Source organism: Palaemon carinicauda, chromosome 14 (assembly GCF_036898095.1).
Source record: "Palaemon carinicauda isolate YSFRI2023 chromosome 14, ASM3689809v2, whole genome shotgun sequence".
Lineage (NCBI taxonomy): Eukaryota > Metazoa > Arthropoda > Malacostraca > Decapoda > Palaemonidae > Palaemon > Palaemon carinicauda.
The window spans coordinates 40,189,221-40,261,309 of NC_090738.1; the positions used below are offsets into that span (position 1 = coordinate 40,189,221).

The 72,089-nt window shown below is 45.5% G+C and overlaps 1 protein-coding gene across 1 annotated transcript; it reads right to left on the reverse strand.

The window, feature by feature from the left end:
* Nucleotides 1-31,383: 31,383 nt before the first annotated feature.
* On the reverse strand, nucleotides 31,384-34,901 carry LOC137653535 (RB-associated KRAB zinc finger protein-like). The gene has a single exon (XM_068387014.1). It carries the CDS (start codon nucleotides 34,738-34,740, stop codon nucleotides 32,965-32,967), a length of 1,776 nt encoding a protein of 591 aa, XP_068243115.1. The 5' UTR covers nucleotides 34,741-34,901; the 3' UTR covers nucleotides 31,384-32,964.
* Nucleotides 34,902-72,089: the final 37,188 nt, after the last annotated feature.

The window sequence follows — 72,089 nt, forward strand, 5'->3', positions numbered from 1 at the left end:
TCATGAACGAAGGGTAGTTGTCCAACTTATTTAACCTGGTCATGAACAAAGGGTAGTTGTCCAACTTATTTAACCTGGTCATGAACGAAGAGTAGTTGTCCAACTTATTTAACCTGGTCATGAACGAAGGGTAGTTGTCCAACTTATTTAACCTGGTCATGAACGTAGGGTAGTGGTCCAACTTATTTAACCTGGTCATGAACGAAGGGTAGTTGTCCAACTTATTTAACCTGGTCATGAACGAAGAGTGTATCTAACCTGGTCATAAACGAAGGGTAGTTGTCAAACTTATTTAACCTGGTCATGAACGAAGAGTAGTTGTCCAACTTATTTAACCTGGTCATGAACGAAGGGTAGTTGTCCAACTTATTTAACCTGGTCATGAACGAAGAGTAGTGGTCCAACTTATTTAACCTGGTCATGAACGAAGGGTAGTTGTCCATCTTATTTAACCTGGTCATGAACGAAGAGTAGTTGTCCAACTTATTTAACCTGGTCATGAACTTAAGAGTAGTTGTCCAACTTATTAAACCTGGTCATGAATGATGAGTAGTTATCCAACTTATTTAACCTGGTCATGAACGAAGGGTAGTTGTTCAACTTATTTAACCTGGTCATGAACGAAGAGCGTATTTAACCTGGTCATGAACGAAGAGCGTATTTAACCTGGTTATGAATGAAGGGTAGTTATCAAACTTATTTAACCTGGTCATAAACGAAGAGTAGTTGTCCAACTCATTTAACCTGGTCATGAGCGAAGAGTAGTTATCCAACTTATTTAACCTGGTAATGAACGAAGGGTAGTTGTCCAACTTATTTAACCTGGTCATGAACAATGGGTAGTTATACAACTTTTTTTAACCTGGTCATGAACGAAGGGTAGTTGTTCATCGTATTTAACCTGGTCATGAACAATGGGTAGTTATACAACTTTTTTTAACCTGGTCATGAACGAAGGGTAGTTGTCCAACGTATTTAACCTGGTCATGAACAATGGGTAGTTATACAACTTTTTTTAGCCTGATCATGAACGAAGGGTAGTTGTCCAACGTATTTAACCTGGTCATGAACAATGGGTAGTTATACAACTTTTTTTAACCTGGTCATGAACGAAGGGTAGTTGTCCAACTTATTTAACCTGGTCATGAACAATGGGTAGTTATACAACTTGTTTAACCTGGTCATGTACAAAGGGTAGTTGTCCAAGTTAACCTGATCATGAACAAAGGGTAAAAATTTGAAATAATTGGAGAAAGACAACATCATAAGTCTGGATATATAGCTTTATGACCTGGTTAAAATGCTTTAATAAAAACAATATCGTGAAGTGTGTTATGTATTTGAACTTATATATTCAGTCAAAAAAAGACTTCAATGTTTCTTTCATTGTTAACCTTCTTACAATTTTATACTGTACAAAACTTTCTCTTGCTTGGGTAGCAAATTTATTTTTTTTTATTTTTGCAACTGCACATACTACTTAAATTACTTTGGTTAAGAATAGTTTGTCTCTAATATAACTTGCAATAAAACCTTTCATGTTGCTCTATAAATTCAAACTTACATTAGCATTCATACTTTGCATCCGTCTGTCTGCTGTATTGAACTTTGCGCATTATTGTAGTCTGTAATTCTACATTAATGATAATTGTCACAAAACTATTTGTAGGAACCTGTGATAACATATCAACTCACATTGGACAGCCAAGTCACTCTTATACTTATTCCTCCCTATGGATTCAGCATGTCTCTTTATCTGACTTTAATTAGCCAAAGGTTTCAAAGATTTAGGAGTCATTTAAGGATTTTATCTCCTACAAGAATTCCAAAAAGTACAAGATGCTCGTGGATGATAAAGTTATGTCGTGAGATTCACAGTCACCTTTGAGGCAACGATATTGCTATTTAATGACAAAAAATTAAAATCTTACTTAAATTAACATGGAGAAAACATGTTATAAAAAATAATGAACAAAAAATAGTTTTCTTAAATGTATGAAAAGATGTAAAACATAATAATTGAATGCTTACAATAAATTAATCCCATATAATTTCAATAAAATCTTCCGCAAGTCTTAAACTTAAAAATCTCATTTGTAAATCATAAAGCAAATAATATCCACAACAAAATAACCGACAAGCTAAGTAATTTCATCAAGATTATTTATAAAACCTGAAATTCCACAAAATGGGATGGTGCAACCTATAAACCATAGATTTACACTACCCTTAATTATATTAAAGGTTGATACTCGCAAGACTATACCTCACTAAAATGTAAAGGGATGAATTGATAACTTGTTAAACTATTATTTACTGTAGGAAGAGCACGATATATAAATTCTTACAAGACAGGAAAGAAAACCCCAAGTCAATCAATGAGGTGGCCACCAATAGTGCTCTACTAAGACATGCTGAAACTTTAGTACCCAAGATGATGGTTGTGGGATAGAGGATAATTTACCAATTATTTTCTTCCTGGTTTTCTAGCCAGGGTTGCAGCTTAGCAAGTAATAATACATACATATACCAAAGGCACTTCCCCCAATTTTGGGGGGTAGCCGACATCAACAAGAAACATAACAAAAAAGGGGACCTCTACTCTCTACGTTCCTCCAGCCTAACCAGGGACTCAGCCGAGTTCAGCTGGTACTGCTAGGGTGCCATAGCCCAACCTCCCACATTTCCACCACAGATGAAGCTTCATACTGCTGAGTCCCCTACTGCTGCTACCTCCGCGGTCATCTAAGGCACCGGAGGAAGCAGCAGGGCCTACCGGAACTGCGTCACAATCGCTCGCCATTCATTCCTATTTCTAGCACGCTCTCTTGCCTCTCTCACATCTATCCTCCTATCACCCAGAGCTTTCTTCACACCATCCATCCACCCAAACCTTGGCCTTCCTCTTGTACTTCTCCCATCAACTCTTGCATTCATCACCTTCTTTAGCAGACAGCCATTTTCCATTCTCTCAACATGGCCAAACCACCTCAACACATTCATATCCACTCTAGCCGCTAACTCATTTCTTACACCCGTTCTCTCCCTCACCACTTCGTTCCTAACCCTATCTACTCGAGATACACCAGCCATACTCCTTAGACACTTCATCTCAAACACATTCAATTTCTGTCTCTCCATCACTTTCATTCCCCACAACTCCGATCCATACATCACAGTTGGTACAATCACTTTCTCATATAGAACTCTCTTTACATTCATGCCCAATCCTCTATTTTTTACTACTCCCTTAACTACCCCCAACACTTTGCAACCTTCATTGACTCTCTGACGTACATCTGCTTCCACTCCACCATTTGCTGCAACAACAGACCCCAAGTACTTAAACTGATCCACCTCCTCAAGTAACTCTCCATTCAACATGACATTCAACCTTGCACCACCTTCCCTTCTCGTACATCTCATAACCTTACTCTTACCCACATTAACTCTCAACTTCCTTCTCTCACACACCCTTCCAAATTCTGTCACTAGTTGGTCAAGCTTCTCTTCTGTGTCTGCTACCAGTACAGTATCATCCGCAAACAACAACTGATTTACCTCCCATTCGTGATCATTCTCGCCTACCAGTTTTAATCCTCGTCCAAGCACTCGAGCATTTACCTCTCTCACCACTCCATCAACATACAAGTTAAACAACCACGGCGACATCACACATCCCTGTCTCAGCCCCACTCTCACCGGAAACCAATCGCTCACTTCATTTCCTATTCTAACACATGCTTTACTACCTTTGTAGAAACTTTTCACTGCTTGCAACAACCTTCCAACAACTCCATATAACCTCATCACATTCCACATTGCTTCCCTATCAACTCTATCATATGCTTTCTCCAGATCCATAAACGCAACATACACCTCCTTACCTTTTGCTAAATATTTCTCGCATATATGCCTAACTGTAAAAATCTGATTCATACAACCCCTACCTCTTCTAAAACCACCCTGTACTTCCAAGATTACATTCTCTGTTTTATCCTTAATCCTATTAATCAGTACTCTACCATACACTTTTCCAACTACTCTCAACAAACTAATACCTCTTGAATTACAACACTCATGCACATCTCCCTTACCCTTATATAGTGGTACAATACATGCACAGACCCAATCTACTGGTACCATTGACAACACAAAACACACATTAAACAATCTCACCAACCATTCAAGTACAGTCACACCCCCTTCCTTCAACATCTCAGCTTTCACACCATCCATACCAGATGCTTTTCCTACTTTCGTTTCATCTAGTGCTCTCCTCACTTCCTCTATTGTAATCTCTCTCTCATTCTCATCTCCCATCACTGGCACCTCAACACCTGGAACAGCAATTATATCCACCTCCCTATCATCCTCAACATTCAGCAAACTTTCAAAATATTCCGCCCACCTTTTCCTTGCCTCCTCTCCTTTTAACAACCTTCCGTTTCCATCTTTCACTGTCTCTTCAATTCTTGCGCCGGCCTTCCTTACTCTCTTCACTTCTTTCCAAAACTTCTTCTTATTCTCTTCATACGACTGACCCAGTCCCTGACCCCACCTCAGGTCAGCTGCCCTCTTTGCCTCACGTACCTTGCGCTTTACTTCCAATAAAAATAATAAAATAATTCATCAATAAGGTATTAACTAATTTTTTATGAGGTTGTAACCATCTCAGTCAGTAAGGCTGACATTTCTATTTCAATCATTCACCCTTTGCCATGTCTTTCTGAACACCCTGTAGTAGGAAGTGGATGATGAAGATAGCCAATGCATAAGCCATTTTGTGCTTTGTGTATAGTATTTTGATCACCACATATACAAGAGGTTGATTTGCTGTACACCACAGGGAACTTACTAGCAATGAAATTGTGCACTATGAAAGAAATGTACACTAGATACATTAAATAGAACCAAAAGTCACTCCCTGAAATGTCTGACCTTGTCTCATGGAATTCTCAAAACTTGCAAAGTTTTATAAAAAAAAAATTTGCCAAACAAACCATTCTTGAATACAATCTAGGTTTCTAGCTAGTACATATTGTATAAAATAGATGATGTATGTATTGTAATTTAGAATTCTAACACCATTCCTATTACTGTAGAGGGATTTTATTTGAAACAGGAGTATGAGACGTGGGGGTTGAACTAGGGCAATGTCTTGAACATTCCAATGGCAAAATTTTCCTCCACAGAGAGATAGGGAGAAGTCTAATTGAAAAGGGACCTCTGGTAGTGGTTTCACTCGCCCCAGTTTTAATACAAACACCCTTTAGGGTTGAGCGAGCTGGGTATATACCTGTTATTCCATGCAACTTTTTTCTCTGGTATATCTAGAAATGGTGCTTTAAGGAGAATTTCACGAAGCGACACAGAAATTCCATTTCTATGAGCAATGAACAGAATTGACTAATGGATATAAGCAGGAACACCTATTCCTCTGATATTAGCTTCACCAATACAACCTTCACACTTAGTGAAATGTCAGTATAAAAACCCAATAGGAGAACTGTGAGACTGTATCTATTTCCAGTATAGTTCTAGTGCCTCCAGAAAATCAACAAAATAAGGATGAGCCAAGATGCCTTTTGGGAAGCCAAAGAAATTGTCTGGCAACACCAAAAAAGCTATAAATACCTGATGAATGAATGCTATCTCTAAGTGGAAGGAAAAAATATAGCAGTTCACATACCAACAGACTAATAATGATATTGTCCTTCAGTTAATGAACAATGAATAAAATTCAATAAAAATTATATTTTAATTATAAAATAAATTTCTGAATATACTTACCCGGTGAATATATAATAGCTGCAACTCTGCGGCTCGACAGACACATACATAAAAAACTCGCGAGCGGTCGCTATGCAGGTTGCGGGTGTGCCCACCAGCGCCAACTGTCGGCCAGATACCTCTCGGATGTAAACAAAACCTTCAATTTCTTCTCGTCCCACTGCGTCTCTATTGGGGAGGAAGGGAGGGTCGTTTAATTTATATATTCACCGGGTAAGTATATTCAAAAATTTATTTTATAATTAAAATATCATTTTTAAATATTTAACTTAGCCGGTGAATATATAATAGCTGATTCACACCCAAGGAGGTGGGTAGAGACCAGAGTTAAATATGTTTACATCGTATAAGCTAAGAGTTTTTTCATTTTGACAGTTATCAATATAACAAAACCAAAATAAATAGGTACCTGGTAAGGAAGTCGACTTAGACGATTACTCTGCCTTGTAAGTCTGTCTTCCTTACGGAACCCAGCGATCCTCTTACGATGCTGACAGACTCCCAGGAGCTGAAGTATCAAGGGCTGCAACCCATACAACAGGACCTCATCAAACCCCTAATCTGGGCGCTCTCAAGAAATGACTTTGACCACCCGCCAAATCAACCAGGATGCGAAAGGCTTCTTAGCCTTCCGAACAACCCATAAAAACAACATTAAAAACATTTCAAGAGACAGATTAAAAGGATATGGAATTAGGGAATTGTAGTGGTTGAGCCCTCACCCACTACTGCACTCGCTGCTACGAATGGTCCCAGTGTGTAGCAGTTCTCGTAAAGAATCTGGACATCTTTCAAGTAAAATGACGCGAACACTGACTTGCTTCTCCAATAGGTTGCGTCCATGATACTTTACAGAGATCTATTTTGCTTAAAGGTCACGGAAGTTGCTACAGCTCTAACCTCGTGCGTCTTAACCTTAAGCAAAGATCGGTCTTCCTCACTCAAGTGTGAATGAGCTTCTCTTATTAACAATCTGATAAAATATGACAAAGCATTCTTTGACATAGGCAAGGATGGTTTCTTAACCGAACACCATAACGCTTCAGATTTGCCTCGTAAAGGTTTAGTACGAGTTAAGTAGAACTTAAGAGCTCTAACAGGGCATAATACTCTTTCTAGTTCATTGCCTACGATCTCCGATAAGCTAGGAATATCGAAAGATTTAGGCCAAGGACGAGAAGGTAGCTCATTCTTGGCTAGGAAACCAAGCTGCAGAGAACAAGTAGCTTTTTCTGACGAAAACCCGATGTTCTTGCTGAAGGCATGAAGCTCACTGACTCTTTTAGCCGAGGCCAAGCATACCAGGAAAAGAGTCTTAAGAGTGAGATCTATCAGGGAGGCTGAATGTAAAGGCTCAAACCTGTCTGACATGAGGAATCTTAGGACCACGTCTAAATTCCACCCCGGTGTAGCCAAACGACGTTCCTTAGAGGTCTCAAAAGACTTAAGGAGGTCTTGCAGATCTTTATTGTTGGAAAGATCTAAGCCTCTATGCCGGAAGACCGAGGCCAACATGCTTCTGTAGCCTTTGATCGTAGGAGCTGAAAGGGAGCGAACTTTTCTCAGGTATAAGAGAAAATCAGCTATTTGGGCTACAGAGGTACTGGACGAGGATACGGAAACTGACTTGCACCAGTCTCGGAAGACTTCCCACTCCGATTGGTAAACTCTAATGGTAGACGCTCTCCTCGCTCTAGCAATCGCACTGGCTGCCTCCTTCCAAAAGCCTCTAGCTCTCGAGAGTCTTTCGATAGTCTGAAGGCAGTCAGACGAAGAGCGTGGAGGCTTTGGTGTACCTTCTTTACGTGTGGCTGACGTAAAAGGTCTACTCTTAGAGGAAGACTTCTGGGAACGTCTACCAGCCATCGAAGTACCTCGGTGAACCATTCTCTCGCGGGCCAGAGGGGAGCAACTAACGTCAACCTTGTCCCTTCGTGAGAGGCGAATTTCTGCAGTACCTTGTTGACAATCTTGAATGGTGGGAATGCGTGAAGATCTAGGTGTGACCAATCTAGGAGGAAGGCATCTATATGTATTGCTGCTGGGTCTGGGACTGGAGAGCAATAGATTGGAAGCCTCTTGGTCAGCGAGGTTGCAAAGAGATCTATGGTGGGTTGACCCCAAGTCGCCCAAAGTCTCTTGCACACATCCTTGTGGAGGGTCCATTCGGTTGGAATTACTTGACCTTTCCGACTGAGACAATCTGCTAGGACGTTCAAGTCGCCCTGGATGAACCTCGTTACTAGGGAGATGCCTCGATCTTTTGACCAGATGAGCAGGTCCCTTGCGATCTCGTACAGAGTCAGTGAGTGGGTACCTCCCTGTTTGGAAATGTACGCCAAGGCCGTGGTGTTGTCCGAGTTGACCTCCACCACCTTGCCTCGAAGGAGATTCTCGAAGCTTATCAAGGCCAGGTGAACCGCCAAAAGCTCCTTGCTGTTGATATACATGCTCCTCTGACTCGAGTTCCACAGACCTGAGCATTCCCGACCGTCCAGCGTCGCACCCCAGCCCAAGTCCGATGCGTCCGAGAAGAGAACGTGGTTGGGTTTCTGAACTGCTAGGGGAAGACCCTCTCGTAGACTGATATTGTCTTTCCACCAAGTCAGACAAGTCTTTATCTTTTCGGAAATCGGGATCGAGACCGCCTCTAGCGTCTTGTCCTTTTTCCAGTGAAAAGCTAGATGGAATTGTAGAGGTCGGAGGTGTAGCCTTCCTAGCGAGACAAATTGCTCCAGGGATGACAGCGTTCCTACCAGACTCATCCAAAGCCTGACTGAGCAGCGTTCTTTCTTCAACATCTTCTGGATGACGAGCAGGGCTTGATCTATTCTGGGGGCTGACGGAAAAGCCCGAAAAACTTGACTGTGAATCTCCATCCCTAAATACACAATAGTTTGGGATGGGACCAGCTGTGACTTTTCCAAGTTGACTAGGAGTCCCAATTCCTTGGTCAGATCTAGAGTCCAATTGAGATCCTTCAGACAGCGATGACTGGAAGAGGCTCTGAGAAGCCAGTCGTCCAAATAAAGGGAGGCTCGGATGTCCGATAAATGGAGGAATTTTGCCACATTCCTCATAAGCCTCGTAAACACGAGAGGAGCCGTGCTTAGGCCAAAGCACAGGGCCCGAAACTGGTACACCACATCGTCGAAGACGAATCTCAGAAAAGGTTGGGAGTCTGAGTGAATGGGGATGTGGAAGTAAGCGTCCCTTAGGTCTAGAGAGACCATCCAGTCTCCCTTTCTGACCGCTGCTAGGACTGACTTTGTGGTCTCCATGGTAAACTTCGTCTTTGTGACAAAGACATTCAGAGCACTGACGTCTAGCACCAGTCTCCAACCGCCTGTCTTCTTTGATACTAGGAAGAGACGGTTGTAGAACCCCGGTGATTGAAGGTCCGAGACTTTGACCACCGCTCCCTTCTCTAGTAAAAGAGACACTTCCAGTTTCAGGGCTTGTCTCTTTGCTTCCTCTCTGTACCTGGGAGAGAGATCGATGGGGGACGTCGCTAGAGGAGGTCTGCGTACAAAAGGGATTTTGTACCCCTCTCTGAGCAACCTCACAGATTGTTGATCTGCGCCTCTCTTCTCCCAGGCTTGCCAGAAGTTCTTGAGTCTGGCACATACTGCTGTCTGAAGTTGCGGGCAGTCAGACTCTGCCCCGAGAGGACTTGGATCCTTTCCTCTTTCCTCTCTTCCCTTCGGCATGAGCACCTCCCCTGCTGGAGGCTCTGCCACGAAAGGGCGGGATAAACCTGGACGCTGGAGTGTCTATCCTAGGTCTAGCAGACAAGGCAGGCAAAGGGGGAGCTTTGCGAGCCGAGGACGCAACTAAATCGTGGGTGTCCTTCTGCACTAAAGACAAGGCAATTTCCTTAACTAAGACTTCAGGAAACAAGCACTTAGACAAGCGCGCAAAGAGTAGCTCAGATCTTTGGCATGGCGTCACTCCTGCTGACAGAAAAGAGCACAGAGACTCTCGTTTCTTAAGGACTCCGGACGTGAATGAAGCGGCAAGCTCGTTGGACCCATCGCGGACGGCCTTGTCCATGCAGGACATAATGAGTAAGGAAACATCCCTATCGGCAGATGAGATTTTCCTACTCAGGGCTCCCAAACACCAGTCCAGGAAGTTAAAGACTTCAAACGCCCTAAATATGCCTTTAAGAAGGTGGTCCAGGTCCGAAGGTGACCAACTAATCTTCGAGCGTCTCATGGCAAGGCGACGGGGAGAGTCTACAAGACTTGAGAAGTCGCCCTGGGCAGAGGCAGGAACTCCCAAGCCGAGAACTTCTCCCGTGGCATACCAGACGCTCGATCTAGACGAGAGTTTAGATGGGGGGAAGGAAAATGCCGTCTTCTCTAAACTCCTCTTGGTCTCTAACCAATCGCCTAACAGCCGTAAAGCTCTCTTGGATGAGCGAGAGAGAACGAGTTTTGTAAAGGCTGGCATGGTAGCAGGAACGCCTAAAACAAACTCGGACGGCGGCGAACGAGGAGCCACAGAAATAAAGTGATTAGGGAACAACTCTTTAAAAACAACCATGACTTTTCTAAAGTCCAAAGATGGTGGAACTGCTTTAGGCTCATCTAATTCTGAAGGCTGATCCTCAGGCTGTGGTTCAGCAACGTCCTCATCTGACAGTTCCTCATCTGATAACTGATGAGAAAACGGCAAAGGTGTAGGCAACGTTTGACTCGCAGAGTCCGGTCGCACTGGTGCATACGTGACGGAGCAGGACGCAGCGTCCTGAAACTGCTGAACAGTCTGGGAACTGTCAACAACAACAGGTGCGCGAGGACGCACAGCGTCCACCCGAGACTGTTTAGACCGTCTGGGTTGTGCAGTCAACACCATACCGGGTTGCGGAGGTTGACGCACCGCGTCAAAACAAGTCAACTCTGATGGTTGGTGAACGTCCTGAACGTCACCAATCGCATCAGCGTGTTGCCTAACGTCAACGTGCGGCTGGAAATCCACACTGGATCGCATCGGGGGAGGAACAACCCCAACTGGTTGACGCGAGAAAGCTACATCCACGTCAACAGGACGCACAACAGAACGCTTGGATGGCTGATGGCCAGTAGGTTCAACGGAAACCTTCTCAGCGTTGTAGTCCTCCATCAAGGACGCAAGCTTAGACTGCATGTCTTGCAGTAACATCCATTTAGGGTCTACGGAAGCAGGTGCGGTAACAGACGGGGTTAGCGACTGAGACGGCACAACTTTGCCTCTCTTAGGCGGCGAGCAGTCATCAGATGACGGCAACGGGTCCGAACTGTCCCAGTGGCTACATCCGGGACGTTGGACTTGTCCTGAAGGGACCGACTTGCGTTTTAACGGTCTAGAGACCTTGGTCAAAGGTTTCTTACGTGAAACACCTTCGGACGACGAGGTAAAAATGGGCTCTCTCGTCTTATGGTAGGGGCGATCTTGACGAGATACGCCTGATACCAAAGAGGGAACGTCTGTTCGCTGATCAAGGCCTCTCGAACCCATAAGTCGTACGACATTGCTTCTCCCCTGGGCTTGGGAGCTTGCAAGAGGTCCCGGACTAGGTGGACGACAGGCACGAACAAACGAACCCTCGGTCGCAACACTGTTCACAACACTTTGCGTAACACTTGGCACTTTCCCACTTTCCGCCGTGGCACTTTGGCACTTGAGTTCCTTCACGTCCGCCATGAGTTGATTCCGGTCACTTGCTAAAGCCTCAACTCTCTCCCCCAAGGCATGAATAGCACGCATCATGTCTTGCATAGACGGTTCCTGAGTGCTAGGAGGGGGGTTAGGAACAACCACTACAGGGGAAGGATTAGGTTCAGGGGCATGTGGAGAGGAAAAATCTACGGACCTAGAAGAACTTCTCCTTACCCTATCTCTCTCTAGTCTGCATGTATATTTATCAAATTCGATCCAATCGAATTCCGAAAGGCCCATGCATTCCTCACACCGATCTCCCAATTGACAGGTTTTACCCCGACAATTGGAACAAACAGTGTGAGGGTCGAGAGAAACCTTTGGAAGACGCCTATTACAGTCCCTAGCATTACACTTTCGAAACTTGGGAACTTGAGAAGGGTCAGCCATTTTGAATTAGTCAAGGGAAAATTCCAAAAAACGATCTAAATCATCAACAAATAATCCGAATCAAAAAAGAGTTCAAGGGTTTATTTTGAAGAAAAACACCTGTACTGCGAAAGCTCAAACCAAATTAAAGTACTTCACCAAATATGATGGGAAAAACTCCAGGTTCTACAGCGAGTAAAAGTACGTCTTGTCGTCAACGTCGACAGAGAAGAAATATGTTATTTTTATTAATAAAATAAATTTTTGAATATACTTACCCGATAATCATGTAGCTGTCAACTCCGTTGCCCGACAGAATTCTATGGAGGGATACGCCAGCTATCACAATACTAGAAGGGGGTGTATTTACCAGCACCACCTGTGGCCAGGTACTCAAGTACTTCTTGTTGACACCTCCTCAATTATTCCTCGGTCCACTGGTTCTCTATGGGGAGGAAGGGAGGGTCGATTAAATCATGATTATCGGGTAAGTATATTCAAAAATTTATTTTATTAATAAAAATAACATTTTTCAATATTAAACTTACCCGATAATCATGTAGCTGATTCTAACCCAGGGGGGTGGGTGAAAACCAGTGTACAAGATTAAAGGATAGCTAAGTATCCCATATTTCATATAATCAGTTATCCACAATAACAATGAAATAATAAGTACCTGGTAAGGAAGTCGACTTGAACCGTTACTCTGCCTTTAATAAGATCGTCTTCCTTACTGAGCGCAGCGTTCCTCTTGGGAGGCTGAATCAACTCAAAGGTGCTAAAGTATACAGGGCTGCAACCCATACTAAAGGACCTCATCACAACCTTTAACCTTGGCGCTTCTCAAGAAAGAATTGACCACCCGCCAAATCAACAAGGATGTGGAAGGCTTCTTAGCCGACCGTACAACCCATAAAAAGTATTCAAGAGAAAGGTTAAAAAGTTATGGGATTATGGGAATGTAGTGGCTGAGCCCTCGCCTACTACTGCATTCGTTGCTACGAATAGACCCAGGGTGTAGCAGTACTCGTAAAGAGACTGGACATCTTTGAGATAGAATGATGCGAACACTGACTTGTTTCTCCAATAGGTTGCATCCATAACACTCTGCAGAGAACGGTTCTGTTTGAAGGCCACTGAAGTAGCCACAGCTCTCACTTCATGTGTCCTTACCTTCAGCAAAGCAAGGTCTTCTTCCTTCAGATGAGAATTTGCTTCTCTAATCAGAAGCCTGATGTAGTAAGAAACTGAGTTCTTAGACATTGGTAGAGAAGGCTTCTTGATAGCACACCATAAGGCTTCTGATTGTCCTCGTAATGGTTTTGACCTTTAGATAGTACTTAAGAGCTCTAACTGGGCAAAGTACTCTCTCCAGTTCGTTCCCCACCATGTTGGACAGGCTTGGGACCTCGAACGATTTAGGCCAAGGACGGGAAGGAAGCTCGTTTTTAGCCAAAAAACCGAGCTGTAAGGAACATGTAGCCGTTTCAGATGTGAAACCTATGTTCCTGCTGAAGGCGTGGATCTCACTTACTCTTTTACCTGTTGCTAAGCACACGAGGAAAAGAGTTTTTTAATGTGAGGTCCTTAAAAGAGGCTGATTGGAGCGGTTCAAATCCTGATGACATTAGGAACCTTAGGACCACGTCTAGATTCCAGCCTGGAGTGGACAACCGACGTTCCTTTGAGGTCTCAAAAGACCTAAGGAGGTCCTGTAGATCTTTGTTGGAGGAAAGATCCAAGCCTCTGTGGCGGAAAACCGCTGCCAACAAACTTCTGTAACCCTTGATCGTAGGAGCTGATAGGGAGCTTACGTTCCTTAGATGTAACAGGAAGTCAGCAATCTGGGTTACATTGGTACTGGTTGAGGAAAACTGCATTGGCCTTGCACCAGCTTCGGAAGACTTCCCATAAAGACTGATAGACTCTGAGAGTGGATGTCGTCCTTGCTCTGGCAATCGCTCTGGCTGCCTCCTTCGAAAAGCCTCTAGCTCTTGAGAGTCTTTCGATAGTCTGAAGGCAGCCAGACGAAGAGCGTGGAGGTTGGGTGTACCTTCTTTACGTGAGGTTGACGCAGAAGGTCCACTCTAGGAGGAAGAGTCCTGGGAACGTCGACCAGCCATTGCAGTACCTCAGTGAACCATTCTCTCGCGGGCCAGAGGGGAGCAACCAACGTCAGCCGTGTCCCTTTGTGAGAGGCGAACTTCTGAAGTACCCTGTTGACAATCTTGAACGGCGGGAATGCATACAGGTTGAGATGGGACCAATCCAGCAGAAAGGCATCCACGCGAACTGCTGCTGGGTCTGGAATCGGAGAACAATACAAGAGGAGCCTCTTGGTCATCGAGGTAGCGAATAGATCTATGGTTGGCTGACCCCACAGGGCCCAAAGTCTGCTGCAAACATTCTTGTGAAGGGTCCACTCTGTGGGGAAGACCTGACCCTTCCGGCTGAGGCGATCTGCCATGACATTCATATCGCCCTGAATGAGCCTCGTTACCAGCGTGAGCTTTCGATCTTTTGACCAAATGAGGAGGTCCCTTGCGATCTCGAACAACTTCCTCGAATGAGTCCCTCCCTGCTTGGAGATGTAAGCCAAGGCTGTGGTGTAGTCGGAGTTCACCTCCACCACCTTGTTAAGCTGGAGGGACTTGAAGTTTATCAAGGCCAAATGAACTGCCAACAACTCCTTGCAATAGATGTGAAGTGTCCTTTGCTCCTGATTCCATGTTCCCGAGCATTCCTGTCCGTCCAGTGTCGCACCCCAGCCCGTGTCCGATGCGTCCGAGAAGAGACGGTGGTCGGAGGACTGAACAGCCAATGGTAGACCTTCCTTGAGAAGAATGCTGTTCTTCCACCACGTTAGAGTAGACCTCATCTCTTCGGAAACAGGAACTGAGCCCGTCTCTAGCGTCATGTCCTTTATCCAGTGAGCAGCTAGATGATACTGAAGGGGGCGGAGGTGGAGTCTCCCTAACTCGATGAACAGGGCCAGCGATGAAAGTGTCCCTGTTAGACTCATCCACTGCCTGACTAAGCATCGGTTCCTTCTCAGCATGCTCTGGATGCATTCTAGGGCTTGGAAGATCCTTGGGGCCGACGGACAAGTCCGAAAAGCTCGACTCTGAAGATCCATACCCAAGGAGACAATGGTCTGGGATGGAACGAGCTGAGACTCCTCAAAATTGACCAGGAGGCCCAGTTCCTTGGTCAGATCCATAGCCCATTTGAAAATCTCCAGACAGCGACGACTTGAGGGAGCTCTTAAAAGCCAGTCGTCTGACGGAGCCGGACACAAGATCATGATACTGCTGCACAGTCTGTAAACTGTCAATCATGGGCAAGCGAGGAAGTACAGTGACAACCCGAATCTGTCTAGACTGTCTGGGTCGTACAGACAACTCCTTAACGGGTTGCTGAGGTTGCCCACTGCGTCACAACAAGTCCCTTCTGTTGGTTGTTGAACGTCTTCCCCGTGACACATTGACTCCGTAAACAAAAAATCCTCTAACAAGGACTAAGCTTGGACTGCATGTCATGCAACACAGCTCAAGGTCTATGGGAGCAGGTGTGGTAACAGACGGGATTAGCGGCTGAAGTGTAACCATTACCTTCCCTGTAAGCATGTTATGCTTAAATAAAAGTCCATAAGAGGTTATGCAGCTAAAGGCTCCCTCCAAATGACAGAGTCCTCAAGGGAATATCAGAAGGAGGGAGAAAAGAACTTTCTCATCTACAGGGACCTTATCCTAGAAAAGCTAAGTTCTCTGAGTGAGGGTTCACTGGTGCAAAGCAGCAGACTAGAAGGCAACGTTATGAAACTGCTTGACAGTCTAGTGAGTTGGCAACAACCCAAGATGTGTTGAGAAGCATGCGGTAAGGTATGCAGAGCATGATGTATGCAGAGTATGCTGTATGCAGAGCATGCTGTATGTAGAGCATGTTGTATGCCGAGCATGCTGAATGCAGAGCATGCTGTATGCAGAGCATGTTGTATGCAGAGCATGCTGAATGCAGAGCATGCTGAATGCTGAGCATGTAGTAAGTAGAGCCTGCTGTAAGCAGAGCCTGCTGAAAGGAAAGCAGAGCGTGTGCATGGCGTTTAACATTTCTCAGAAATTCCATGACCAGTGCTAGAGTGCTTTATGCATGCTTGCATGGGGTTTAAACCATGGTATGCTGAACAGCAGAGTCAGAACGAGCTGGAACAACAACAGAGGTTTCCTCAACTTGAGGGAAAACCTGAGGTTCAGACTGCATAGGCTGAACAACAGACGGAGCAGAAGGCAGGTGCAAGGGTGAAGGAGGTTGACTCCTAGCAAGAGTTGCACCCAAGGATTGCACCAGCTGAGCGGAGGACGGAGGCGGAGTAGTCCGTTCCTGTTCCTGAGAGATGAGTGGAGCATGAGAAGGTTGAGGCTGTGCAGAACAAGGTAAAGTTCTAGCAAGCTGAGGCTCCTGAGGCGCAAGTGCATGGTGTAGATGAGCTTGCCTAGATGAGGGTTGAACTCGGTGCAGCGCTGGTTGAGCAGACAGACTCACGGAGGGGAGAGGTTGTTGTACCCCAACCGAGAGTTGCATCACTGGTGGAGCAGCAAGGGGAGGAGGAGGAAGAGTGTAACTCTCCTGATCCCAAAGCAAGGGTTGCCTTAAAGAAGGCTGAGGCTGAACAACACTGTGAACAGCAAACTCCGAAAGTGGTTCAACATCGTACGCCTGGCAGATGGTGCTGCGACCAGGCGGAGCAGGTGCAGGCTGGGCGAGCACAGGCGGAGCAGGTGCAGGCTGGGCGAGCACAGGTGCAGCGAGAACAGGTGGAGGGAGTGCAGGAGGTGCAACACTCTCAGCCCGACACTCACGCATCAAGTCCGAAAGCTGTGCTTGCATGGACTGTAGTAGAGTCCACAACATCATACGCCTGGCAGATGGTACTGTGATCAGGCGGAGCGAGTGTAGGAGGAGGGAGTGTAGGCGGAGGCGGAGGAGCAACACTCTCAGCCCGACACTCACTCATCAAGTTCGAAAGCTGTGCTTGCATGGACTGTAGTAGAGTCCACAACATCGTACGCCTGGCAGATGGTACTGTGATCAGGCAGAGCGAGTGTAGGAGGAGGGAGTGTAGGCGGAGGCGGAGGAGCAACACTCTCAGCCCGACACTCACTCATCAAGTCCGAAAGCTGTGCTTGCATGGACTGTAGTAGAGTTCACAACATCGTACGCCTGGCAGATGGCTGCGACCAGGCGGAGCAGGTGCAGGCTGGGCGAGCACAGGCGGAGCAGGTGCAGGCTGGGCGAGCACAGGTGCAGCGAGAACAGGTGGAGGGAGTGCAGGCGGTGCAACACTCTCAGCCCGACACTCACGCATCAAGACCGAAAGTTGTGACTGTATGGACTGCAGTAGAGTTAACTTGGGGTCGGCAGACACTAAGTTCTGCTGAGGTAAAGCCTTAACAGCAGAGATCTGTTGTGGCAGAACCTTACTCCTCTTAGTCGGAGTGTAATCAACTGATGACTGAGGAGAGTCAGAGCTAACCCAATGACTGCATTCGGGTTGTGAACTTTAACTTCGTACGTCTGGCATAGGTCTGGACTTAACGTTTAAGAAGTCTTGAGACCTGAGACCAGTGTTACTCTGCCTTTATTTTCTCCCCTAATCTCTTCTGCAGACGAGCAAAATAAGGGCTCAATCGTCTGCGGGTGGGAGTGACGGTCTCGGTAAGACACGCCCACAACCACCGAGAATACTTCTGTGCGCCGATCAAGGCCTGCTGAACCCTTATGCCCTTCGACATTGCTTCTCCCCTGGGCTTGGGAGCTTGCAAGAGGTCCCGGACTGGGAGGACGACTGGCGCGCACAAAAGTACCCTCACGCACTAATCACTTATCACTTTGATTTCTGTTTGCACTTATTTCACTGAACTCGAAACTTTAAGTGGTTTGTACCTGAAATACGCAATTCTATCCTTTCTCAAAGTTAGTAATTGCGAAAACAGAATTACAATGTAACAGAAAAATCTAATGAAAGATAAATCAGTGGTTGGAAAGAGACTAAACACTAGATCACTCTAGAAACGTTTAGTTTCTTCCCCTAAAGAGACTAGGGAGAAGAGCAAAAAAACGATAACGACGTTACTCGTACGCCTGGCAGGCTTGAATGAAACGTTTATCCTCTTTCTCCCTCCGTCTCTATCTCTCTCTCTCTCTCTCTCTCTTGACTTAGAACCTGAGAGAAGAGCCCAATCATATATATCGTTAAAACATATTATTGTTAAAGGAAAAAAACTGAAAAGTTCCTTTATTAGGATCAAAACCATTAAGTTAAGAAAGAATGAACAAAACGCTAGACACGGTTACTCTTACTGCAACGTGAAACCGTGAACATTCTTTCTCTATCGTAACGATAGAGTGCAAGTTGAACGTTCTGAACGTCAACAACTGCAGAGACAAAACAAAACGTTAGTTCAGCTTTGAAAACAGTACGAGACTGTCAAAGAAAATCTTTCAAACTCTGTGGCGGAAATAGCATAATATGTTAACAGGTAAAACCGAAATGACGGGCTCAAAGTTTATTAACTTCGGTAAAAGACCGCCTACTATAAGGAAGGTCGAATATAAACAAATATAAAAATTAATTTTAATGAGTTTATAATAAAAGGAAGTTAATCGAAGAGGCCTATAAGAGGCGGAGAGATATAAAATAAATCTATAACTTTTGTTAAGCAAAATTAAGAAAGAGAGTCTATACTCTCTTAGACACCAACACTTCCGTCTAAGGGAAGGGTCGGCCATTGAAAGGTGAACGAGAGTTCATACTCTCTCGTCACCAAAATTAATCAAATTAATTCCAAAAGCTAACTAAGCTAATATAGAAGTTTTCCAGTAAAGCGACAGCCGAAATCAAAGAGAAATACTTCACCAAAGTCGTGAAAATACTCCAAGAACATAAGCGTATCCCAGAACGTCTTGCCGGAAGCACGACAGAGGAATAATTGAGGAGGTGTCAACAAGAAGTACTTGAGTACCTGGCCACAGGTGGCGCTGGTAAATACACCCCCTTCTAGTATTGTGATAGCTGGCGTATCCCTCCATAGAATTCTGTCGGGCAACGGAGTTGACAGCTACATGATTATCGGGTAAGTTTAATATTGAAAATGAAGGTTTTGTTTACATCCGAGAGTGGTATCTGGCCGACAGTTGGCGCTGGTGGGCACACCCGCAACCTGCATAGCGATCGCTCGCGAGTTTTTTATGTATGTGTCTGTCAAGCCGCAGAGTTGCAGCTATTATATATTCACCGGCTAAGTTAAATATTTAGAATAGTAATTTACAAATCTATTTACCCATTCACCACCACAAAGGAAAAGGGACCGCCATAATGTTAACAGAGGGAAAATATGTAATATCCATACAGTTCATAACTAACTGTATACTGTATAAGTAACATGACTAATAGCTAATGCCATCACTTGCTTTCTTCTCAGTTATGGCCTCAGCGCTAAACATACTTGTTGAATTTTTGTTGGTTTCAATATTTAAAGAAAAAAAAATACATAATTTGTCAAAAGACCCTTATTTTCTGTGTACATGAGGTTCTAGAAAAAAAAAATGTATTGTAACCTACTTAAAATGACTAAACTATCACATTACATATTTTTCCAACATGCGATGAGCAATATACTGGAAATAGGGAGAGAGACAATAACAGAAGCTTCTGTACCTGTATTTTAACACTGCAAAAATTATGCTACTCTACCATAAAAAGGTGAGATGAATACGGATACGTTTCCAGCATTTACATCGCAATATTTATGATAATTTGTCATAATATTCTTAAATAGAGCATTAAAAGTCAATGAAAAAACCTATTACACCTTATGTTTGTTTATAACCAAATACTGTTGGAGTGAATCATCTCTGACTATAACCCTTACACTGTATTACATTACAGCACTATATGATGACATTTTCCATATAAAAGTTGTTATAGAGTATAATCATATTTCATAATGTACACTTTCACAATACAGAACAATTAACGTACACCTACTGCTGTAAAATCTATACCCTTAAATGCAATAAATTTTTTAATTTACACAATACACTACTGTAGTATCAAACAAATTTATAATACAGTAGATGGTTTTATTTGCCATTCAAGCAAAAAATTAGCTTAATGCTATGGGCTATATTGCCAGATAATGACTACAGAAAGTACCGTACAATACAAGAAACAGATAGACTGATGGATACACAATACATTTCTAGTACAGTAATATGCTTCACAAAAGTATGCATAGTACAGAGAAATAACTTTTGATTGTCAAGTTGAAGAAACAATAAAAATACTCTATTCACTTATAGTGGACTAAAACATCAATGACTCAAAAGCTCAAAATGGAATAATTATTGCAATATGTCTGCTTAATATTAGTCACATAGGCACCCAAGCAATTAATGCTTTACCGAGTGACTTCACACTACATAGGACCTCCTCTGGTGCTATTAGGCTTTGCCCTTAATTTCAAGAGAAGAATAAAAAACAGGATAAAAATCAATCAATGCTATTTAAAACAAGAGACACGAGAAAAATGAGAGAAGAATGAGAAACAAAGTGAGAGAAGAGTGAGAAACTAAATGAGAGCAATATGAAACATAACCGAGAGATAATTCAAGAAACATCTTTCTATTTTAAAAGTAAACAAGTTGGAAGAAGAAAAATGTTAAACTTGAAATATTCAAACCAAAGAAATCTTAAAAGGGGGACAAAATGCAAAAAATATATGGCTGAAGAACATACAGTATAGCAAAGTTAGCAAAAATCAAGAACACTAAAAATGTACAATTTAAATACAAATTTTTGGAAATGGAAGGTTGATATAGAGTAAATACTGTAAATCTTGAAAAATTAAATTTCAAAAGTAATTTTTATTTTTTCTGATTATAAAAACCCAAGTCCTTTATTAGGAGTATGCTTTTAGAGAAGCTGGACCAGCTGTTAAGATTCAACACTGTAGTTTAACAACCAGAGGGCGAGAGGGAAGCATCGCCCAACCATCGGTTAGCAAGACTATGCATTTGACCTTTAGGACAGAACCTTGAAGGGTGATTGAGGCAAGAAGTTTAACTTGAAAGACTCTAGTTTGTATAGCTAGGAAAAATAGAAATTACTGTACGTCTAAAATTTTTGATTTGTTCCTACGAAAATATAACATTGTCGTTTATTAGGAGACTCATCCTTCAGAGGGATGAAGTCCCTGTGAACCAGTCAGATCCTGGGAATTGCCAGAGCACCTGGTTCTCTACGGGAGTGTTACGGATAAATAGTACTCAGTCAAAAGAAAACATATTCTTCCATGGGATATAATGTCCAATTGTATTTGTAGCAATACATTCTATCCATACTTGCTTTCTTTCCTCACTGGGTTATTTTCCCTGTTGGGGCCCCTGGGCTTACAGCATCCTGCTTTTCCAACTAGGGTTGTAGCTTAGCAAGTAATAATAATAATAATAATAATAATAATAATAATACTTCCCCTTATCTGGGAAGATGGGTAAAATACTTCTTAATAAACCATGTCTGGAAAGAAAGGTTGTTCAGTTATGAAGTTTACCTACATCCGACGTTCGGTCCAGCTTATAACAACCACAACTGCTGAACCCCAAAGTAAGGGGGAAGAAAGAAGAATATAAGGACAGTCTTTCTACGTTTTCTTTTAGGCCTATGATGAAACCGCAATCTTAGACGAGATACTTTATTGTCCCATGGGGAGCTAAGCTGGCAACACACCCTGCTGACCACCCACCCACCACAGGACCAAGTTATGTAAGAACCTGTGCAACTACATCTGTAGGTAATGGAATATGAAGGTTGTCTTGTCATTTCCAGACTCCTGCCTTTAATACTTGAGCTACTGATAGTTTCTTAATGAATGGTAGGGTGGAACCAATGTTCCTGACTTTGTGACCCCTTTCAGAAAGCTATAATGACAGTGTTCATGGTTATCTTTTTCCTGGCCTTGCCAGTTCTAATTAAATCTTTGGTATATAGAGAGTCCTCAAAGGACAGAGAAGCAAGTCATCCAGAATCCATCAGTACGACACTGGTAGAGGAGAGGAGTTACGAAGGATTCTAACCAGGTATCGTGGACTACTAAGTTTAGAGTCTTTGCTAAAAACTCTGGAACAAAATTAAGGAGATTTCCTTTCATCTTTTGGAATAAATTTGGCAAACGAGATGACAGGAAACAGGTATATCCCCTGCAATGGTCTTGATTAGATTACAGGCAGGTTTGGAAGCAAACCTACCACATATTTGAAGATTTACCCAGAAACAACTTTATATCCTTGTACTTTTCAATTAATTTATCCAATTTTAACTGGATACAACAGAATATCTGCACACTTATCCATTTATTCTAGAAATAGAAAGCAAAAAATATTCAAACAGCCAAAATTTTAGAGGCTGCAAGAGTATGTGGGTACTGTTTATGTCTGTAGTCAAAAGCAAGTCTTTTTGACTGACAGATGACTGATAGATAGGTGGGGACTTCCCCCTCATCTAAACAAGTGGTTATAACTATGTTGTTCAAATCTAATGGCCTATACCAGCTTTGCTAAAGTCATACTCCCCTATCAAAGAACAATGGATTGTATTTACGAAGCAGAAAAACATTTACACACCTGCAATACTAAACGACTAGCATTAAACCCTAATTACATTATTAACTGTTAACAAATGAATCACAAAAAGAGATGTTAGAATACTATACCAATTTTAATATGACTAAAGATGCATTGACAAATAATTTAAGACTACATATAATTACAAGGGAATTCAATACTGCACATGGAACAAGTGAACACAAATTGAAAACATCTGACTAGTGAACCTGGTCCAATATTATCTATCCATTTTCTTGTTTTAGTATCTGCTCAGGATTCGATATGATCAACAAACAGTCATGGTGACACGGATAAAAGCAGAAAGGATTTGCGATTAATACGGAGAGACGAAAAAACTGACAATGCAGAAGGCACAATTTCTTTATGGAATTCATATCCACAAACTGTCAGTCTTTGTGGGTCTTAATCCCTACTTGGGAAACAGCTGTGGTATCTATCAAAATTATATCCAGAATATGAAGTATAGGTTTGCTTTTACGAGAAACTACTACTGTATTGTTGAAACCAAGAACAAACATTGTACAGGGTTGAATATTGTGACACTTTATTGAATAAAGCAAGTTCAATTGCATTCCTGAAACAAAAATATCCTGCAAAAGGTTTATTGTTTACATTGGTAAAAAAAAAGAGAAATATGATATTTTAATTATAAAATAAATTTTTGAATATACTTACCCGGTGAATATATAGCTGCAACTCTGTTGCTCAACAGACAAACTCTACGGAAAAAACTCGCCAGCGATCGCTACACAGGTTGCGGGTGTGCCCAACAGCGCCATCTGTCGACCAGATACCCAGCTCTTATGTAAACAAAGACTCAATTTTCTCCTCGTCCCACTGCGTCTCTATTGGGGAGGAAGGGAGGGTCATTTAATTTATATATTCACCGGGTAAGTATATTCAAAAATTTATTTTATAATTAAAATATCATTTTTAAATATTTAACTTAGCCGGTGAATATATAGCTGATTCACACCCAGGATGGTGGGTAGAGACCAGTAATATATGTTTACATTTTATGAGCTAAGAGTTTTTTATTTCATTTAGAAGTTATCAAAATAACAAAAACAAAATAAATAGGTACCTGGTAAGGAAGTCGACTTGAACAATTACTCTGCCTTTTAAGTACGTCTTCCTTACGGAGCCTCGCGATCCTCTTAGGATGCTGATCGACCCCTAGGAGCTGAAGTATCAAGGGTTGCAACCCATACAACAGGACCTCATCAAACCCCTAATCTAGGCGCTCTCAAGAAATGACTTTGACCACCCGCCAAATCAACCAGGATGCGAAAGGCTTCTTAGCCTTCCGGACAACCCATAAAAACAACATTAAAAACATTTAAAGAGAAAGATTAAAAGGGTATGAAATTAGGGAATTGTAGTGGTTGAGCCCTCACCCACTACTGCACTCGCTGCTACGAATGGTCCCAGTGTGTAGCAGTCCTCGTAAAGAGACTGGACATCCTTTAGATAAAAAGACGCGAACACTGACTTGCTTCTCCAATAGGTTGCGTCCATTATACTTCGCAGAGATCTATTTTGCTTAAAGGCCACGGAAGTTGCAACAGCTCTAACTTCGTGCGTCTTCACCTTAAGCAAAGCTTGGTCTTCCTCACTCAGATGTGAATGAGCTTCTCGTATTAACAGTCTGATAAAGTAGGATAAAGCATTCTTTGACATAGGCAAAGATGGTTTCTTAACTGAACACCATAAAGCTTCAGATTGGCCTCGTAAAGGTTTAGTGCGCTTTAAATAGAACTTAAGAGCTCTCACAGGGCATAAGACTCTTTCTAGTTCATTGCCTACAATCTCCGATAAGCTGGGAATATCGAACGATTTAGGCCAAGGTCGAGAAGGCAGCTCATTTTTGGCTAGAAAACCAAGTTGTAGCGAACATGTGGCTTTTTCTGATGAAAATCCGATGTTCTTGCTGAAGGCATGAAGCTCACTGACTCTTTTAGCTGAGGCTAAGCATACTAGGAAAAGTGTCTTTAGAGTGAGATCTTTCAAGGAGGCTGATTGTAGCGGCTCAAACCTGTCTGACATGAGGAATCTTAGTACCACGTCTAAATTCCAACCAGGTGTAACCAAACGACGCTCCTTAGTGGTCTCAAAAGACTTAAGGAGGTCTTGAAGATCTTCATTGTTGGAAAGATCTAAGCCTCTATGCCGTAAGACCGATGCCAACATGCTTCTGTAGCCCTTGATAGTGGGAGCTGAAAGGGATCGTCCTTTTCTCAGTTATAAGAGAAAGTCAGCTATTTGAGCTACAGAGGTACTGGTCGAGGATACAGAAACTGACTTGCACCAGTCTCGGAAGACTTCCCACTTCGATTGGTAGAGTCTAATGGTGGATGCTCTCCTTGCTCTAGCAATCGCACTGGCTGCCTCCTTCGAAAAGCCTCTAGCTCTCGAGAGTCTTTCGATAGTCTGAAGGCAGTTAGACGAAGAGCGAGGAGGCTTTGGTGTACCTTCTTTACGTGTGGCTGACGTAGAAGGTCCACCCTTAGAGGAAGACTTCTGGGAACGTCTACTAGCCATCGAAGTACCTCGGTGAACCATTCTCTCGCGGGCCAGAGGGGAGCAACTAGCGTCAACCTTGTCCCTTCGTGAGAGGCGAACTTCTGCAGTACCTTGTTGACAATCTTGAATGGTGGGAATGCGTAGAGATCTAGATGTGACCAATCTAGGAGAAAGGCATCTATATGTATTGCTGCTGGGTCCGGGACTGGGGAGCAATAGATTGGAAGCCTCTTGGTCAGCGAGGTTGCAAAGAGATCTATGGTTGGCTGGCCCCAAGTGGCCCAAAGTCTCTTGCACACATCCTTGTGGAGGGTCCATTCTGTTGGAATTACTTGCCCTTTCCGACTGAGACAATCTGCTATGACATTCAAGTTGCCTTGGATGAACCTCGTTACTAGTGAGATGTCTTGATCTTTTGACTAGATGAGGAGGTCCCTTGCGATCTCGTACAGTGTCAGTGAGTGGGTCCCTCCTTGCTTGGAGATGTACGCCAAGGCAGTGGTGTTGTCTGAGTTCACTTCCACCACTTTGCCTCGAAGGAGAGACTTGAAGCTTTTCAAGGCCAGATGTACTGCCAACAGCTCCTTGCAGTTGATATGCATGTTCCTCTGACTCGAGTTCCACAGTCCTGAGCATTCCCGACCGTCTAATGTCGCGCCCCAGCCCACGTCCGATGCGTCCGAGAAGAGAACGTGGTTGGGAGTCTGAACAGCCAGGGGACGACCCTCTCTCAAGTTGATATTGTCCTTCCACCAAGTCAGACAAGACTTCATCTTTTCGGAAATCGGGATCGAGACCGCTTCTAGCGTCTTGTCCTTTTTCCAGTGAAAAGCTAGATGGTATTGAAGCGGACGGAGGTGTAGTCTTCCTAATGACACAAATTGTTCCAGGGATGATAGCGTCCCTACCAGACTCATCCACAGCCTGACTGAGCAGCGTTCCTTCTCCAGCATGTTCTGGATGAATAACAGGGCTTGACTTATTCTGGGGGCCGACGGAAAAGCCCGAAAAGCTTGACTGTGAATCTCCATCCCTAAATACACAATAGTTTGGGATGGGACCAGTTGCGACTTTTCCAAATTGACTAGGAGTCCCAATTCCTTGGTCAGATCTAGAGTCCACTTGAGATCCTTCAGACAGCGACGACTGGAAGAGGCTCTGAGAAGCCAGTCGTCCAGATAAAGGGAGGCTCGGATGTCCGATAAATGGAGGAATTTGGCTACATTCCTCATCAGCCTCGTAAACACGAGAGGAGCTGTGCTTAGGCCAAAGCACAGGGCCCGAAACTGGTAGACCACCTTTTCGAAAACGAATCTCAGAAAAGGTTGGGAGTCTGAGTGGATGGGGACGTGGAAGTAGGCGTCCCTTAGGTCTAGGGAGACCATCCAGTCTTCCCTTCTGACCGCTGCTAAGACTGACTTTGTGGTCTCCAAGGAGAACTTCGTCTTTGTGACAAAGACATTCAGAGCACTGACGTCTAGCACCGGCCTCCACCCTCCTGTCTTCTTTGAAACCAAGAAGAGGCGGTTGTAGAATCCCGGTGATTGAAGGTCCGAGACTTTGACCACCGCTCCCTTCTTTAGCAAAAGAGACACTTCCAGTTTTAGGGCTTGTCTCTTTTCTTCCTCTCTGTACCTGGGAGAGAGATCGATGGGAGACGTCGCTAGAGGGGGTTTTCGTACAAACGGGATCTTGTACCCCTCTCTGAGCAACTTCACAGATTGTGCATCTGCGCCTCTCTTCTTCCAGGCTTGCCAGAAGTTCTTGAGTCTGGCTCCCACTGCTGTCTGAAGTTGCGGGCAGTCAGACTCTGCCCTTAGAGGACTTGGATCCTTTCCTCTTCCCTCGCTTCCCTTCGGCCCGAGCACCTCCTCTGCTGGAGGCTCTGCCACGAAAGGGCGGAATAAAGCGAGACGCTGGAGTGTCCATCCTCGGTCTAGCTGATAATGTAGGCAAAGGGGGAGCTTTGCGAGCTGAGGACGCAACAAGATCGTGAGTGTCCTTCTGCACTAACGAAGCGGCTATTTCCTTTATCAGGACTTCTGGAAAAAGGCACTTGGAAAGAGGAGCAAAGAGAAGCTCAGATCTCTGGCACGGTGTAACTCCAGCAGAAAGGAATGAGCAGAGAGATTCTCGCTTTTTTAGGACTCCGGACACAAATGAGGCAGCAAGCTCATTGGACCCATCACGGACGGCCTTGTCCAGTGAGCAGCTAGATGATACTGAAGGGGGCGGAGGTGGAGTCTCCCTAACTCGATGAACAGGGCCAGCGATGAAAGTGTCCCTGTTAGACTCATCCACTGCCTGACTGAGCATCGGTTCCTTCTCAGCATGCTCTGGATGCACTCTAGGGCTTGGTTGATCCTTGGGGCCGACGGAAAAGCCCGAAAAGCTCGACTCTGAATCTCCATACCCAGGTAAACAATGGTCTGGGATGGGACGAGCTGGGACTTCTCTAAATTGACCAGGAGGCCCAGTTCCTTGGTCAGATCCATAGTCCATCTGAGATTCTCCAGACAGCGACGACTTGTGGGAGCTCTTAAAAGCCAGTCGTCTAAATAGAGGGAGGCTCTGATGTCTGCCAAGTGAAGGAATTTCGCAATATTCCTCATCAGTCTCGTAAACACAAAAGGTGCCGTGCTTAGGCCAAAGCACAGGGCTTGGAACTGGTACACAACCTTTCCAAAGACGAATCTTAGGAAAGGTTGGGAGTCTGGATGGATGGGGACGTGAAAGTATGCGTCTTTCAGGTCTAACGAGACCATCCAGTCCTCCTGCCTGACCGCTGCTAGGACCGACTTCGTTGTCTCCATCGTGAACGTCTGCTTGGTGACATAAGCATTGAGAGCACTGACGTCCAGCACCGGTCTCCAACCTCCTGTCTTCTTGGCTACCAGGAAGAGACGGTTGTAAAAGCCCGGGGATTGATGATCCCGGACTATGACCACTGCTTCCTTTTGTAGCAAGAGCGACACCTCTTGTTGCAACGCTAGCCTCTTGTCCTTCTCCTTGTAGTTGGGAGAGAGGTTGATGGGAGATGTAGCTAGAGGGGGATTGAGGCAGAACGGAATTCTGTATCCCTCCCTTAGCCACTTCACAGACAGAGCGTCTGCAACTCTGCTCTCCCAAGCTTGCCAGAAGGTCTTGAGTCTGGCTCCTACTGCTGTCTGGAGAGGAAGGCAGTCAAAACTTGCCTTTTGCGGACTTGGAACCCTTCTTGGACTTGCCACGGTGACTGTCTGCACGGGTACCTCCTCTGCTGGAGGTTCTGCCACGAAAGGGCGGGATGAACCTAGAAGCAGGTGTATCAACTGCTATAGGGCGGAAGGGTCTAGGCACGGAAGGTAAGGTTTTAGCCTTACATGCAGAAGAAGCCATGAGGTCATGAGTATCCTTCTGGATAAGAGAGGCAGCCATCCCCTTAATCAACTCCTCCGGAAACAGACACTTGGAGAGAGGAGCAAACAGCAACTCTGACTTCTGGCAAGGAGTGATACCAGCAGATAAGAAGGAGCACAGATGTTCTCTCTTCTTGAGGACTCCTGATACATATGAAGCCGCAAGTTCACCAGACCCATCCCGAATTGCCTTGTCCATGCTAGACATGATCAGCATGGCCGAGTCCTTATCTGAAGGGGAAGTCTTCCTGCTTAAGGCTCCCAAACACCAATCGAGGAAGTTGAATATCTCGAAGGCACGAAAGACTCCCTTCAACATATGATCAAGATCGGAAAAGGACCAGCAGATCTTCGAACGTCTCAAAGCCAACCTGCGGGGAGAGTCAACCAGACTTGAGAAGTCGGCCTGGGCAGAGGCAGGAACCCCCAAGCCAGGTTCCTCTCCCGTGGCATACCAGACGCTCGACTTAGAAGCCAGCTTGGGAGGAGGAAACACAAAAGAGGTCCTTCCCAGTTGCTTCTTGGAATGCAACCAGTCCCCCATAACCCTCAAAGCTCTCCTTGATGATCTGGCGAGAACAAGCTTGGTGAAGGCAGGCGCAGCAGACTGCATGCCCAGAGCAAACTCGGAGGGAGGAGAACGAGGGGTTGCAGACACAAAGTGTTCAGGATACAAATCCCTGAACAAAGCAAGGACTTGGCGAAAGTCTAAGGAGGGTGGCGAAGACTTGTGTCCTTCAACATCAGAGTGAGGATCATCCAGATGAGCAGCTTCATCCTCCGATACATCATCATCCGAAAGTTGAGTTGTGAGTGGCAAAGGCAGAGCAGCAAGCTGAACGGCTGAATCCTGCAGAACGGGTGCATGCGTACCTGCGGATCCATCATCATGCCTCTGCTGGACAGTCTGCGAGCTGGCAACAACAAAAGCAGAGGGCTGGTGTGTGGGAGGGTCTGCGGTGGGCTGAGGAGCATGCGGTATGGTATGCAGAGCATGCTGTAAGGTATGCGGCTCATGCTGCATGGTATGCGGCTCATGCTGCATGGTATGCGGAGCATGCTGTAAGGTCTGCAGAGCATGCTGCATGGGCTGAGGAGAATGCCGCATAGTGCTGGAACCCGGCAACTCCTGATGCGGCAGCTCACGCATGTTAGCAGATGGTGCAGCAAGAACATGCGTCTGGCAGTGAGGACTGCGTATCGGTGGAGGAGCTCTCACAGGTGGGGTGTGGGAGCAGGCAGCCGCAGTATCTGCTGAGCGCACAACCTCTGCGGGTTGTAGGTTAACAGGAGAGGTGTTAACCTTCTCGGCATGATACTCCTGCATAAATGCCGCAAGCTGAGACTGCATAGTCTGCAGCATGGACCACTTAGGGTCTACTGTGGTTGGAGCAACAACAGACGGAGCAGAGGCCTGTTGAGGGACCACTCTACCTCTCTTGGGAGGTGTGCAGTCATCAGATGACTGCGGCGAGTCCGAACTGACCCAGTGGCTACACCTGGGCCGTTGGACTAGCTCGGAAGGGACCTTACGTTTGAGCGGTCGTGAGACCTTGGTCCACCGTTTCCTCCTGGAAACCTCTTCCACAGACGAGGAATGTAAGGGCTCATTCATCTGTAAGTGGATGGGACGATCCTTAGCAGATACGTCCGCAACCACTGAGGATACATCCGTGCGCCGATCAAGGCCTGCCGAACCCTTTGGTCCTTCGACATTGCTTCTCCCCTGGGCTTGGGAGCTTGCAAGAGGTCCCGGACTGGGAGGACGACTGGCACGCATAGATGTACCCTCATGCGCAACACTGACACTGACACTATGCACATCACTAGCACTAACACTTCCCACTGCACTCTTCGCTTTCAGCTCTCTGACATCTGCCAAGAGCTGATTGCGGTCACTAACCAACGACTCCACCTTCTCACCGAGAGCCTGAATGGCACGCAACATATCAGCCATTGCAGGCTGAGCATTCGTAGCAGGTTCGGGAGTCACCACCACAGGGGAAGGAAAAGGTTGAGGGGCATGGGGAGAGGAAAAATCCACAGAGCGAGAAGAACTCCTCCTATCTCTCTCCTTCTCTAACCTACGTGCATATCTGAGGAATTCATTAAAATCGAATTCCGAAAGCCCAGCACATTCCCCACATCGATCTTCCAATTGACAGGATTTTCCCCTACAATTGGAACATACGGTGTGAGGATCTATAGAGGCCTTCGGAAGACGCCTAGTACAAGTCCTAACACTACACTGCCTGTATTTAGGAACTTGGGAATGGTCAGACATCTTGAATTTAGAGGTAGTCAAGGGGGAATTCCAAAATTAAGCAAAGATCGTTAACCAATGAATCAAATTAATTCCAAAAGCTTGCTAAGCTAAGGATAAAGCTTCCTGAACAGCGAAGGCTAAACTTCAGAGCAAATACATCACCAAAACGTGAACAAAAGACTCCAAAATCAACAGCGTATCCATGTAGGTCTTGCCGGCGGCACGACAGAGGAAAAATTGAGGTCTTGTTGACAAGAAGTACTTGAGTACCTGACCACAGATGGCGCTGTTGTGTACACCCCCACCTGGATAGCGATCGCTGGCGTATCCCGACCGTAGATTTCTGTCGGGCAACGGAGTTGACAGCTACATGATCATCGGGTAAGATTAATATTGAAAAACTCCAGTTTAGCAACAGCGAGTAAAGTACGTCTTGTCGACACCTCGACAGAGAGAAAATTGAGTCTTTGTTTACATAAGAGCTGGGTATCTGGTCGACAGATGGCGCTGTTGGGCACACCCGCAACCTGTGTAGCGATCGCTGGTGAGTTTTTTCCGTAGAGTTTGTCTGTCGAGCAACAGAGTTGCAGCTATATATTCACCGGCTAAGTTAAATATTTAAAAAAAAAATTAACAACATCATTTCATTCCATGTTTTTGTCTGTTATGATACATAAATGTAAACCAATTAAAACAAATACAGTTCTTCAAACTATACCATAAGAGTGCATACAAAGAACTATATTACAAAAATCCATGAAGAATCTCTCAATCACTGTTACTACGGACTTTGGACAACTCAATCATTCTCTCAATTTCTATTTCCTACAGATTTTTGTTTCCCAAACATTCCAGGTGGCCGAGTCAAAAAAAAAAAAATAAATAATACAAATAGTATTGTATTTCATATAAGTTATAAAGGTAAATAATTACTTTCAAAAACTTAAAACAATTCTCACATCTGAATATTTCATAACACACTACAATCCTGTACAGCATAGCAATATTTGAAACAAAGACTACAGAAGCCGAAAACTGTATTTCCTTAAAGAGTACATGGAATAGGTACTGTATCCTTTACCCAAGGTTCAACATAAAAAATTACTGACTGATTTATCTACAGTTTTTACACAGACAATTATTGGTTAACCAGAGGGATTAGGATTTGATTTTATAAGACCTACACAATTAAAAAAAAAAAAAACCATCATGAGGTATTTATAAAAATCAAAAGATTACAACACACTTTCAAGAAATTACATTTGAAACAACATCATTCTAATGAGCATCTACTCTAAAGATCAAACAGCTGTACATGAATGCACGCCTATGTTGTACTTATGCGGAATACTGTAAGCGGAGCATAATTTTTCAGTTATTGATCATTCACAGGGGCATTTAAAAATAAAAAGTTATATTCTTAAGAATTTTTGTGAATACTGAATGTTTCAATAAGTAAAGATAAATGACAAAGTTCAGTACCTTCCTTGAGTTAAACAAAAATCTGAATGGAAAGTAAATTATGAACAGAAGACTATTTACAACATAAAAGCAGTAAAAAAAAATTTCCTAACGATAAATAACAGCCTGTTTAAAATGGTAAAGCTTGAGAAATCAACACTGGGAACAGACAGGAGTTCCAACGTAGTCAAAGTAATTTTGACAAGACATTAGTAACCATACAGTTTTTCTTCGATCTACATCACTAGTTTATGCTACAGAATATATACAGTGTTTCAAAACACCATTGTAATGTAACATGCTAATATAGACAAGCCATAATCATACAATGGGAAACATCACTGAACTGGAGACCTACCTAATATTTACCTCTAAGGCTGCAAATGCAATCCATGACAGCATTAAATCCGCAAAAGACCGATACCTCCGCTATATGAATTTAAATTTTGTACCAAAAGTAACTAAACAAGCAATACAAATAAAGCTTGTTATATACTGAGGAGACTAAAAAAAAAATTTACAAACATAACTACATTTTTCCTATATACTGAGCAGAGTCAATACACGACTCGGTAATTGGAAAGGATATTTATCATAAGAGTATCTTTATCATTGACATCAAAGATCTACTTAACTATTAGAATTGGAAGAAAAGCAGTCAAGCTTCTGTTAAATACTAGACAGCGAAGTACTAAAATTCATTAACGTATTGTTTGACCGACTGCCTCAACTATTGCAACATCAGCATGAAAAAAAAAAATTAAAACTTTATCGTTTACTGCACTTTCCTTTCTTAACACCAGACTCCAATCCTGCGATGCTTCTAAACCCACAGCCACTTTCGACAATTTCCTCTTTGACGCAAGTTACATAGTAGTCTTCCACCATGGGAAAATCTTCAATAACAATATCTTCCTCCTTTATATCCTTGCTTGTTCCTTCAGCAAACGAGTGAGTTTTGAAAGACTTGCGGTGGTCCAAAGCTAGAGGTTCTTTCAATGCATCTCTACTCTTTTCAGTAATTTTTTCACTATTTTTCTGGACAAAAATATCCCTAACCTTTCCATATCCCCCCAAATCACTTGTATTTTTGAGCTTAGTCTCAGAAGAATGTGATGTGCTAGGTCTCATATTATCTGTTTCATCCCTACAGACTTTCCCACACACATGCAACATGTGTTTCTTTAGTTTAGCATTGCTTTTGAAAACCCTTTGACAAACTTTACATGCAAGCATTAAATGGGTTTTGGTATGTTTAGCCAACTGCTGCTTGTGCTGAAATCTTGTGCCGCACACTGAACACGACAAGAGTTTTTCATTTGCCTGGATAATTGGATTTTTATGATAAAGACCCTTATGGGGAACCTTCTTTGAGAAAACATTACCCACATTATCTGATCCTGTGCTGGAATGAGTCCTCGAATGTATTCTCAGTGCACTGGCATCTGAAAAAACTTTGCTGCAAATGTTACATTTATTTGGCTCTCGATCTGCCGTGTTTGAACCATGTACCTCAACGCCCCTTTTATCTATACGAGTTTCGACACGTCCCACATTAGGGCATTCAGTTTTCTGAGAATGTGACATTATGTGAAACTTCAAATCACTGTCATTTGTAAAATATTTCTTACATATATGACACACAAGAGATGAATTACTTCTTATAGAGAAATCCTGTGTGCAAACACTCCACTTATCAAGCCTTCCATCAGCAGTACTAAACCTCTTTGTACACACAGTCCACGTTCCGTCAGCCTCTGGATGTGACTGGCTCGTCGCTGTGGAACTAGACGCTTGACTAACACTGCCTAAACTTCCCAAACTATCACTGTCATCATAACCATTATCAAAAGACAATGATTCAATCTGTATAATATCTTTTACTGTCAAATCTTGTCTTTGAGTAACCATATCTTCTGCGTTGACTTCTTTAACCACCAAGTCAGAGAGAGTTCTCATTCCCTCTTCCCCAGACTGCACAACCATAGAATCTTCATTGCACTCCTCATTACACAGTTTTATGCTAAAAGATTTTTCTGTATCAACTTCATCAATGCTTTCACCAAACTTAATTATTACCCATTCATCCTTTTCAATATTATTTTGACTTTTGCTGATATGAGTATTTGTTAACTTTTCATCAATATTACCTCCAGTTTCTATAATGACACAACCATCACTGCTATCTTCATTGGTCAGCTCTTCATCACCATGTTTTATTGAATGAATTTTCAGTCCTGTGGTTTGCACGAAACTTTCATCACAGTCACGACAAACCGAAGGCTTCTCTTTAGACTGTGAGCACATACGGGAAATTAGGGGATCCCTTTCAGCATAACTTTCAGTAAAAATTTTCTTACAAACAACACAAGTACCGGTAAAACGTTTGATTAAAGGGAGAGACCTAACCCGTTTTTCGGGAGTCATGCGATTTGTAAATATCTTACTAAACGTAACGCTTTCACTGGTGCTTACTTTATTCTGAAAACTCATGCTTGATTTTGGTTCAACAGATGTTTGTACAGCTTTCTTGAGAACCTTCATAATGCTGAAATATGACTGACAGCAAATACCAGAGCCAAGGATTTACCATATTATACTTGTGTAATGAAATATAGCCAGTAAATTAAATAGTATTACACACAGCAGCAAGGAGAGTTGTCATACAATACCTGTAGTTTGGAAATGTACATAAAAAGATTCTCATTCACCTTTCTACTTTATCACAAGAGTTATTGGATGCCCCAAGTCACTTCATTAACTCCAATTCCTCCTTTGTGAATATCTGAAACAAAATTAATCATTAATACTGATGTCTGTATCCCCCCTCAAGACATGAATCTCCTTAAGTAAAGAGACACTATTTATAATGATTTTTGTTTCCTTACTCCTGGCACAGGGATTTTAGGCAAAAATATTTACACGACTAATCATAACAAAGAATGACATTCTCTCAACAGAAAAACAAGTCTTATAACATAACATTTTTTTTATTCAAAGCCGTCAATCATATTAGTATGCCTAACATCTCGCACCTTTATGATCCTCAGACTCATTTTCTTATGAAATAAGAATAGCACTAACTTGTGACACTAATACCACCCAGATCTTGCAGCATTCATCAGCTTCCCATCTCATAATTTATGAAGAATGGTCAAGCAACACTGAGACTGGTAGGGTTGGAGGCAGTCACTAAATGAAAACTAGCTTCTGGAAATTTTTGAAGGAAACTCTGGAACACCATCGGAGTGCAAGTGATGGGAGGGTGAAGATTTTCAAAGGGTAGGCAGTATCTTTAATGAGGGACTTCTACAAACCACTACTATGCTCTGTATCACTGCCATGTTGCCATATGTGTGTATAACACACAGGCATCTTCCACACTCGTGGCAGCTGGAGAAGGGGACTGCTGACTTCAGTGTCGCCTTCTTTCCCTCTGCGTTGGCTAGGCTGGGCACAAAAGGATGTTATGTCTGCGCCCATATTAGAGGAAGAAGCAACTAGAGGTCCTGATCGAGCTTCACAAGTAGTCGCAGTTTCTTTCAAAGTCGATTCTTCGAGCGTGACAGAGCCTGAACCCTTGAAGGTAACCGCATTACGGATGAAGAAGTCATGGTTAGCCTTCCTCCACTTCTCTGCTGTTGCTTCTACATCCTTTTGAATAAAGAGGTGAAGTCTCCAGCACCAGGCATTTCCCTGTCCAATTTAGTCTGGAGAATTACAAAAAATCTTTATACTTCCTATTCAGAAGCCAGTTCCTCCATTGGTTAACCAACTCGTATGAAAGAAGGTCAGCATTTTTGCACCAGATGGAACCCATTTGCTGTATTTCACCAGTGTCTCAGGATTTAACAAATCCTGAGTATTGGCAAGGTAGGTGACTACACAAGACAACTAGTCTATGCAGAAATCGTCCTAAGGGTTAGAGGCTGGCCATAGAAGAGGATTCCATGGAAGCAGACTCATGGCAGAAGATACAGCCTGAAAAGGCTGGACCTTCTGTCTTGAGCCCCTCCAAGGCCAATCCCATCATCAAAGCAGAAACTGCTTGGCCGACGGGAGAAGGATAAGGGATCCCACCCTGAAGTATTGTATGAGGAACATTCTTTGATGAGAATGTGACGGTGGGAAGATCTTACTTGACCAGCTAGACTGCAGTTAATTTTTGGGCCTGGAAGTCTGAGAATTCACCGTATCCAAGGCAATGCAAACAGTTCCAACTATAGCAACTCCAGTGAGACCTTTGATCCTCAAGGAGTACCAGATGATTGTAAAAATGTCAACAAGCAAGTACTCAGTCTCAGTGTTCTCAACATCCACTGCCGTCGAACAGAATTCGGACGTCATCGGAGTGTTGATCACATGAGATTCTTCCTCCCAACAATTACCTCAGATGACAGTTCTTTCCTATAAGGTCAAGCACAATCTAGATTGAGAACAAAAATGGGAGTGTATTTTGAAGATCATATTTTTCCTAAACTTTCTGGCCAGACACAGGCTCTTACGAAAAAAAACCCTGTAAAGGTTGATAGGGGCCAAATCAATGATCTGCTTCCCCTTCAGAGACTAAACTACCTTTGTCACTTATGACCCCTGAGGTTGATGGAGTACAGGGTACAGTAATACTCCGCCCTACATTGTTAACTAGTTCCGAGAGACTTGGTATAAGCTGATTTTCAAACGTAGGTTGGATTTTCAGCCTATAAAGGTTCCCTGTACATGTTCATAACATAAATAAGTACTTGCAAGTTACAACCTGCTATCATTTTATGAAAACCTACTTTAGTCACTGTGGTAAGAGCAGAGGCATTTGCTTACATACCAGTCACCATGAAGTGAAGGACCTTGTCACCGATTGTAAGTACGCAATGAAACATCACGGTGTTCTTATGTGTACTAAAAGCAGTCCTGGGTAGTGAGTTGTCCTTGTTCCCAGTCATGCATGAAAACTTCCTGGATAGTGGACTGGGCACGAGATTAAGAACTAGTGACATGGGATCTCATTCAATATTGTGCAAGCACATGGAATTGTACCCAGTAATCCAGTAGTCACGAGACTGATCGGGCAGTGACTGATCACGCAGACTGACGAATGCTTTTCTGAACATGCTTAACTGAGGAGACCGATCATTAGAACTAGAGAAGGGTGGCACCCCTTATTCAGACTACAGTGAATGAGATCCGATAGAACGAGTGTAAGCTCCTGTACTGCATACCTTGTCTGGATCGGTTGTCACCACAGCACCATCTCTCTTGCATAAATGATGTGGATTAAGTCAGGACACAGATTTCTGTGCTTTGAAGGTTGTTAGCGCTGGTTCTCGTAAGTATAAACAAAAGTAATATCCCATTATATGAATTCAGTAAATTTTTCAGTAAGCGATTGAAAGCTGAAAAGGAGTTATAAAAAATAAAGTTGGTTAGGAATACTTGAGATACACATCAATAGATATTGTTGACACATAATGCCCAACTCTCTCTGACTCTTCTCTATTGCTCATTGTTCCCAAAAAATTGCTATCATATATGTATGATTTTTTACAGCAATTACAGTATTACAAATCTAAAAGAATTTCTATTTTCCGTAAACTACTGAATTCTGAATCCCCAAGTAGTCTTCTGAAAAAAATTTGGGAATCCTTTACAGGCGTATCCGGGATTTTTAGTGTAATCTTACAAGAATGATAGAGATTGGTAAGTAAATGTAAAATCTTAAAATGATCTTTTATCCTGCCCTGTGGCAGAGACTCGGGTTCTAGAAGGAATTTGTTTCCATAAACACTGAATTTGTTTCCGTAAACCCTCTCTTAAAATGTGAACGCCGGATAGCATACGCATAAATGCAAACAATTAGCTAATGCAAGCAGAAAGGTTTCTTGATAAGGAAACATATCCATCCTTAAACTCATGGGTTTTAAGAGTGATGTCAGTGCCCAAGCAGGGGAATAAACCCCTTATTCTATATCCCTAACTGTCTCACACGTTAGGGGTCTAGTAGGACAGCCACTAATCTAAAGAGCATTCAAGAGAGAGCAAGCGCTTGTGTGAGCTAAGTGACCACCTTGAACGTTGAGCAACGCTCTGCGATCAAATTAAGTGAACGCCGATGTGTTAACTTAATTCAGGAGCCAAATAAATATCGATAATAACGAATCAACTATTTATTCCTGAATGGATTTATTTATAATACGAAGTGTTACCTTCACGGCTGACAAATAACGACTCCTCATATAGGAAAAGGCGGGAGGCGAAAACCATTACAGTAGACATGTAAACAAAGTAACAGTAGTAATTATTATATGTAAACAACTGGTCGTTTGACCATACAACTGTTGAACGACAATCATAACAAGATGTAGATAGAACTCTAGTATACTTCAACTTCCTTTTTTTTTTTTTCTTTTTTTTTTTTTTATTGGATCAGAAAATATTTACCTTTAGAGTTCCATCATAAATAATGAAAATAAATGTACATTACAACGTAAGACTTATCTCTATCAAATGTTACAATACAAAGTTTATACTATTCCTTTTACAAAAATATATTTAATTACATTGCAAATCTGACAGTTTTTTGTCTTAATCTTCCACTTCGTCTCGGTTCCCTTATTTCTCCCTCGGTACTTTCAAACTTCATCTGTGGATCTTCATCAACATCTCCTCGGTATTCTCGAAGTAATCTACGGTTTCTCCATAGCAACTTTCCATTCGATAACTGGACATGATAGCTTCTATTCCGTAAACCAGCTTTGACTATTTTTCCCCTCTTATCCCATTTCTTGGATACTGGGTCTTGGATTCGAACTTCTACCCCAGGCAAGAATTCTTTCAGCTTTTTGGCGGATGCATTGTACCACATTGCAGTCTTCATTTCTCTTTCTTTTCTTTTCCTTTCTGCTTCTTCAATTTCTTCCGCACTTTCTTGCTGAAAAGCACTGTGATGAATGGGAACAGTAGATCTGAGAGGATGTCCAAACACTATTTGGTTCGGCGATCGTCCATCTGCTCTTGGAGTGTTTCTTAGTTCCAACATTGCTTCTTAAATGTTTCATCCACCGTTGTTTTATTTATCTTTTTTAGTAAGGTCTTGACTTTCTTAACAAAGGCTTCTGCATGCCCATTACTGCTTGGGAAATGGGGTGAGCTTGGGCCCCACTCGATGCCCTTCCTCTCCAGAAACTTCTGAAATTCAGCGGCTCAGAATTGCGGTCCACCATCTGTTCGGATCCGTTGGGGGTTTCCCATTATTGCCATCATTTTTATCATTGCCCCCACAATAGATCCTGCTGATGGATCATCTTTCCATTCATGGACCATCGGATATCCACTCAGGTGATCAGCATAAATCAAGAAATGTCTGCCATTACAGTAAAATAGGTCTGCAGATACACATTCGAACGGTCAAGATGGTAATGGGTCTGATTGTAGTGGTTCCTTTCCCAAGCTGGGTAGATGGCATTGGCATGTCTCACATTTCTCTACTAGCTGATTTATGTCATTTGTGATACCAGGCCAGTATACACACATACGGGCACGCTGCTTCGTTCTTGTAATTCCTTGATGAGCAGTATGCAGTAGATTAAGAACTTCTCGTCTCTGTCCTTTTGGAATTACAATGCGCTGCCCATATATCACAAGGTCTTCGTCAATAGCTAATTGGTGCCGTATGGCTTTATACTGTTTCACACATGCAGGTACATCTTCATGTCCTACATTGTCATTCCTGACAGCAGTTACTAATTCCATGTATTCTGGATCTCCTCTTGCGGCTTCACGTAACTTTTCAATGATGAGGTCAGTGCATCCTTTCCCATCCATTGAATTCCCACTTCCTATTGATGCGATCCGAATAGCCATCAATGTACGTCCCTGTAGATAGTCTTCACCTTCATCTGGATCCTCCACGGGTGCTCGGCTAAGGCAATCTGCGATAGCATGCTCCTTACCTTTTCTCCATTTGACAGTGAATTGATATTGACTTTGGAGTTCTGCCTTCAAATTCTGCAATTTAACATTTTCAACCTGGGTCAAAGAGTATTTGTTGAATATTGACAAGAGAGGACGATGGTCAGTAATCACCGTAAACTGTGGTAGTCCAGACAAATATAACCTACTTTTCTTCAATGCATATCTGATAGATAGAGCCTCTAGTTCTATCATGGAGTACCTGGTTTCAACATCTGTCAGGAACCTGCTTCCACAACTGATGAGTTTCCATCCATCTTCATGTCGTTGAAGCACGATGAAGCCAAATCCATTTAGTCTGCTTGCATCAGTTTCCACACGAGTTTCCCGAAGTGGATCAAATTGTGCAAGAACTGGTGTTTTTACGAGAAGTTGTTTCACTTCTTTAAAGGCTTCAGTATGTGCTGGCAACCATTGAAACTGATTCCTGGTTTTCAAAAGTTCCCTCAGCGGCGTGCTCGCTGCACTAATGTGCGGGCTAAAGGATCCTAACTGATTTACCAATCCCATAAAACTTCGTAGTTCGGTGATATTTGTCGGCGTTGCAAAATCTGCAATAGCATTCACTTTCTTTGGATCTGCTTCTGTCCCGTTTTTTAACAAAACATACCCAGCAAACTGAACTTGTGGTTGAGCGAATTTGAATTTTTTCTCATTCAATGAAATGCCATGTTCGATGCACCTGTTTAGGAATGCCCGTACATCTTGTATGTGTTCCTTATACGTCCTACTTGCAATCAGCACGTCGTCCACCACTTTATGGGTTCTTTCCAAACCATCAATTGCCAAGTCTCCTCTGAAATTGTAACTGTCACCAGTGCTGATGAATCCCATAGGCGCTCTCTTGTACCGAAATCTTCCCCATGGTGTTAGGAAAGTAGTAAGATCTCTTGAATCTTCATGCAACTCTAATTGCCAGTAACCCTTGACAGCATCACATACTGTGAAGTATTTAGCACCATGAATCACTTCATTTATAGCATCCTGTGGCGTTTTGGCATTGTGTACCGTCCTATTTACTTGCGAATTGAGCTTTGTGAGATCGACCGTCATTCTGATCCCACCATCTGGTTTCGGGATTACAACGATTGGATGGCACCATTCAGTTGGTCTATCTCCAATTCGTTCAATGACATCCTGATTAATCATGTTCTCCAGCTCCTTCTTCACTGCATCCCGCAATGGGTAGCTCACTGGTCGGGAGGCATAAATTGCAAAAGGTTTTGCATTTTCCTTAAGCTCTATTCTCATCGGTGCAGTTTTCATAGTTTTTAACCGTCCTTCAATGCTGAACACTTCTGAGTAGTCTTCTATGATCTGGTTCCTCGTGTTTATGCTGAATTCCTCCACTGGGCTATTTTTTTCAGTACACCGAAGATCTGTGATAATACGAACTGTTTTTTTCATAGGAAATGGGAAATTTTCATGCACGATGTGCAACATCTTGCAGGCATCAAGAGATATATACATCTCCTCACTTTTAACGTCACTACAAAAAATAACATTTTCCACACATTTGTTGCCATTACCATGTAACACTAAATCAGTCTCTCCAATAACATTTAGTCTTTTGCCATTAACACTTTCTAAGTACTCTTCACAGAATTGGAGGTCCTGTTCACCAAGTATCAAATCCTCCATCATTCCCACACCAGCGACAGTCCTCTCTGCTCCTGTATCGGCGATGACCCATTTTCTGATGACATGACTCTTCAGTGGGTGATGGATGTCAACTGACAACATCGGACGTTTCTCAGTACACCTAGAAATGTCAGCGACATGCTTGCGTTTATCGGCTTTAGGAGACGATTTTATAGCGTTTTCCTTTCTCGGACTTTCACAGGCCTTACTATAATGGCCAAAGCGACCACAATTAAAACACTCCTTTCCCATTGCTGGACATTTTTTTCCTTGTTGGTGGGCTGAAAAACCACATCTGTGACACTTTGCGGATTCATCTATAGAGGATTTGTTGGCATGACTTTTTGTTCGCTGTTGACTTTTGCTTCTTTTCCGGGTCTGCAATCTATTCATATCAACACTATAACCTCTACTCAATCTCTGATCTTCTTTCCCTGCCAACTCACGGTTGCGGCATAAAGTGATCGTCTCACTAAGGTTAAGTGCAGGTTTCTTCCCCAACAGTTCCTGTCTTACACTCTCATCGCGAACTCCGGACAATATAAAAGTGGCAATCCATTCATCAGCACTTATGTCTGACAGGTTGACATCCTCTGCTTGCTCCCGAAGATCCACCAGAAAATCGTCAAATGACTCTCCGGATTCTTGCTTCCTCCGAACAAGCTTGTAACGGTCTACTGCGATGTTCCGTTGTGATTTAAGGTGTCCCCTAATCCTCTCTATGATTTCATTCAAACTTAATTGTGTATCCATTGGGATTTCCATTGCATGGCGAATTCTTTGAAGGAACTCTGGTGTGCAAAACGTCCAAAAAGTCGCAATCTGGTCCTCTCGAGTTTTCTCCCCTAGCTTCGCCACCTGTGCGTAATTTTCCCATGTAGCCTCCCATCTCTTGAAAATCTTCAAAGTAGTACCATCATCTAGTAACTCTGGGGGTCGAACAGAAATTTTTTTTGTCTCACTTCGGCGACTTCTCTCAACTCCTGTGGTTGCGTTATCATTGAGATCAGCCCGAGGTGTGACTCGTTCAAGGATTGCAGCTAATTCTCGTTCGCGGCGCTCCTGTTCACGTGTAAAGCGTTCTTCCTGTGATTGCATTTGCTGTTGTAGCATTTGCAACATAGTAAACATGGGATCACTTGCCGCAATAAAAGTAGTTTCCTTGTGCTTTTCAATATGAGTCTTTATTCTCTCCTCAGTGTCGCCTATCAAATTGGACCTTTCGATGGTTATTTGAAGTAGTCTTGATAATCTTGATGTATTATCCTTGTTGTCATAGGGAACTCCAAGAGCCTCCAGGTAATTCTTGATTTTATCACGATCTAAATCACCAATATTTTCTTTCGTGAGGGTAAGGGCTTCCTCACGAAGTTCAACTACACTATAGGCATTGTAGTGGTAGGGTTATTCTTTCTTCTTGTAGATATCTTCCTTTATACTCACTGCGCCATGTGTTAACTTAATTCAGGAGCCAAATAAATATCGATAATAACGAATCAACTATTTATTCCTGAATGGATTTATTTATAATACGAAGTGTTACCTTCACGGCTGACAAATAACGACTCCCCATATAAGAAAAGGCGGGAGGCGAAAACCATTACAGTAGACATGTAAACAAAGTAACAGTAGTAATTATTATATGTAAACAACTGGTTGTTTGATCATACAACTGTTGAACGACAATCATAAGAAGATGTAGATAGAACTCTAGTATACTTCAGCCGAGAGTGCTAGACGCAACAAAATTGTGAGCCGACACAGGATTGCAAGCTACCACAGGTTTGCAAATCTGGCTAGGATAGTGTGCTCTACCCCAACAGGGAGAGCAGGCTCAGAAGACCATGAGCATTCACAACTGCGTGATCCAGGCTCACTAATTGAGAAGTATTGAGAGACTGCTTGTTTCCAGCAAAACTCCGGAGACACAACATCTTTCAACTTTGGCACTGTGAGCCTGGATCACAAGGCATTGAGAGATTGGTTAAACAAGTGAAACTCTGAGGTGAAAAGATAGCTTTCACCTTTAGCAAAATCTGCAACCTGAGACAGCTTGCCAAGATGTCCTGAGAGCTCTGAAGAGCTAGAGCACTCACACCGGGTTGCTTCTGAGCCACCTGGATAGATAGGCTACCAGTATAGGACAGCAGATCATGGTAGCCACTGTGACTGCCGGAAAACCCCGAAGGTTCAGCGAGCTCAAGTGAAAGGCTAGCTTCCACTTGAGTGCACTGAGAGGTAGCTTGTTAAGAGAACCTCCCAATTCACTACTGTAAAAGCAATTTGATCGCTGATTAAGTCCGGCAATCAGATCACAAAGCAACCAGCTTCCAATAAACAAGGCTGAAAACATTGAATTAACAGTACTCACTAGGACACTTGTTGCTCGTGTGTGTCCATTGACGGATATGCGTACACAGACAGAAACAGACTTCCTCATTGAGGTTATCTGATCCTAAGACTTTAGAGAAGTTTAACTCCAAGGAGGTAAAGGTGAGCCCCTGGCCTGACAGGTATTAACCTTTAGCCATCCTACAAAGTAAATGAAGCCTTCATATTAATCAAGTCTCTAACTGAAGGACAAAATTCCCCGAGATGCTGTGTCATATCGGGAATAAAAAAAACAAGAGTACCGGCACAAGTTTTCATTTTGACAAGGCCAATGAATGTAGGAGACATCTGTCTTCAACCATGGCTGAGATCAAAGTGAAGAAGGTATGAGCGAGTGAGGTAGGGGGGCTTCTCCCCACTACAACTGGTAACCACTCGAAAACTTGATGACACTTCATTAAAAGTTTTTATGGCCATGTACCAGCTTGCACTGATTTTGTTCTCCTATGTAAAGAACATAAAGTTTGTATTCTGTGAGGTAACAAACCTTATAAACCATGTGTAAAGAACTAACTGAATGACAGTGCCAACAACTAATATTATGATCAGGAATAAAACATTTAATAGACCAAAGTTTTGTCCAACAAATTAAGATGAGTCAGCAGCTGAAGACTAGACAGAACAATACTTGAAGCGAGATACAATGAAAGAATTAAAAAAAATGTCTAAAAGACTCACAATAAGACATTTTTGTGTAATTGAAGAAGAAACAGGAATATGGAAAATTCGTAAATAATTTGTACTTTTCCTAACTATACAAATCTTATCTATTTAATAGGGGTATTACTTTCGGTGAAGCTGAAATGACGAGCCATTGATTTTTAACTAGGGTTAACTACCATAACGCTAGTTAATGGGGGTAGGGGAGGGTAGCTTGCTACCGCCCCCCCTCACACACCTGCGATTGAGCTCACTTTGCTTGGAGGTAGGACTTAAAGGGGGATAGGGCTGGCAGGTAAGTTTGCTTATATAGCTAAGGTTTGTATAGTTAGGAAAAATAAAAAATTATCTACGAAATTGCCATTTGTTCCGCAACTGGAATACAAACCACGCTATTTAATAGGGGTGACTCACCCATTAGGAAGGGTGGACATCCCAGCCAATCTGGCTTTTGGCTTTTACCCAGGAGCTCCTTATCTGAGTGTATTAGTACTCAAAAAATAAAGAGTCCCTGCACCTCGCTACATAAGGTCCGTGGCCTACGCAAGCAGTGTGTTGAGGTATGTAGAAGTGTGACTGTCCTGGTAAAGATATTCCAAGTTCTTTAGAAGGAAAAACTGTGTAACTAGGACTTTCCCAATACCACCTCGTCAGGGTATGGGGATGCAACAGTTTTAGCTTAATACTAGGTACACAAGTGAGCATGGTTTACCTGCATTGGTCTGGGGTCGGCTATGCAGAGAACCTAGGATGCTGCTTTCCCCAAGAGAGGGGAGAATGAAGAAAAGAATAAAGACCAGTCAAACCTTTTCATTCACGCAGACTAATACCGGGTAACAATGCCCTCAACCTTCTGCTACTTGCCCGATAAGGAGCTTGAGGTTTTAAACCAGCTGTTGTGCAGCCACCACAGGACCGATAGAGAACGTATCGAGTGTCCTGTGGGTCACATCTTGCAGGTAGTGGGATGTGAATGTGGACTGACGATTCCACACTGCAGCTTGAAGAACCTGTGTCACTGAGAAGTATCTCATGAATGCCAGAACAGCTCTGGGGTGACGTGACAGAGGAGGGTCTGGATTCAGTGCGTGGTCTATGACCTTGCGAATCCATGCTGAGATGGTGTTCTTAGTGACCCTCCTCTTGGTCCTTCCTGTGCAGACGAATAGTGCAGGCTCAAGAGGACGGGCTGCGGCTGTTCTCTTAAGATACAGCCTCAAACTCTTCACTGGGCATAGTAAGAGATGGTCTGGGTCATCTGTTACAGTACGGAGACTAGAAATCCGGAAGGAGTCGAATCGTGGATCTGCTACTCCCAGGTTCTTAGCAATAAACTCGGGGACGAAGCTGAACGTTACCTCTCCCATCCTTTTGAATGGGCGATGTCGTATGAGAGACCATGAAGTTCAATGACTCGCTTGGCCGAAGCCAAAGCTAGCAGGAACACCGTCTTCCAAGTCAGGTGGAGATCGGTTGCCTGGCGTATTGGTTCATAGGGAGGTCTCTGAAGAGACCTGAGAACTCGAACCACGTTCCATGGGGAGGTTTCACTTCTGACTGGGAGCAGGTAATTTCATAACTCCGTATGAGTAAGGAAAAATCTAGCGATGAAGATATGTCCATTCCTTTCAGTCTGAAGGCAAGGCTTAAGGCTGAGCGATAGCCTTTTACGCCGAGACTGACAGGCGCATTTCTTCACGCAAATACACGAGGAACTCTGCTATTGCTGGAATAGTGGCATCAAGTGGAGAGATACCCCTTCCACGACACCAACCACAGAAGACTTTTCCCTTTGCCTGGTAGACTGCTGCTGATGACTTACACAGGTATCCAGCCATCCTAGTTGCAACTTGTTGCGAAAATCCTCTCTGAGAGAGGAGATGCTGGATAGTCTCCAGGCGTAAAGTCGTAGTGAAGCTACGGCTTTGTGGAATATATTGGCATGTGGTTGTTTGAGTAGATTGTGCCGTGGAGGGAGTTCTCTTGTGGGCTCCATTATGAGCTGCAGAAGGTCTGGAAACCATCCTGCGTGATGCCAAAGCGGAGCTATGAGGGTCATTGAAAGATTGACCGATGTCCTGGTCTTGTTGAGTACCCTATTCATCAGACAGAATGGGGGAAAGGCGTAAATGTCAATGTTGTCCCATCGTTGTTGGAAAGCATCTTGCCAGAGCCTTGGGGTCTGGGACTGGGAAACAATACAGCGGGAGCCTGAAGTTCAGGGCTGTTGCGAAGAGGTCCACAGTCGGAGAACCCCACAAAGTCAGGACTTTGTTGGCTACTAGATGATCCAAAGACCACTCGGTACTCACTATCTGAGATGCTCTGCTCAGGTTGTCGGCGAGCACATTCCTTTTGCTCGGAATGAAGCATACCGATAGTGGTATCGAGTGGATTTCAGCCCATCTCAGTATCTACTGTTAGATGGGATAGCTGCTGCAAAAAAGTACCTCCCTACATGTTGATGTAAGCCACTACTGTGGTGTTGTCGCTCATCACCACCACTGAGTGGCCTGCCAGAAACTGTTGAAGGGCCAGAAAGACGGCCTTCATCTCTGGGAGATTTATGTGGAGGTACTTTTCTAACTCTGACCAGAGGCCTGAGGTTGTGTGGTGCAGCACGTGGGCCCCCCACCCTTTCTTTGTAGCGTCTGAGAACAGCATCAAATCCGGGGGAGGACGAGAAGGTCCACTCCCTTTTGTAGGTTCTCGTCTGTCACCCACCACTGGAGGTCTGTCAGTTCTGCTGATCCCATGGGGATCCGGATGTCCAGGGAATCGCGAGTTTGATTCCACCAGGACTTGAGTTGCCACTGGAGGGATCTCATCCTGAGGCGACCATTGGGAACTAGACGGGCCAGCGATGAAAGGTGACCGAGGAGACGTAACCACGTTTGGGCTGGAAGTTCTTCTCATCTGAGAAAGGGTCTTGCGATCTTTCTCAGCCTTGTTATCCTGTCGTCTGATGGGAAGGCTTTGTGGAGATTGGTGTCCATGATCATGCCTAAGTATACCGGTGTCTGTGTAGGAAGCAGAGAAGACTTCTCGAGATTTACCATGATCCCCAGATCCTGGCAAAGTCTCAGAAGTTTGTCTCGGTGTTGAAGAAGGGTTGACAACGAGTCTGCTAAGATTAACCAGTCGTCCAGATAACGGAGGAGACGGATGCCAATCCTGTTTGCCCAAGATGACACTAGAGCAAACACTCTGATGAAAACTTGGGGTGCTGCGGAAAGACCGAAGCACAGCACCTTGAACTGGTACTTTTGTTGTCTAGGCTGAATCTTCTTAATTACTTCCTTGAAGACGGATGGACTGGGATCTGGAAGTACGTGTCCTTTAGGTCCAGTATACACATGAAGTCCTGAGGTCGTACTGCTAGTCTGACCGTGTCTGCAGCCTCCATGCTGAACACTCCAGAGTTTATTTGACAAATTTGTTCAGGGCTGAGAGGTCGATGACTGGTCTCCACCTCCAGACGCCTTTCTTAGAAGAAAGAGTTTACTGAAGAAGCCTTGGGACTCGTCTAGGACCTCTTGGAGAGCGCCCTTCTTCAACAGGGTATGGACTTCTGCCCGAAGGGCCTGCCCCCTTGCCGATCCCATGGCAAGGGAGTCTATTGACACTGGATTCTTGGTCAGGGGAGGTAGAGATGTTATGAACGGGATGCGATATCCTAGACCTAGACGACTCACGGAAATTGTCCAGGAATCGGCCCAGAATTGATTTCACCTGTCTGAGAAACTTTGTAGGCATTCCCCACTGGTGGAAACGCTGGGGGAGTGCCTGTCCTAGCATTTGCAGCCTCGGCTGCTCCCTCTAGGATTCTTTCCTCCCCTGGAGGACTTTTTGCCTTTCCTGTCCTTGACAGGAAAGAGCTTATTAGATACCACTGTCTGCGCTGCTGTTTTCGTCGTTACGGTCTTGGTTGGACGGGACTGCTGAGGTGCTGGAGGTTTATAGGGCTTAGTTGTTAAAGCCCTATGGAGGAGGGAGTCTCGATGAGACTTCCTCCACCTCCTTCCACGTCCTTAGGCTCAAACAGATGGGCCCCCCTCTATGGAGGAATGTCTGAGCTTATTTATCTCGCCGTTTGGGACCTGTTGGTGGAACCTCTCAGACACTGCATCTCGACGTTTCAAGATAGTGTTTTCCCACAAGTTCGGAGAGTAAAAAGGTCTCCATTGCCTTCCTGGTACGCTTCTTGGAAAAATCCTCGGATCGTATCAGGATACCTTAGGTCATTAACCAGATGTCCAGCCATGAAGTAGCTTGCATAGCATACTTAGTGACCTTTTCCTGGTTAAGGACTTCGGTTGCCGAGAACGAGACCTGCCGGCTGGAGAGTCTCTCAAGAGGGACTTCCCTGGTTAGCTCTTCCAGAGTGGTGAAGAGGAAGAGCTGAACTGGGTTCCTCCAGGATCTTGAAGTACCTCCTTTGCTGTACGCGAGGAGGTGGGAGGAGCTTGTTCGTAGAGCCGGCACGGTTAGAGGAGGTAAATTCAGAGAGCTGTTGGAAGATCTTATCCCTGGTACTCTTCAACCCTTGAGACCAGGGCAGGGCTGCACTGGTCTTTGAGGGTTTCTGAGTGCCGAAAATGCGGTCTAGGACCGTGTCTTTGCTCTCTCGAGGGGGTATCTCTGGATCGGAAAACCCATTGAGAACCCTCATTAGAGTCAGAACCTGCCAGAATGCATGTTCTGATTCTTGTTGGTCTCCTCCTGATGTAGGACTCGCAACGAAGTCTCCTTCTATCCCCAAAAGCTCTTCTTGGGGTGAGTTGCGGACATTCCTTGAGTGGCTACTGTCTCCATTCTAGCCCTACTGGAGGACTTTGGCAGAGTTTTGGAGTCTTTGTATTCCTTCCGAGGAAGGAGGTAAGACTCCAACATCGAAGCCCTGAGTGTCCTGTCCCTCCTGGTTTCAGATTGAGGGGAACTCTCCGTGTAAAGGGAGGTTTCCTCCATTGGTGCGATGGAAATGTGTCTCTCCTCGCGCAGTTCCCGTGGTGACGGATGGTTTTCATTTGACAGGAAGGGAGAGAATCCCTGGAGAGAAACTGGAGGGACTTGCCTTGATGGTCTGTACAGAGTCAGCTTCACCCTCGGGGAAGTGACCGCATCAGAAACTCCTCTTTTCCTCTTCAAAAGGGTAGAGGAAGCCATGGTTCCGTGTCTTGAGTCCAGAGCTATGGGTTGCTCCGATGAGCGGTCAGACAGGACGGGCTTGAATGCCTGCATTACAGCTCTGACTAATGCACTGAACCAAGGCTGCTGACTGACTGATGCACTGTCAGACAGATCCCCTGAAGGGAAAGGGACCGAAGGTTCCCTACGGGGAGTCACCATAATAGGTGGGTCCGCCATAGAAGGCAGTTTAGGGATCCTGAACCCCTCTGCTTGTGCCTGTTTCACTTCTCCTGCAGGGCGCACTGGAATGCGTTTGCGGGGAGGGGAATAAGGCGATGGCGACCTTGCCGGGAGTAGATCCTGCACCCGTGCGCGCGGGAGAATATTAGCGTGCGCAGGCGTGCGGGAGTGTTGGTGCATGCGTGTGCGCCGGTGAGACCTGGCGCGCGGGCACATGGTGGCGCATGCGCATGCTTCTGTGCGTGTGCGCGGGAGATATTTGGCGCGCAGGAGAGTGCAAATATCCAGGAGATCGATGGTGCGCCAGTGAGAGTTGGCGCGTAGGTGAGGGCTGCAATGTGCTTGCTGTCTCACCCACAGTGTGTCTGTGCGCCAGAGAATATTGGTGCGCGAGAGATACATGGTGCACAGGCTGGCGCGTAGGAGAGTAAGGGCGCGTAGGAGAGTAAGGGCGCGCAGGCAAGCAAGTTGGCGCTGGCGTATAGGAGATGGTGGGCGTGTTGGCGCAGGAGAGCGCAAGTGTGCTGTGATGCGCTGGCGCGTGGGCGACACTCGGCGTGTTAGCGCAGGGTGTGCAGGTGAACGTGGGCGCATGGCGCACAGGAGAGCGCTGACGTGCAGGAAACGTTGGCGCGCAAGCACATGAGTTTGCTGCCTTCTATGAGAGCGAGCAGGTGAAGGGGCGTGCCGAAGTACTGTAGAGTGACGAGCAGTCTGACGAACTGCTGGTGAGCACTGAAGTTCTGTCAGATGGCCAGCTGCAGGGCGACGGCACGCAGCTGTTCACTTTGGTAGAGCTACAATAGGCTCTACCGGTGACAGGAACGGTGATGGCAGGTCGGCAGGTCTGGAGGGTGGATGGTCGGCGTGCCCTTTGTAAGGGCGACCATCCACCGAAGGGGATCGTGAACGATAGGCAGAGAGGTCCAGGACTGAAGTCACAAGACTAGTTGCAGGAGCAGTGCCGATTGATGAATGAAGGTCAGAATGCAGCGGAGGCTCCTCTGCAGGGGCCGGCTGCGACGACGAAGGACCAAAAAGGCGCCTCAGACCTCTAAGGCAAAGAGGAAGGCATGCCGTTGGATCAGCAAGCTGACCGGGCGCCACAGCAGTCCTCCAAAGAGGAGTCTCTATGAGTGAACTCCCCCGAAAAGGGGAACAACACTTGCAGGAGAGACAGACATTGAACTTAGTTTCCCACTCGAAGGATGGTCAGGAACAGGGCAAACTAAGTCGGCAGCAACCGCTGTAGAGTCTGGAGTGGCAGAGGAGATGGATGATACTGCACGAGACACATCTGACACAACAACGTTGACAATGGTCAGGGGATCTACCTCTGACGGCGACGATGATTGCTTAACAGAAGCACCCATGCGGATGAACTGCAGCAAGGCTTCCTTGGAGGGCGGACCCGTAAGCCCCAAGGAAGACTAAATCTGTAAAATAACACATTTGTAAGTAATTTGTATTTTTCCTAGTATACAAACCTGGAGCTATTAATAGGGGGTATACTTTCGGCGCAGCTGAAAGACGAGCCATGATCATTTTAGTGAGGGATAACTACTCCATCCGCTAGTTAGCGGGTGCGGTAGACTGGCTACCCCGCTCACTCACACCTCTTGGCTGAATAACCACTTTGCTTTATGGCAGGACTTCTCGGGGGACAGGGTGGCGGGCCAATTTGTATAAATACCTCCAGGTTTGTATATTAGGAAAAATACAAATTACTTACAAATTTGTTATTTGTTCCAACGTAGATACAAACCCTCCGCTATTTATAGGGTGACTTACTCTTAGGAGGGAGGAAGTCCTCACCAACTGGCCTTGGTCATGACCTGGGGTCCTCTCTATTTCAATCTGTGATCGATAGTAAAAAGGACCCTACCCTCGCTAAAATCAAGTGCCGATATGAGGTAATGCACTGATAGCGGCCTGCAGAAGCTTGTGTGTGAGTGGAACTAACAGTGTGGCTTGTCTTAACATAGGAACTCGAGTACAAAACTTATTGTTCTTAAATACTTACCCAATACCCTCCCTCTAAAAGGTATTGGGGACGTAACAAAGTATTCTTCTATACTTAGGAGGCACAAGGGAAATGGGTCTTACCTGCAGCAAGGTGAGGTCAGCTATGCTGAGGCTTGCGGAGCTTTTTTCCCCAGAGGGGAGAAGGTGAAAGGAAGAAAGGAGCCAGGCAATCTTACTTATTCACCCCAGACTAATCCGGGTAGCCTCAGCCCTCAACCCTCTGCTACTTGTCCATCAAGGAACCTGAGGTTTTTAGACCATTTGTTGTACGACCACCACAGGACCAATGGAAAAGGTCTCCATGTTCTTGTGGGTTACGTCTTTGCAGGCAGTGGGCCGTGAAGGTCGATTGACGCTTCCACATGCCCACTTAAAGTATCTGCACCACAGAGTACTTTCTTAAATGCCAGGGACGTAGCAACGGCACTGACATTATGAGCTCTGGGTCTTAGGATGAAGGACTTGAGTAACCTCAATTGCCTTCTGATCCCAAAGGGGAAGGAAATCCTTGAGGTCCTCCTCTTGACCTTCCTCGTGCTGGTCAACAGTGCTGACACATGGGGGCGAGCTGGTATCGTTCTTTTAAGGTAACCCCACAGACTACTCACTAGGTAAAACCCAAGTTGATAGGTTTTCGGTTACCGAACGAAGACTCTTTATTTCAAATGGGCTGCACCTAAGGGTACAGCACACTCGGATTTGAGTCTTGGCAATCTACTCAGGGATGCCACTGAGGATTACTTCTCCCCCTCTCCTAGGGTAGGAGACATCAGGAGATGGATCATACAACACACGAACTCTCTTGGTCTAAAGCCCAAGTGAGTAGAAAGGCCGTCTTCCGTGTAAGGAAGCGATCTGCTGCTGGGCATAAGATTCGTAGAGAGGGGCCTTCAGAGACTGAAGGACCAGAACCGCATTCCCAGGAGGAGGTTGAGATCCGATGGGGGACAAGTTATCTCACACTTGTATAAGTAAAGGCATCAATGGGAGAGAATCTTCTTCCACGACATCATTCACAAAGGACCGAACACTTTGCCTGGAAGACCGACGCTGAAAAGTGTCTGAGGTGCCTAGACATCTTTTCCGTAACTTGTTGCGAAAGGCCTCTCTGAGAGGGGTGGTATAGGATCGTCCCAGGCGAGAAGTTGAAGCAAAGCTACGGCTTAGGAAAGTGTTAGCATGTGGCTGCTTGGAAGATCGTGCTGTGGAGGAAGATCCCTCGGAACTCCGTCAGGAGCTGTAGAAGGTCCGGGAACCATTCTGCTGGTTGCCATAGCGAAGCTATCGGAGCTCCGTCAGGGACTGCAGGTCTGGGAACTATTCTGCGGGAGGCCATAGCGAAGCTAATGGAGTCATTGATAAGATCTTGCTTATCCTGACTTGGCTGAAGACTTTTTCACCAGACCGAATGGGGGAAAAAAAACAAGGTACACCTCTAGGCTGCCGCACCGATCTTGGAATACATCTTGTTTGAGGGCCTGGTGTTCCGGAACTGGGGAACGATTGAGTGGGAACCTGAAGATCAGGGCTGCTGCGAGCATAACCACAGTCGGGGATCTCACAAAGTTAAGACTTTGTTGGATACAAGATGATTCCAAGACACTAGGAGCCCACTATCTGGGTGGTTTTGCAAGCACATTCCTGTACCAGGAATGTCGCGAGCAGATGGGGGCATCTAGTTGTCCTCTGTTCATCTGAGGCTTCTACTGCTAGATGGTTCTCTAAAAGAGGTGAATGATGATACCTTTCTGAATCGGGCCAACGGACGAGGCTGGAATGGTGCAGCATATGCCCCCTCCCTCTCTTTTGATGCATTTAAAAGAGCATCAGATCCAGAGGGAAGACGAGAAGAAAGGCCTCTTTGCAGAAGCTCTCGTCTGCCACCCATCATCCACAGATTGTCCAGCGGTGGGGGGGGGAGGGCATAGCAATAAACACGTCTCGAGATTATGTCGAGACGTGTAACTAATTGCACGCTCTTGTAACGAAGGGGAACAGCCCGTTCTCACTCCAACTGCCACTAAACCAGTGTGGTTGGCCGAATACGATACCGACTGGAAAACCAGTTACAGTAATCAGTACAGTTTATGTTATAATAGCGAATCTCCATAGAGATCTCTTTTCGGACAAGAGACTGTACGGTCATCACCGAACGCATCCAACCAAACCCAAGAAGGGATTAAGACGAATCTTCAGTCTACTAAGGAGTAGTAACACCGAACCGTGGGCATGACAAGCATACATGCGTAGTTCAACATAAAAGTCATGTCCGGAACTCAGTTGGAGAACGTTGAAAACGTTTGTAACGGAGGTTTCTCCTTCTTAGGACAAAAAATGTTCTTACTTCTCCGTCTCTGATTGGTAACCTAGCATTTATATTAAATGTTCCCTACTAGGGAACAGATATGCTTATGAGAAGTTTCCAGCCAAAGCATTTGTAAGAAACTAAGGCTTCCGATTGGGGGAAAGGAAAAAAATGCCTATTAGGAGGCATTAAATGTTCCCTACTAGGGAACAGATATGCTTATGAGAAGTTTCCAGCCAAAGCATTTGTAAGAAACTAAGGCTTCCGATCGGGGGAAAGGAAAAAAATGCCTATTAGGAGGCAGAACATAAATGCCGTATGTCTGGTTACAGGAAAGTAGCCAAGTAATGTACTGAATAGCCTGGTTTCAGTTAGGGATATATATATATTACTTAACAGCACGGAGTTCTAATTGGAAGATGTATATAGCCCTTATTGGCAGAAAGATCGCTTGCATGCATATATGTACTGTACTTGTCCATTTGTGCTAGCGCATGCGTATTCTCTGCCTCCAGGAAACGTTTGCAACGAATCCGGTTGAGGGCATAATGTATGTGCGATGAATCGCAACATTATTGCCAAAAGAATTTTGATCGTTGACTAACTGTAATATTTTCTTGAATGAGAGCGAACATATTCTCAAACAAAATCACAAATTTTAAGTAATTTGTATTTTTCCTAACATACTTACCGAGAACTACTTTCTTAGGAGTTACCTGGAATCTCCTTTCAACCGACCAGAGTTTTGTGTAGTCTACCCTACCTCCGTTTTCTATGGAGGACTAACCCAGGAGTAAGGAGAACGTGCCCTGAGGGTAGGCCTGAGCTAGGTCGGCGTTCGCTTGGGTCTCGCTCGTCAGTAAGTTCCTAGGATGGTGCAAAAAGGCTCTTCAAGGGCAGAAAGGCACTCGGGGAAGGAAGGGAGGGCCATTACCCGAAAGTAGTTCTCGGTAAGTATGTTAGGAAAAATACAAATTACTTAAAATTTGTGATTTGTTCCAACACAGAGACTTACCTCGAACTACTTTCTTAGGAGACTTACACTTTAGGAGGTGGGAGTGTCTTCCTGACCTTCAGACTCAGCTAAGCGGACGTCAAGTAACCTAGATATGAACTAGGTTATATAAAACAAACCGGAAAACGAAGGGTAGGGCAAACTACACAAAGAACTCATGTTAGTGTCTAAGTACTCACCCTTTAAAAAATTCCATGATGCTAAGTCCAGTGACGAAGCTGCAGAGACGTGTCTTCATTGGTTATATATGTGTGGTTATCTCTGATCAGGGATAGGAAAACGGGGATTAGGGTGAAAAGGAACGAACCTGTGTCTCCTGGTTTTACTATCCACGATTGTACCTGAGGCTTCATCGTTAAATCGTTTGGAGCGCGGAGATGACTGTCCCAATAGAAAACCCGTCCAAAGACCTCCTCGAGTAATCCTTGAGATAATGGGCAGTGAAGGTCGACTGGTTCGACCAGGTGCCCGCCCGAAGGATTTGGCCCACTCCCCTGTTCTTCTCAAAGGCTAAAGAAGTGCTTAGTCCTCTAATGTTATGTGGCCTAGGAGTACCTGGCAGGGTCAGTCCCTCCTCGTTATAGGCCCTGGCAATAACTTGTCTCAACCCATAGGAGATGGTATTCTTCGATACCTGCTTCTTCGTAACACCCCTAGAGACGAAAAGACTTTTGATACCCGGCCGGAGATGTGCAGTCCTCTCAAGGTACTTCCTAAGTGGCATGGACGGGGCACAACTTCAAATCCTCTGGATTCCCTGTCTTAGGAATGGCTGGCATTGAGAATCCCTCGAACTTTGGATCCCAGACTGCTGGATTCTGAGTTTTTTGCCACGAAAGCAGGGACGAACTTGAGGGAGATTTCTCTCCACCCCTTCGAATGAGAGACGTCGTAAGACAGCCCATGGATCTCTCCTACTCTCCTCGCAGAGGTCAAGGCCAACAAAAAGACCGTCTTGAGAGCGAGATCCCTGTCTACTATAACCTTCAGTGGTTCGAACGGGGGTCTACTTAACATTTTCAGAACCCTTGCCAAGTCCCACTGAGGCACCCTAGCGGTTTGAGGAGGGCAGGCTTGTTCAAAGCTCCTGATAAGCATAGAGATGTGTCTAGAGGAGCCAAGGTCGATGCCCTTCAGAAGGAAGACTTGACCCAAGGCTGCACGTACCCCTTTTATAGCTGGAATTGACATCCCCACTTCGTCTCTGAGATGTACTAGAAAATCTGCGATAACTGGGACCGAAGCTTTGAGGGGCTTGATGTTCTTTGAAGCACACCACTTCGTAAAAGCGGCCCATTTTGCTTGGTAGACCGCTGCCGAAGATCGTCTCAGATAACTCGACATCTTTTCTGCAGTTCCTGACGAATATCCTTCCTTCCTCAGGAGTCGCTCGATAGTCTCCAGGCGAGAAGGCGTAGAGACTGCGGGCTGTCGTGGAACCTGAGAAAGTGTGGCTGTTGTAGAAGATCTGGCCTGTCGGGAAGCGGCCACGGAGGAAGACATGCCAGGTCTTTTAGATCCGCGAACCACTCCCTCTCCGGCCACCAGGGCGCTACCAAAGTCATCCTTAAGTTTCGGGCAGCCTTTACTCTGTTGAGCACTTGCCTGATCAACGTGAAGGGGGGAAAAGCGTACACGTCGAGGTTGTCCCATTTGTGTTGAAAGGCATCTTCCAAGGCCGCCTTTGGGTCTGGGACAGGAGAACAAAACACGGGGAGTTGTGCGTTCAGCCTGGTTGCAAAGAGGTCCATCACTGGGGACCCCCATCTTTGAATGATGAGCCTGGCTACTTCTGGGAGGAGGGACCACTCTGTTCCCACTATCTGTCCCATCCTGCTGAGACCGTCGGCTAGGACGTTCTTCTTTCCTGGGATGAACCTTGCCGAAATTACTATCTGGTTCGACTCTGCCCAATCCAGGATATCTAGAGCGAGATCGCACAACTCCTTTGACTTGAGGCCTCCTTGTTTCTTTATGTACGCGACTACTGTGGCGTTGTCGCACATCAACGCCACCGTGTTTCCCCTTAGAAGTTCGATGAACTGCAGGCAAGCTTTTTGGACCGCCTTCAACTCCAGGACATTGATGTGTAGCCCTTTCTCCACGTCTGTCCAGGTTCCTCTCGCAGTCTCGTTGAGGAGATGTGCTCCCCACCCCTCGTTGGAGGCGTCTGTGAATAGGAGCATCTCGGGAGGCTCGGTCGCGAAGGGCATCCCCTTGAGCGTATTCGAGCGGCACTGCCACCACTCCAGGGAGGGTATTGTGTCTGGCAGAACTGGGATTAATTTTTGGGGTGAGTCCAATTGGTTCCAGCAACCCTTCAGGTTCCATTGGATGTTCCTGAGCCTGAGCCTCCCTTGGGGGACTAGTTTCTCTAATGACACCAGATGACCTATTAGCCTTTGCCAGTCCTTGGCTCTCCTGGGTTGGCCCGAAAGGAAAGGCAGAAGGATCTTTATTAGGTTTTTCACACGGTCCTCTGTCGGAGAGGCCTTCACTAGTCGGGAGTCCAGTGTCATCCCCAAGTAGGTCATCCTGGTGGAGGGCGACAGGTTCGATTTTTCTGGGTTGATCATGATACCCAGATCCTTGCAAAATTGAAGCAGCTTTACACCTTGCTCCCTCAAAACGTCCTCTGAGGAGGAAAGGAGCAACCAGTCGTCCAGGTACCGGATGAGGCGAATACCCCGCTCGTGAGCCCACACCGAAACTGTCGTGAAGACTCTCGTGAATACCTGGGGAGCTGTTGACAAACCGAAGCAGAGGGTCTTAAATTGCAGGATCTGGGCACCCCACTTCACCCGGAGAAACTTTCTGCTTGAGGGGTGAACCGGGATTTGAAAGTCCTTGAGGTTTATGGTAGTCTTTTTCCCTCAAGGACTGCAAGACCGACTTCGGAGTGTCCATTTTGAAGTCCGTCTTGCAAACAAACTTGTTGAGAGCTGACAGGTCTATCACCGGTCTCCATCCCCCTGTCGCCTTTTCTACCAGAAATAGTCGGCTGTAGAAACCTGGCCCCAGATGTAGGACCTCTTCCATGGCACCCTTCTCCAACATTGTGGACACTTCTTCCTGAAGGGCCGCCCTCTTTAATGGGTCCTTGGGTGCCAGCCACTCCGTCAGACTGGCCGGAATCAAAGGTGGAGGTTCCGTTAAGAACGGGAGTCTGTACCCTTCTTTCAGTACGGATACTGTCCAGGGCTCCGCTCCGTGAGCCCTCCATGCTTGCCAATATCGTCTGAGGCATCCCCCAACCTGAGGCTTGGGCAGAAGTAGGGGGCCTCCCACTCTATCTCCTCCTGGAGGAGAGGCCTGAACGTCCTCTCCTGGAAGCTGAATAAGCCATCCTAAAAGAGGCAGACGCCGCTGGAGCTCCTCTATGGGGGGGGGGGGGGGGGGCTGTGGTGCTGGAGCCCAAGACTAGGAGAGGCATGAGAAGTAGTGGGCCCATCTGATGTTGACCTCTTGTAGGAGGGCCTCCTTACGGGTTGAGGCCTGGGTGTGCTTACCTCCTTCCGTTTTGCGACCTTTTCCATTAGCTCCTCCAGCTGTTTTAACGGGAACAAGGAGTCACCCCACACAGGAAGGCTCCTCAAAGCCCTCGCCTCTCTGTCCGGAATCTTCCGGGAAAGCTTCGCCAAGATAGTATCCCGTTTCCGAAGTACCCAGTTCGCTGAAAGGGCAAGGGACTGATATGTCAAGAACTTCAAAGTCTTGCCCCCGGAGATGATAAGCTCCTTCAGTAGGTTTTGTTGCTCCAGGTCCGTCAAGTCATAGGTGGCCTGCACCCCTACCAGCGTGGAGGCCCACCAGTCCAACCAAGAGGCGACGTGTACTAAGTCTTTTGACATTTCTTCCATCATCGCGCCTCCGACTGCGAAAAGCAAATCGGGGCCGATGAGGCCCTGTCTTCTGGGGCACCTTGTCCCAGAACTTCTAGGGAAGGCTCTATCTTGCAGGCTCCCGGTCGCTGCCCTTCCGGAACATAAAACTTACTCTGGGACCTGAGTCCCTGTAGTAACTTTGAGGAGCTCTGTGACTTGGGAGCCTCGGCATTTCCCACCACAATCTTATCCACGTGAGCCCGTCCCAGGACTAGATCTCTGGCCACAGGCAGGGCCAGGGAGGTTTTCTGCTGCACGGGTGCCTCCATCAACCGACTCAGGCTGGACCTCCAGAAGTCCTCGTCAGCTGGAACAGGTTCCTCAATACGATGATGCCTGCGTATCAGGCCTATCACTCTTCGATACGCCGAGTCCTCGGTCGGGGAACCTCCCCTGCCGTCAGCAACACCTTCTGTCTGATCCCGAGGAGCTGGGTCACCGGGCACTCCCACCGGGCACTGCGGCTCTGGATTAACGGGCACCCCCCTGCGGTGGTAGCGGTCTGCTCCGATGGAAACCTCCGCACTAGGGCCGGCTGTCGGGACAGGAATCGCCGTGTCGGCGAGAACTACCGTCCGCAGAATATCATTGGAGGACGAGGACGCGGTTTCTGTGGGCTGACCCGACGGAGGAAACCGTTCCTGTGAGTCCAAAGGACGAGTCAGCTGTGCCGATCCGACCAGGCTGCCCGTCCGAAGGCACGGCTCCCCCCGCTGGGCGGGTTGAGCCGGAAGCTTCGCGGTCTTACGCCTGCCTGAAGAGGCCTTCTCGCATTGCTCCCTGCGAGGGTCATACTTGCGGCTGGTCGAGGGCCTTCGTGGCGAATAATCCCTGGACCGTCGGCTAGGGGAACAATGAAAATCGCTCCTGCGGGGAACGAAGACCCATTCACCATCGGGGGACCTACTCTTCCTGTACTTCCTCCGCGGTGACCTGGATCGTTTCCTACCGTATCTCGAGTGGGACTTTGAGCGGGAACGCCTGCTCCTGGACCGCTCCCTCCGCCGTCGGCGCCTCCTCCTCGCTTCACCTTCTGAAGAGACTGAAGAACCTTCCTCCAAAGAACCCGACGATACTGTACAACCCGAATGACGGATGGGAGCGGGGGCCCACGGAGGTCTTCGCGACCTGTTGAATTCCAGAGGTCGAGGGTTGTAGAAAAGAATCCGGAACCGCCATCAGAGGAGCTGGAAAGGAGGTCGGTCGCACTACACTTGGAAACCAGGTATCCAGGCCCTCTTCCATCCGCAACGGGGACCTACCTGGTGTTTTAGGGAGCCTCCACCCGAAGGGCTCACCTACCATAGAGTCTAATTTCTCCTGGACGCTACAAGCTGCTGAAGTACCTGAAACACAGGCCCAAGAAGCGGGCGAAGAGACAGGTACAGCGTTACTACTCCACTTGGGGTCGTCGGAGGAGACGTGCCCCCCCAAATCACAAGGGCAGAGTCTCCAGAACCCCGTAGACACAGCACTATCAGGCTCCCCACTAGCCTGAGAAGGCCCAGCAACCCCCACACCATATAAATTAGACTCCTGGGGAAGGGCCCTCGGCACTTTCCCCGCAACGGACTTACCTCATCCCCTACCCTGGGTAGGGGAAGAAGAGACAGAAGCCCCGTCGGACCGTCCACCTGGCAACAGTAACGGCGAAGAGATGCTTGACTTCCTGGGAGATCGTTTCGATGATTTCTTCTTTTTCGTGCCATAACGCACCCACTGGATCTCATTCCAGTTAACACACTCATCGCACGTATCCGACGGCGAACACACACTGTCCCTACAGGAAGAGCAAAGGGAATGAGGGTCCACTTCTGGCTTGGAAAGGAACGCTCCACACGACTTTCCGGCTCTAGGCCCAGGACAACGGCGGATCTACTCCATCGCAACACAACCACAAGACACAGGCACGAAGGGAATAAACAAGGAATTCACTTGGGAAACACAAGGGAAGGGAGTGAACACGCGAGAACACAAGGGAAAAGCACAGAGATACCACGCGGTAACCACGTGGGACACACGAGTCGGGACACAAAGGGTCGTAAGAGAATTAGAGCGGCGTGATGGTATTACGACGCGACCAGAGAACTTACTGACGAGCGAGACCCAAGCAAACGCCGACCTAGCTCAGGCCTACCCTCAGGGCACATTCTCCTTACTCCTGGGTTAGTCCTCCATAGAAAACGGAGGTAGGGTAGACTACAAAAAACTTTGGTCGGTTAAGAGGAGATTCCAGGTAACTCCTAAGAAAGTAGTTCGAGGTAAGTCTCTGTGTTGGAACAAATACACAGTTATAGAGGCAATCATTTCCCCTTTGGTTTACCCCTCCTCTTTATGTGAGGGGCTAGCCAGCGTTCATTACACAGAAACGAATGTCTGGTTACCTGTGGGAGGAGTTTGAAACGTTCTTAAACTAAATGAAAAGTTGCCCACGCTGTTGCTATCGTTCTTTTAACGTCAGCTAATAACGTTCCTCCGGGACTAATTGTTCGAAACAAAAACCCTGTAAAGATAGAATAAAAAGTCTCGGAAGCCTATCGTGTAAAAGGCAAGTCATTATACCCATGGTACAATGACCGGGAAGGCTGCCTCCATCAAACGGTAGAACCGAGTTTAAGACAATAACCTCACAGTTTTGTCTTGGCTAGAGCGCATGCCCCGGGACGACCTACGACCTTCATGAAGTTTTAACAACAACCATTGAAGTTCTGTAAAAACTTCTCAGGTACGAGTCTCCCGAAAAGGGTGAAGTCTCGTATGTGGGAGTTCGCTTCAAGAATGCCAGACATAATTGCCATCGACCGTTTTCTCTCTCGTGAGAAAACTACCGTCTAAATCAGGCAAGGCCTGCCAAAGGAAATGAACTGGAATGTGAAGAATTTTTTCATTCCTCGCTCACTTCCGTCTGCTAACCAAACCACTCGAAGTGGGAAGGTAGAGGAAAGATGATGGTGGTTCGTTCGAAAACGAAAGGATCGGTGCTGGCGAAACCAGACTAGCTGATATAGTAATCAGCTGAGAGTGTAGGGTGACGTATCAAGTCACACCTTTGGAAGACCCATCCCGTAGGGGGGAGAGGTCGACCATAGAGTTTTCAGAAAAACTCTGGACCGTGGAAACCGAGATTCGGATGAGAACCTAGGGGTTAGAATCTATCTGTGAATTCCTTTCTCACGACCTTAAGGGATGTTGTGCTGAGAACCCGCAGGAACTCTGTAGTTGATTCCTGATGGAATTTTCACAATCGTGTTATGTGACCAGGACCCAAAGGAACTGTCATAGTTACCTGTAGAGATTCGTAAACCCATAGGCAGCAGGCATCCCTCTGTCATCAGAGTAAAACTCTTGATGACGATAGGGGCATGCACAATTCACGGGATGAGAGTTCTAAAACTCTGTCATAAGAGTTGTTTGCGCACTTCAACTGATTGCGTGCGCGCCAATTTGGTCCTGCGCGCCAAATTAGACGTGCGCGCCAATTTGCACGAGAGAGCTCTCAGTGTGGCGAGAGTACTCACTACTACGTTCACCCGAAGGTTCACGATAGCCTGTGTTGTGTGAGCGCGACGGTCAACACAACGAGAGCCCGCAAACTCTGTCATATAAGTATGACTATGATCACGAGAGCCCAAAGGTCCAGCGTGAACTGCGTTGTAAGATCCCGAAAGGTCAGCGCAAACGAGAAACAGAAGTTTCTCTGTCACGAGACCCCGAAGGATCAGCGTGATTAAGGGCACGAGAGACCATAGGCCTAACGTAGCCTGTGTTGCGAGACCCCGAAGGATCAGCGCAACGAGAAACCGAAGTTTCCTTGTCACTAAACACCGAAGTGTCGGATTCACTAAAGTTACGAGAGCCCTAGGGTTCAGCGTAATTAATGTTATGAGACCCCGAAGGGTCAGTGTAACGAGAAACCGATGTTTCCCTGTCACAAAACACCGAAGTGTCAGTGACTAAAGTTACGAGAGCCCAAGGGTTCAACGTAACTAATGTTACGAGACCGAGAAAGGGTCAGCTTAACGAGAAACCGAAGTTTCCCTGTCACAAAACACTGAAGTGTCAGAGTGACTAAAGTTACGAGAGCCCAAGGGTTCAGCGTTACTAATGTTACGAGACCCCGAAGGGTCAGCGTAACGGGAAACCGAAGTTTCCTTGTCACAAAACACCGAAGTGTCCAAGTGAGTAAAGTTATGAGAGCCCAAGGGTTCAGCGTAACTAATGTTAAGCGACCCCGAAGGGTCAGCGTAACGAGAAACCGAAGTTTCCCCGTCACAAAACACCGAAGTGTCTGGGTGACTGAAGTTACGAGAGCCCAAGGGTTCTGCATAACTAATGTTACGAGACCCCTAAGAATCAGTGTTACGAGGAACCGAGGCTCCTCTATCACGAGACCCCGAAAGGTCAGCGTGATTGATGGCACAAGTTCCCGAAGGCTCAACGTTACCATCGTTACGAGACCCCGAAGGTTCAGCGTAACTGAAACATGAAGGTTTCGAGCGAGTCCCGAAGGACTCTTACTGTCTTGAGAACCCGCAGGATCAACGATCACGCTAGCCCAAAGGGTGATCGTAACGAGACCCCGAAGGATCAAGGAGAACCAGCAGGTTCAAAGATAACACCTCTGCATAAGAGGTTTGCTCTCCCGAAGGAGAATGTCGCTTAAGATAAGGCTCTTGGTCCGCCCCTGAAGGAGAACCATAAGCGTAACGGGGGACCGCCAATACCCAGAGGTGGTCTTATCTTGAGAAAGACTCGTTCCTTCGAAGGAATAACCTGCTTCAGAGAAAGCTCTGCCACCGCCCTGGTGGATCAGCAAACTCCTACAAGTTATTTCTCACGAACGAGAGGGAAGTTCTCCCAAGGGAGATCGCCTAAGACAAGCTTTCTCCCAGATCTATGGGAATAAAGCGTAGGCGTAAAATATCTCTCTCGCGAACGAGGGAGAAGTCCTCCTGAAATAGGACATAACCAAAGACAAGCTTTCTCCAAGCTCTATGGGAAAAAAGCGTAGGCTTAATAACATCTCTCTCGCGAACGAGAGTGAAGTCCTCCTGAAGAAGGACATCTTATAAGAAAAGCTTTCTTCCAGCTCTATGGGAAAAAAGCATAGGTGTAAGAATCTCTCTCTCGCGAACGAGAGAGATGTCCTCCCGAAGGAGGACATCGCCTAAGGCAAGCTTTCTCCCAGCTCTATGGGAAAAAAGCTTAGGCGTAAAAATCTCACACGCGAACGAGAGAGAGGTCCTCCCGCAAGAGGACATAGCCCAAGTAAAGCTTTCTCCCACCTCTATGGGAAAAAACCATAGGCGTAAAAAAAAATCACTCTCTCTCTCTCTCTCTCTCTCATTCCCCTCGAAGGAGAAACATTAAGTTGAAGGTTGACAGCGAATGCTAGCTCGTAACGAAGGGAAGCTCACAAGCTACCACATGGAGCACAGGATAACGAACAGGGCGGCCATAGCACTCGGCCTTGTGTTCTAAGTCGCTGCTACCTGTGAAAAAAGGAAGTTGTGATCAATTACAATTCATGCTCCGTTGCACAAAACACACTATTCGGGGAATAAGTCACCTTCCTTGTAAGATAATTCCTCGAAAAGGAGCTGAACTGTTATACACTTTTAATTCAGTAATGAAACAAACACACGGCAATGTTGAGAACCTGCCGACCATCAGTCGCAGGGTAGGGCGGCAAGGACAACTCCCTTACAGCGGAGGCAGTCGGATACGTTGTCAAGAGCAATTAAAGTTACAAGTATCTAACAATGTGTATTTCCATTAATACATATACACTCATATATATATATATATATATATATATATATATATATATATATATATATATATATATATATATATATATAAATATATATATATATATATATATATATATATATATATATATATATATATATATAAATATATATATATATATATATATATATATATATATATATATATATATATATATAAATATGTGTTAAAAAAAAACAAAAAAAAAAAAACAAACAAACAATCAAGGCAAGTCTTTGCGGGAGAGAAGGGCAGCATATCCATCCTCTACCGAGCCATAAAATAAAGTGGTTACTCAGCCGAGAGGTGTGAGCGAGCGGGGTAGCCAGTCTACCCCAACCCCCACCCACTAACTAGCGGATGGGGTAGCTACCCCTCAATAAAATTATCATGGCTCGTCTTTCAGCTGCGCCGAAAGTATACCCCCTATAAATAGCGGAGGGTTTGTATCTACGTCGGAACAAAGGGAAGTTAGTGACAAGGCCTCACCTGGGGGGGAGAGGCGGGGCTGCTTCGCCAGGGGAAGCAACATCATCTCTCGAGAACTGGGGTTGGCCGATAATAACTTGGTCCAAGCTACAACTAGACGGTCTCTCGTAAGAGACCGAACGAGTAGGAGCTTCGGAGGAGGGTCGGGAGACGGAAGAAGAGGCCTTGGGTTTTTCTTCCTTCAAAGAAACCTTTGAAGGATAAATATCCAGCTTCGACTTCTTCCGGCGTAGTGCAAATCTCTCCCACTGGGAGGAAGACCATACCCTACACTCATTGCACTTATTAACACTATCACACCGTTGACCTCTGCATGAAGGGCAAAGGGTGTGAGGATCAGTCTCCACCGCCAACATGAATGTCCCACAAGGGCGGCCCAAGAGTCCAGGGCAGGTGCGCATGGTCGCAGAAGTCACCTTCACACACACACACTAAGAGAAAAAGAAAAAACAAAAGTCATTAATGGCTGCCAATATTCGGCGAGGATGAAGAGCGGCAACATCCGTTCACCATCCGAGCCAAAACCAAAGTGAGCTCAATCACAGGTGTGTGAGGGGGAGCGGTAGCAAGCTACCCTCCCCTACCCCCGCTAACTAGCGGTATGGGTAGTTAACCCTCGTTAAAAATCAATAGCTCATCATTTCAGTTAAGCAAAAAGTAATACCCCTATTAAATAGCGTGGTTTGTATTCCAGTTACGGAACAAAAAAGGATTTCAAACATGACCACACTGTACCTAGTGAAAATTTTAATTGGGCATAGTAGATTTGTACTAGCCCAACAATTAAAGAAATGGCTTCAAAAATTAAGGAAACGTCAAAATAAGTCTAGCCAAGACTATTCAAAATTTAACACTTGAAATGCCACTTTCACTAACTGCAAATACAGCTTGGCCTTATGTCACATTAAGGCTGACATATCCTTCTATAAAATAAAACTCCCTAAATCAGGTTAGATTGAAGGCAGTTGACCCAACCATGACCTATAGGCCCTGGCACCCTAGATTAGGTTAGAATGTAGGCTTTGACAAATAATGTGTGTTTTCCCTAACTATACAAACTTGAGTTCTTTACTTATAGGGGATGGAGTACAGCAATGGTTGGAATACAGCAATTTAACCAGGTGTAAATAGCCAGCCAGTAATTACACTACAACTTCAATTGGATTGCAGCCAGGACTTACGTCGGTGTTTGGCGATGGCAAGCAAGTTTGAGTAAAATACTCAGGTTTGTATAGTTAGGGGAAATACAAATAAATTTTAAAATTTATCATTTGTCCCAACAAAAATACAAGCCATTTATTCTTCACTTATAAGAGACTCATTCTTAGGAGGGAGGAAGTTCCCGCTCCCCCTGGCTGGAAACTTAACCTGGGGGATCCGGGACTCAGCACTGGTGCTCAAGTCCCAACCCTTACACCTCGTGAGCTATGGGTGGGAACACTCAATAACAGCATGGCCAGTGCAATCAAAGGTGTATGAGCTAGATTTCTTTAAGCTGTAACTAAAGCAAAAATGATATTTTAATTATAAAATAAATTTTTGAATATACTTACCCGGTGAATATATAATAGCTGCAACTCTGCGGCTCGACAGACAACATACTTAAAAAAACTCGCGAGCGATCGCTATGCAGGTTGCGGGTGTGCCCACCAGCGCCAACTGTCGGCCAGATACCACTCTCGAATGTAAACAAAACCTTCAATTCTTCTCGTCCCACTGCGTCTCTATTGGGGAGGAAGAGAGGGTCGTTTAATTTATATATTCACCGAGTAGTATATTCAAAAATTTATTTTATAATTAAAATATCATTTTTAAATATTTAACTTAGCCGGTGAATATATAATAGCTGATTCACACCCAAGGAGGTGGGTAGAGACCAGAGTTAAATATGTTTACAGCATATAAGCTAAGAGTTTTTTCATTTTGATAGTTATCAATATAACAAAACCAAAATAAATAGGTACCTGGTAAGGAAGTCGACTTAGACGATTACTCTGCCTTGTAAGTCTGTCTTCCTCACGGAGCCCAGCGATCCTCTTAGGATGCTGACAGACTCCCAGGAGCTGAAGTATCAAGGGCTGCAACCCATACAACAGGACCTCATCAAACCCCTAATCTGGGCGCTCTCAAGAAATGACTTTGACCACCCGCCAAATCAACCAGGATGCGAAAGGCTTCTTAGCCTTCCGAACAACCCATAAAAACAACATTAAAAACATTTCAAGAGACAGATTAAAAGGATATGGAATTAGGGAATTGTAGTGGTTGAGCCCTCACCCACTACTGCACTCGCTGCTACGAATGGTCCCAGTGTGTAGCAGCTCTCGTAAAGAGTCTGGACATCTTTCAAGTAAAATGACGCGAACACTGACTTGCTTCTCCAAAAGGTCGCGTCCATGATACTTTGCAGAGATCTATTTTGCTTAAAGGCCACGGAAGTTGCTACAGCTCTAACCTCGTGCGTCTTAACCTTAAGCAAAGATCGGTCTTCCTCACTCAAGTGTGAATGAGCTTCTCTTATTAACAATCTGATAAAATATGACAAAGCATTCTTTGACATAGGTAAGGATGGTTTCTTAACCGAACACCATAACGCTTCAGATTTGCCTCGTAAAGGTTTAGTACGAGCTAAGTAGAACTTAAGAGCTCTAACAGGGCATAATACTCTCTCTAGTTCATTGCCTACGATCTCCGATAAGCTAGGAATATCGAAAGATTTAGGCCAAGGACGAGAAGGCAGCTCATTCTTGGCTAGGAAACCAAGCTGCAGAGAACAAGTGGCTTTTTCTGACGAAAATCCGATGTTCTTGCTGAAGGCATGAAGCTCACTGACTCTTTTAGCCGAGGCCAAGCATACCAGGAAAAGAGTCTTAAGAGTGAGATCTTTCAGGGAGGCTGAATGTAAAGGCTCAAACCTGTCTGACATGAGGAATCTTAGGACCACGTCTAAATTCCACCCAGGCGTAGCCAAACGACGTTCCTTAGAAGTCTCAAAAGACTTAAGGAGGTCTTGCAGATCTTTATTGTTGGAAAGATCTAAGCCTCTATGCCGGAAGACCGAGGCCAACATGCTTCTGTAGCCCTTGATCGTGGGAGCTGAAAGGGAGCGAAGTTTTCTCAGGTACAAGAGAAAATCAGCGATTTGGGCTACAGAGGTACTGGACGAGGATACGGAAACTGACTTGCACCAGTCTCGGAAGACTTCCCACTTCGATTGGTAAACTCTAATGGTAGAAGCTCTCCTCACTCTAGCAATCGCACTGGCTGCCTCCTTCGAAAAGCCTCTAGCTCTCAAGAGTCTTTCGATAGTCTGAAGGCAGTCAGACGAAGAGCGTGGAGGCTTTGGTGTACCTTCTTTACGTGCGGCTGACGTAAAAGGTCTACTCTTAGAGGAAGACTTCTGGGAAAGTCTACCAGCCATCGAAGTACCTCGGTGAACCATTCTCTCGCGGGCCAGAGGGGAGCAACTAACGTCAACCTTGTCCCTTCGTGAGAGGCGAATTTCTGCAGTACCTTGTTGACAATCTTGAATGGTGGGAATGCGTAAAGATCTAGGTGTGACCAATCTAGGAGAAAGGCATCTATATGTATTGCTGCTGGGTCTGGGACTGGAGAGCAATAGATTGGAAGCCTCTTGGTCAACGAGGTTGCAAAGAGATCTATGGTGGGTTGACCCCAAATCGCCCAAAAGTCTCTTGCACACATCCTTGTGGAGGGTCCATTCGGTTGGAATTACTTGACCTTTCCGACTGAGACAATCTGCTAGAACGTTCAAGTCGCCCTGGATGAACCTCGTTACTAGGGAGATGCCTCGATCTCTTGACCAGATGAGCAGGTCCCTTGCGATCTCGTACAGAGTCAGTGAGTGGGTACCTCCCTGTTTGGAAATGTACGCCAAGGCCGTGGTGTTGTCCGAGTTGACCTACACCACCTTGCCTCGAAGGAGACTCTCGAAGCTTATCAAGGCCAGGTGAACTGCCAAAAGCTCCTTGCTGTTGATATGCATGCTCCTCTGACTCGAGTTCCACAGACCTGAGCATTCCCGACCGTCCAGCGTCGCGCCCCAGCCCAAGTCCGATGCGTCTGAGAAGAGAACGTGGTTGGGTTTCTTAACTGCTAGGGGAAGACCCTCTCGTAGACTGATATTGTCTTTCCACCAAGTCAGACAAGTCTTTATCTTTTCGGAAATCGGGATCGAGACCGCCTCTAGCGTCTTGTCCTTTTTCCAGTGAAAAGCTAGATGGAATTGTAGAGGTCGGAGGTGTAGCCTTCCTAGCGAGACAAATTGCTCCAGGGATGATAGCGTTCCTACCAGACTCATCCAATTCCTGACTGAGCAACGTTCTTTCTTCAACATCTTCTGGATGACGAGCAGGGCTTGATCTATTCTGGGGGCCGACGGAAAAGCCCGAAAAACTGGACTGTGAATCTCCATCCCTAAATACAAAATAGTTTGGGATGGGATCAGCTGGGACTTTTCCAAGTTGACTAGGAGTCCCAATTCCTTGGTCAGATCTAGAGTCCAATTGAGATCCTTCAGACAGCGATGACTGGAAGAGGCTCTGAGAAGCCAGTCGTCCAAATAAAGGGAGGCTCGGATGTCCGATAAATGGAGGAATTTTGCCACATTCCTCATAAGACTCGTAAACACGAGAGGAGCCGTGCTTAGGCCAAAGCACAGGGCCCGAAACTGGTACACCACATTGTCGAAGACGAATCTCAGAAAAGGTTGGGAATCTGAGTGAATGGGGATGTGGAAGTAGGCGTCCCTTAGGTCGAGAGAGACCATACAGTCTCCCTTTCTGACCGCTGCTAAGACTGACTTTGTGGTCTCCATGGTGAACTTCGTCTTTGTGACAAAGACATTCAGAGCACTGACGTCTAGCACCGGTCTCCAACATCCTGTCTTCTTTGATACTGGGAAGAGACGGTTGTAAAACCCCGGTGATTGAAGGTCCGAGACTTTGACCACCGCTCCCTTCTCTAGTAAAAGAGACACTTCCAGTTTCAGGGCTTGTCTCTTTGCTTCCTCTCGGTACCTGGGAGAGAGATCGATGGGGGACGTCGCTAGAGGAGGTCTGCGTACAAAAGGGATTTTGTACCCCTCTCTGAGCAACCTCACAGATTGTTGATCTGCGCCTCTCTTCTCCCAGGCTTGCCAGAAGTTCTTGAGTCTGGCACCTACTGCTGTCTGAAGTTGCGGGCAGTCAGACTCTGCCCTGCGAGGACTTGGATCCTTTCCTCTTTCCTCTCTTCCCTTCGGCACGAGCACCTCCCCTGCTGGGGGCTCTGCCACGAAAGGGCGGAATAAACCTGGACGCTGGAGTGTCTATCCTAAGTCTAGCAGACAAGGCAGGCAAAGGGGAAATTTGCGAGCCGAGGACGCAACTAAATCGTGGGTGTCCTTCTGCACTAAAAAAAGGCTATTTCCTTAACTAAGAGTTCAGGAAACAAGTACTTAGACAAAGGCGCAAAGAGTAGCTCAGATCTTTGACATGGCGTCACTCCTGCTGATAGAAAAGAGCACAGAGACTCTCGTTTCTTTAGGACTCCTGACGTGAATGAGGCGGCAAGCTCGTTGGATCCATCGCGGACGGCCTTGTCCATGCATGACATAATGAGTAAGGAAACATCCCTATCGGCAGATGAGATTTTCCTACTCAGGGCTCCCAAACACCAGTCCAGGAAGTTAAAAACTTCAAACGCCCTAAAGATGCCTTTAAGAAGATGGTCCAGGTCTGAGGATGACCAACTAATCTTCGAGCGTCTCATGGCAAGGCGGCGGGGAGAGTCTAAAAGACTTGAGAAGTCGCCCTGGGTAGAGGCAGGAACTCCCAAGCCGAGAACTTCTCCCGTGGCATACCAGACACTCATTCTAGACGAGAGTTTAGATGGGGGGAAGGCAAAGGCCGTCTTCCCTAAACTCCTCTTGGTTTCCAACCAATCGCCTAACAGCCGTAAAGCTCTCTTGGAAGAGCGAGAGAGAACGAGTTTCGTAAAGGCTGGCATGGTAGCAGGAACGCCTAAAACAAACTCAGACGGCGGCGAACGAGGAGCCACAGAGATAAAGTGTTCAGGGAACAACTCTTTAAAAACAAGCATGACTTTTTCAAAGTCCATAGATGGTGGAACTGCTCTAGGCTCATCTAAATCTGAAGGCTGATCCTCAGGCTGAGGTTCAGCAACGTCCTCATCTGAAAGTTCCTCATCTGATAACTGATGAGAAAACGGCAAAGGGGGAGGCAACGTTTGACCCGCAGCGTCCTGCCGCACTGGTGCATACGTGACGGAGCAGGACGCAGTGTCCTGAAACTGCTGAACAGTCTGGGAACTGTCCACAACAACAGGTGCGCGAGGA

Excerpts from the sequence above, each read along its gene's own strand:
- LOC137653535 (XM_068387014.1), bottom strand. The coding sequence starts at position 34,740 with ATGAAGGTTCTCAAGAAAGCTGTACAAACATCTGTTGAACCAAAATCA.